Below are 72,089 nucleotides of genomic sequence, written 5' to 3'. Positions count from 1 at the left end.
CACAGGAAAAACCATAGCCTTGACTAGACAGACCTTTGTTGGCAAAGTAATGTCTCTGCTTTTTAATATGCTATCTAGGTTGGTCATAACTTTCCTTCCAAGGAGTAAGCATTTTTTAATTTCATGGCTGCAGTCACCATCTGCAGTGATTCTGGAGCCCAGAAAAATAAAGTCTGACACTGTTTCCACTGTTTCCCCATCTATTTCCCATGAAGTGATGGGACCAGATGCCGTGATCTTTGTTTTCTGAATGTTGAGCTTTAAGCCAACTTTTTCACTCTCCACTTTCACTTTCATCAAAAGGCTTTTGAGTTCCTCTTCACTTTCTGCCATAAGGGTGGTGTCATCTGCATATCTGAGGTTATTGATATTTCCCCCAGAAATCTTGATTCCAGCCTGTGTTTCTTCCAGCCCAGCGTTTCTCATGATGTACTCTGCATAGAAGTTAAACAGGGTGACAATATACAGCCTTGAGGTACTCCCTTTCCTATTTGGAACCGGTCTGTTGTTCCATGTCCAGTTCTAACTGTTGCTTCCTGACCTGCATACAGATTTCTCAAGAGGCAGGCCAGGTGGTCTGGTATTCCCATCTCTTTCAGAATTTTCCACAGTTCATTGTGATCCACACAGTCAAAGGCTTTGGCATAGTCAATAAAGCAGAAATAGATGTTTTTCTGGAACTCTCTTGCTTTTTCCATGATCCAGCGGATGTTGGCAATTTGATTTCTGGTTCCTCTGCCTTTTCTAAAACCAGCTTGAACATCAGGAAGTTCACGGTTCACATGTTGCTGAAGCCTGGCTTGGAGAATTTTGAGCATTACTTTACTAGCGTGTGAGATGAGTGCAATTGTGTGGTAGTTTGAGCATTCCTTGGCATTGCCTTTCTTTGGGATTGGAATGAAAACTGACCTTTTCCAGTCCTGTGGCCACTGCTGAGTTTTCCACATTTGCTGGCATATTGAGTGCAGCACTTTCACAGCATCATCTTTCAGGATTTGGAATAGCTCAACTGGAATTCCATCACCTCCACTAGCTTTGTTCGTAGTGGTGCTTTCTAAGGCCCACTTGACTTCACATTCCAGGATGTCTGGCTCTAGGTGAGTGATCACACCATCGTGATTATCTGGGTAGTGAAGATCTTTTTAATCCATTAGCACTATCCTATTTTCTATAGCAGCAATGTACTTGTTTGGGTTTTTGAAAAAGGTGGCAGGTCCTTCCAGGTAAGTCCTGGACATGGATTCTGATTCCCTCCTAAATCTTTTAGTGCCACATAAATGGTCATGAGGGCATCCCTGGTGGCTCAAATGGTAACGAATCGACCTGAAATGCCAGAGACCTAGGTTCAGTCCCTGGGTTGGGAAGATCCCCTAGAGAAGGAAATGGCAACCCACTCCAGTATACCTGCCTGGAGAGTCCCATGGACAGAGGAGCCCGGTGCGCTACAGTCCGCGGGATCACAGAGCTGGACACAACCGAGCAACTGACACTTTCAAATGGTCATGACATGAGAGTAGGTACCCAACAAAAGTATGAATACTTCTCAAGGCTTTATTTATTATTTTGGCTTTGATTTGCTAGAGAATTTAGGAAATGTTTGAAAATAAAAGAAAAAAAATTTAAATTAGCCACAACTTCTAGAACCACTCAGAAATGACCTAGGCGCTTTCCTTTTCATCCTCCCAAATACGCGTGAGATTACACTGTAAAAACAACTTCGTGACCTTTATTCTTCGTGACCTTTATTCTTTACACATTTACTATACATTTTCTCATAACATTAGAAATAATTAACACCATTTAAGTGACTCTTAAAGGAAAATGCAGAAGGAAACGGCAACCCACTCCAGTATTCTTGCCTGGAGAATCCCATGGATGGAGGAGCTTGGTGGGCTTCAGTCCACAGGTCGCAAAGAGTCGGACACGACTGAGCAACTTCACTTTCACTTCACTTTCACTAAGTGACTCTTATTGTATGCCACAATTTGACATCGTTTATTTAGTTATTCCCTTGTGGTGTGTACTTCAGTTGCTTCCAACTTCCTGATACTATGAGTAACACTGAAATTAGCAGCTCTGTGCTTAAACTGTCTGCATTTTAGATAATAATAGATAAAATAGAGGATCTTATATTAGAATATTAGTTAAACCATTTTTGATCCCCATTTCTTGTTTTCCTTTCTATATGCTTCCAAAAGACCCCTCCTGTTGTTGTTCAGTCGCTCAGTCATGTCTGACTTTTTGCAGTCTCATGGACTGCAGCACACCAGGCTTCCTTGTCCATCGCCAACTCCCAGAGCTTGCTCAAACTCTTGTCCATTAAGTCGAAGATGCCATCCAACCACCTCATCCTCTGTTGCCCCCTTCTCCTCCTGCCCTCAATCTTTCCCCGCATCAGGGTCTTTTCCAGTGACTCAGCTCTTGACAACAGGTGGCCAGAATACTGGAGTTCTAAAGACCCCTCTGCTTCTCCTTTATAGCAGCACCACACTCACGACTACTTGTTTACGCTCTTCCTTCCCTGATAACAGTAAAAACATCCCCCTCCATATCTGGCACAATGACTTGCTCAAAATACTGGCTCAATAAATATTTTCCTACAAATGATTAATAAATCAGTCAGATCCAAGCTGGACTACTGTACTTACTATCTGCATAAACTCAGACAAGCCCCTTAACCAAGATCCCCCATAGATGGAGATGCTCAGAAAGCTTAAATGACCTGCTCATTGTCACACAGCTGGTGAGTGCTAGACCGAGAGCTCGCACCCACACACTCCGGTTGCACAGACCAGCTCTAACCCTTGAGATGCTCTCCTCTTGGTTGTCCCAGTGCAGAATCCTTCCCTCTCACATGCTGAAGCCACACTCACATCTCAGTACATGACACCAAACTCAGTCCAGAAAACACGTGATAGGCTGCCAGCTGGAGGGGCTGACAGTGAGCTCTCCATTCCCCTGTGCCTTTTAGCCAAAGGCACAGGGACAACCAAAGCTGTCATCGCCTCTGTTCAAACCAGGGAAGACAACCAAGAGCCCATCAGACAATGAACGACCAAGCACAGAAATCAAATAGGAGGAAGGTTGGCTATACAGCCTGTATTTATTTCTTAGCTGCTTTAATAAAGTATTACAAATGTGGTAGCTTAAAACAACAGGAATATTTTCTCCAACAGTCCTGGAGGCCAGAAGTCAAAACTTAATGTGTGTTGCAAGCTCAAAAAATTCCTCAACATTCCAGGCAAAATCCTTGACTCTTCCAACTTCTGGTGGCTCCAGGCACTTCTTGGCTTATGGCCATGTTCCTCCAGTGTTTGCATGCTGGCCACCTCACCTTCTCCTCCATGTAGCTCTCTTAAAACACCCTCCACTTCTTTCTTATAACAGCGCATTTCATGGCATTTAGGGCTCAGGTAGATAAGAGAGGATAAATACCTCCTCTCAAGATGCTTACATCAATCTCCAATTCTACAGTATAAGGCAACACCCACAGGTTCTAAGGATTTGTTATGGTTTGAGTGGGCAGCATTTTTCAGTCCACCCTATGGCCATACTTCAGTAACCCCACTACCACCCCCACCAAACACTGAGGACAGCAAGGCTGCCAGCTCCTCCGCTCTTAGAACTGGATGTTTCTCCTGTTGCTGTTGCCATCACCACCCACCCCAAAGTAGTTTCTCCACTGCCACTGTGTCTTAGCTTCCCCACATCCAAGTGCAAAGCCTTGAAACAGTATGTCTGGCTGAGCAGAGGTCATGTGCCCCAGCACTGCCTTAAAAGAAGCAGGGATAGTGAGTACACATCCTTTGTGATTCTCCAGGCAGAGGAAGGCTGGGCCTTTCCCCAAGTCTCATACAGTGGGGAACGCCCAGCATCAAAGAGAGTTCATGCCCTGGACATGGAAAATGACCATGTCCACTAGCTTCTCCCAGATCTTCTCAGGCATCCACAAGCTTCTTGCAGGATCACACAGGCAGATCTATCTGGTTCTTCTGTGCTGATTGCTCATCAGGGTTCCATGATTGTGCTTGAGGGTAATGTCTAACCACAACCACTATGGCCACTATCTGCTCTAAAAGTGCTAGAATCTATGAGCTGTTCACCTTCTCCTTATAACCCCAGAGCTACAAATACATGTGATAACAATGCATCACAAGATATAAAGCAGATATACCTGCCTGTCCTAGGTTATCCCACAGGCAGACTACAGTATAAGCAAGAGAGAGTATAAGCCCTTTCTCCTCTTTCTTTTGAGCAGCGCTGTGCCCCCTGAGCCCCCAACAACTCACTCCTGGATTTCTATGGAGCTGCACATCCTTGGCCCTTCCTACTTCCCCTCTCCATGATGCTCAGATGTGAGTCTTTGGATTTGGCCCAGGAAGTCTCTCCATGGAAGTCTCTCCATGAAATCTCAACTCTTCTACCATCCCACTTTAGGACAGCTGTGTGTGCCATCTCTTCCCTCTTTCTCATTTAGCCAAACGCCCTCCTGTATAACATGGACCTTCACTCCTGACAGTCTTCCTTCATATATAACTCTGCAGTGCAGTGCTCAGACATGCCCAACTCTTTGCAACTTCATGGACTGTAATCAGCCAGGCTCCTCTGTTCATGGGATTTTTCCAGGCGTGAATACTGGAGTGGGTTGCCACTTCCTCCTCCAGGGGGTCTTCCCAGCCCAGGGATTGAGCCTAAGTCTCCACATCTCCTGCACTGGCAGGCAGATTCTTTACCACTGAGCCACCAGGGAAGACCCAAACCCAAGATAGTCATACGTTTTGTGGTATCTCGTTCTTTGGGAACTTCTTTCCCAGGTGATCAGTGTAAACCCCTCAGCAGGTACCTTATTCCAGACTAAACTTTCCTTGCCTTTAAACCCAGTACCTGCCATTCCTTCTACCTACAAGGCCCCTCCCTTGTGGAAAAACTCTTAGCCTGCCGAGGAGCTCTGTTAAGTGCAGCTTTTAACACTTGCTCCCTTTTTCCTGGAGGCAGCATTGTATATGATTCTAAAACAGGGTAAAACTAAATACAGGCCAAGTAAAGGTACAGCCAAAGGCTAGGGAAGCACAAAGAAAAGGAGTGACTTGCAGGGCATCATAGAGGGTATAGAATGTAAATTACATTTAGAATGTGCATGACTGGTCCTGTCTGTTTGGGGCCAAACACATCTGGATACACCCACTTATCTCCAAGTCAGCTGCCACCATCATCTCACACCTGGAAGTCTAATCCCTGGCTTCACCTGCTTCATTTTCTAACAGAAACCAAAGGGATTATCCTCAAAGTAAAGTAGAAAGAGTTGCCCACTCCTGAAATCTTTTAAAAGCTTCCCCTATCACTTTGGGTTATGGGTCAAATTGTGTTCCCCACCCTCTCAATGGAAAAAAAAAAGAACAGTATATATGTGTGTGTCTGTGTGTGTGTGTGTGTGTGTGTGTGTGTGTGTTGACGTCCTCACTCCCAGTACCTGTGAAAGTGACATCACTTTATTTGAAAATAGATTCTTTGCAGCTTTAAGGAAGTGGAGATGAGGTCATGAGGGTGGGCCTTAGTCCAAGACTGGTGTCTTGATGAGAAAAGGGGTGTTTGGAAACAGATGTAGTCACAGAGGGAAGACAACCATATGAACACAGGGAGGGATTGGAGTAATGCTGCCTTAAACCAAGAAGTGCCCGGGCTACCAGAAGCTGGACAAGGCAAGGAAGAAGCCTCCCCTAGGGCTTTGGAGGGGGTACGGCCCTGCCAGCACCTTGATTTCAGGCTGCCGGCCTTCAGAACTGTGCGGCAACACATTTCTACTGTTTTAAGTCACCTGGTTTGTGATACTTCGTTTCAGTGGCCCCAGAAGGCTTCCCAGGTGGCGCTACTGGTAAAAGAACCTGCCTGTCAATGCAGGAGACAGAAGAGACATAAGTTCAATACCTGGATCTGGAAGATCCCCTCGAGGAGGGCGTGAGAACCCATTCCAGTATTCTTGCCTGGAGAATCCTATGGACAGAGGAGTCAGAGGGGCTACAGTCTATAGGGCTGCAAAGAGTCGGGCACAACTGAAGTAATTTAGCACACACACGCAGGAAACCAACACAGTTGGGGTATAGTTCAGACCCCTTCCATGGCCTGCACAGTCCCACATGACCTGGCACTTGACTTCCTGCCTTCATCCCCTGATGTTAAAAAAAAAAAATTCCCTATATTCTAAATGCATTGGATTTCCTAGAGTATACTGTCTCTCCCACCTTGGCTTTCTAGAATCACTGTCCCCTCTGCCTGCTCTGCTAACAAGTCTTAAATACACCACCCTCCAACCTGTGCCCACATCCTTCCCAATTCAGGTTAAAGGCTCTCCCTTTGAAATCTCATCCCTGCCTTCATGACTGGATACCACCCCTTCAACCCTGCCCCAACCCTACTTTTCAACCCTACAAAAGTACCACATTCTGTAGGCTTCCCAGGTAGCACAGTGGTAAAGAATCCACCTGCCAATGCAGGAGACACAGGAGATGTGAGTTCAGTCCCTGGGTGGGGAAGATCCCCTGGAGAAGGAAATAGCCACTCCAGTGTTCCTGCTGGAGGAATCCCATGGATAGAGGAGCCTGGCAGCCTGTGGTCCACGAGGTCACAAAGAGCTGGACACGACTTAGCAACTAAATAACAGTACTACAGTCTTCATAACACTACTACTACTTCATTTCTTTATCTACTTTTAAATAGCTTACCTCCTCACTGGAATGTCAGCTCCAGGAGAGCTGGGGCCTCCTCCATCAGACACACCACCTCTCCCCAACTCACATAGCATTGTCCAAATGAATACTTGTCAAGAGAATAAATGTTGGTTGGAGACAGGGTAACTAGCGTGGGCACAGCCACAGAGACTAGGAGAGTGCGGTGGGGTCTCAGAGTGCTGAGGGTGGAATCTGGAAGGAGAGTAGAGAATAGTGTCCTCCTGGGAGACACGTAGCAGGTGTTACTTGCTGGAAAGGACATTACTTGCTGGAAAGGGCATTACTTGCTTGATTACAGATGTCTCAGGATGCCCCCTGGGGCATTTGGACTCAATTCTGTATTAAAATCGGAATCATCATAGATTTTTGAGCAGCAGTGACCCAAGATGACCTTGCTTTAAGGAGATCTCTCAAGTCAGAGCACAGACAGTGGATTAGACAGGTGGGCAACCATAGCCAGGGAGACGAGCACAGAGTCTATTAAAATGTTCAGGTGAGAGGTGAAGGGGGCTTGACCCAGGGCAGGAGCCATGGGGATGGAGAAGGACAGACAAGGCAGGGGTTGAACTGACAAGCTTCAGCAGATGATGGCACGTGGAGGAGGAGGGTTTGGGAGGGCAGGACACAGCGCCAGCTTCTCTGACAGGAGTGACTGGATACAGAGAAAGGACCTTCAGCACCTGTAGGAGGCAACTTTTAAGGAAATGTGTCCTAAAGTAAGGAAGTCAATTTTTTTATTGGTTCCCAGTAAATGAAATGGCTCAGGCTTAACTAGAATGGCTGGTTGCAATTTTAGAGCTTTCCTGCTCAAAAGGCAAGCAATGAGAGTTGACTTTTCCACGTGCCCTCCCTCTCTCAGGGAGGGCTTGGCCGTCTGGACCACAGGGGAAGGCACCAGACTTTGGCCAGCTAAGCAAGGCCAGTGAAGCCCAGCCCGCCTCTCAAGCCAAGACCCCTCCACTCAGGACGTTCAGGACCTCTCCCCCACCCCTCACTGAGCCAGGATGAATTTTTAACTCACTATTGATCAGGCAATTTTAAAATCAATTTTAATTAAATGAAAGATTTCTATCAGGATTGCTTCTTTCTGGACAGTAAATTGGACCTTGTAATAACACTTACATTGGAACATCTCTCATGCAAGTAACAGAGTTCATCATAAATAAGTAAAGACCCTTCTCCTCATTATGCATTTGGGGAAAATCTGAGGTTAAAGGTTTTGCCGAGGCCCAGCAGTCATGGGGACAGAAGTGGCGAACCTGAGTTATGAGGATGGTGACATCAAATCCCAGTTGTACCACCCTCAGCCTCCAAAATCCCTCTCTTTCACATGGAATAAAGAGAAAATAGATCCTTGTCAGTTACCGGAGAAGGTAAATAGGGAGAATTTAACTGACAAAGATGAAGCAAGCGCACTGAGTGGTATGTATAGAAGATAGTTCATTACCGGAAGGCACTTTCCTGGTTAGAAATGGTCACGCTTGGTTGGCTCATAGAAATACTGTCCCAACAGAGAGAGCGCCTGAGCTCATCACTGCTTCATATTGCCTGTATCTCTGTTTCTTACCTTACATCATCACCTATATCTCATACTGGGGAGACTGGGAAACACAGGCCCTCGGTCAGGACATCAACTGTCAGGTTTTGTCTTCTCCAGACTGCTTCAGCTGGACTTTGTCTCATCACCTGTTTGCAGATTAAGCACTTTCCCAGTTCCTCTACCATTCTTGACAAAGACTTGACCAACTACACATAGGGTACAGACTTTATCTTGGTATCAAAAGCCCAGACTCTGTGAGGCAGGCATGAGGTCTGATTGGTGGAGCCCCCTTTGCCTGCTCTCTGGAATTGCATACTGTCCTGAACTGGATGGCTCGGGAGATGGTCCTTCATCGGGTATCCCAAGATACAAGATACCCATGACTTCACTATAGTGAAACTTATTATGATACATTTTTAATATAAAGTGTTTCCCACTTTTAGCAACACTGTCAATCATCTGTCCAGCCATTTTTCTTCTCCTTTGGTAAGAGAACCCAGATTTTGTTCATCCTCATCCTAGAGGTCATATCCTTCAGGGTAAGCCCAATCCCAGTCAGTTTGTGAATCCTGGTTTCTCCTCTTGGACTTCAGTCGTGGCTCTGATGCTTACTAGTTGTAGCCCTGCATAGCTACCTAAATTCTCAGAGTCTCTGGTTCTCGGGGATAATTGTAGAACCTACACTGAGAGTTGCTTTAAGAGCTGAATGAATCAATGCGTGGAAGGTCTTTGTTTCATCCCCAGTACATAAATATTATCATTATTCTATTATCAAATGATTTCTCATTCACTGCATTTTCCTGACTAACTCTAGTATTGAAAAGGTTAATATCCCCAGGCAAGAGGTATTTAAAGACAATTAACCAGATTAAAATCTCACACAGATTTTTCAAGACCATTTATTTGTCTCTTGAACAAATAAACTAACAAATTTAAGAGGGCTTTGTTCTCTGAAAAAGAAGTCACCATCCTAATAGGCTCATTGAAGAGATGCCTGGCTAGTTCCTCTGCATCGACTGTTTCCCTGATACGGGTCTGCACAGACATGCACATGTGGCAGCCACATCCGACTCTGACATCACGGACAAGGCTTGGTCTGCAGTGGTTTCTCCTCTCACCACAACCCCAACCTGGGCCCACTCCTGGCCTCTGGGACTCTTGCTACCCATTAGAATGAGGACTCTCCTCTTGACTAAAGAACTAAAGGGGCATAATTTCATTTTTGGACCATTTATCTTTTAACCTGGGTGGGCGATGAGACATCTGTCTTCTTAAAACAACTGTCTAATCCTCCCATTCAATTTAACTTCTAATAATACCAAGACTATTCCAGATACCATCCAAATAAAGGGAAAGTACTTATGCCAGGGTAAATAGGATATCAAGAAATACTGACCTCTGCTTGTTGAGGCTCGTGCCCTATATTTCAGGAAGAGTTTTTCTAGAAGAGTTGCAGGTACCTCCCAAGGGTAACTAATTCACCAAAATATTTTAGAAGTGTCTCTCAAAAAAAAAAAAAAAAAGATCACTATCTTTATTAGAGCCATCAGGAGGAGGGCTCAGGAATCTGAAATTTAACCTTATTGTACATACTTACAGTTGAAAACCACTGCTTTAGAGCAGTTGGTGGGCTTCCCAGATAGCTCAGTAGCAAAGAACACACCGGCCAATGCAGGAGATACAAGAGACGTGGGTTCCATCCCTGGGTCAGGAAGATCACCTGGAATAGGAACCAGCCACCCACTCCAGTATTCTTGCCTAGGAAATCCCGTAGACAGAGGAGTCTGGCAGGCTACAATCTATGAGGTTGCAAAGAGTGGGACATGACTGAGCAACTGAGCACTCACATGCACGAGTGCACACACATACACAGCAGTTGGTGAAGTGTGGCCCATGGGTGAAACACTGTCAGTTGCTTGTTTTTGTAAATAAAGTTTTATTGGCACACAGCAGCTTGTTTGCATATTGTCTATGGCTGTTTTCATGCTAAAACAGCAGAGTTGAGCAGTTGTAACAAAAACTATACGGCCCACAAAACCTAAAATATATACTATTTAGGTTCCTGGCCCTTTACAGGAAAAGTTGGCCAACCCCTGCTTTCAGGGAAAGTCCTGGTGTTATCTGCAATTAAATTCATAAGAAATAGAAAGATAGTCTAAGTCTATTACTAGTGTATTGTCTTCCCTTCTTTCATTCTTTTGTGCATATATTTTAAATAACTATGTCAGATAGCCTATATATACATATGGCATCCACTAAGGACCAGACACTATGCTATGTGTTAAAAAAAATACAGTGATCCCCTTGGAGCCCCTGTGAGGTTTGTAGTTATGACTTATTTTATCAAATCTAAGTCATCATTGATTAAAGACATCATTATTTTATGCACTATTAAGAAAGAAAAAAAATGCCACCAATTAAATCATGGCACAGTATTCCCTGATGCCTTAGAAATTTTATTTTCTAATTATTAAAAAGCTCTTTCAGATTTATTTTTATGGCTCTTGGCATACATAAAAAATTATATGCAATACTACTGGTTAAGAGCTACAGTCTCTGGGGTCTTCTTCCAGGTTGCTGACCACCCCCACTCTGCCAGTGACTTGCAGACACTCTCCTGATCTTATCAGAAAGTATCAACAGAGTTTTCAGACCAGGTTTATGTATGTGAAGGCAATGACAGCTATGTCCCAACTGTTACCTGGCCAAAAGTGTTTATAAGAGGCAATCAATCATAACCTGTTTTCAGATTTGGTAAATGGCTTTTAAAATATGCACAGCATAGAATTGATAAGATAGGGTTTATTACTTGATGAAAAAGAAGTCAAGGGAGACAGAGTGGGTCCTAGTGAATATGACCTCCCAAAGATGGGTTGAGCCAGAAGGAGCAGGAGGGGTTAGATCTCCTCTGTAACCGGGAGAATCAAGGATGGCCTCTAGTTACCCCATGTCCTCACTATATTGTGACACATGTACTTCAAGAAGTGGTCTGTTTCCACTTGACACTGTGATGCCTTTCAGGGTCCGTGTGACCTCATCAATCTCTGAGCTCTAAGAGACATCACAGAGTGTCTGGGAAATAGCACAGAGCAGCAGTTCTTGTTCCTTAAATGAGCAAGTGAAGAAACTTACACAGGTGGGCAGAGAGGAGAGGCTTTCCCAGTGAAAGCTCTAGAAAACAATCCTCAATGCCACCACATGTGATCAAGGATGTCTGAAAGTCACAAGTGGGAAGATGTACCCCTCCAGGAGCCTGACCCAGCCTAGAGTCTGCTCAAGGGAGGAATGTGGAGGAATTTCTCAGGATAAGCTTGGGCCTGTGGCATAACAGGGCTGTATCTGCAGCTAGACCTTGGGATCCAGCCCCTGAGAACCCTAGAGGGCTTCCTGGAAATCCCCTGATTTTATCTGCTCAGCGTCACTATGTGAGGGAAGCAGCATTTCATGTGATTCCATGGGGAATGCCAACCGCAGGCCTTGCCTTTTCCCTGAATGACCTCAAGAATGGGCATGGCCAACTTATTTCCATAAGTCACAATAGGTACTGAGTCTACTGCCCAGAATACCTTTGGGAGACCAGGGAATGTTATGACCTCTATGGAAATCAAGAGAAAAAAAAAAAAAAAGGATATAAACCAGACTGTATTACATTTGTCCTTATAACAATACAGTAGTAAAATAGAACTCTCAATTTTTTTCTGATGGAAAATGGAGCCCTCAAAGGCATAATCGCTCCAGGTCCATAAAAATTATGAGGGGCCCTGAGAGTAGGCATGTGACAGAAGTCATGCCCATCAGAAGCAGTCCCAAGAACCTGGCTCTAGGGACATGAGTTATACAGACAGTAGGGCCAAGAGAGGGACTTGTCTGCCATATTGGTCTTAGAAATGCATGTAAATCAGGAATCCTGGAAGGAGGCACAAGCTCATACCACTGTTTACCTCTGAACAGTAGAGAGAATAGGACTAGAGCCTGGGAAATTAAGTTGGTTTTGTTTGTTTATTCAACCAAACAAAACAGGAACAAAATAATAATAAAAACTCCACCAAAAGCAAATAGAAAATATAGTAAATGAATACTATTATCAAAACTGGATTGGGAGAGAGATTAATGTTTATTTAGTATGTCTGTGTATATATTACATTACATTATAATATGTTTCTGTGTATTTTTAATTTATCAAAAAAAAGTGCCCATTCATTCACCCTTGAACCAACAATCACAGGAACCACTCTGGGCCCTCTTCTTTCTGAGGTTTGGTGGCTTAATTTTTCCTTTGATTCTGCAAACTACTTTTATAATTAGGTTCTTTCTTCACTTCCTTCCATTTAATCAAGATGCTGTTTCTGTTGCTTGTAGTCAAGAAATCTTAATCCAATCAAGTGTACTTGTACTGCCAATACTGATGATAGAGATGAAAATTTTTCTAGGGTAGCAGAGGCCCTTTAACTTGGCTTTCACCCAGTCTGGAGGCCCTTAAAATGCCAGGCTTACTGGTCTACCTTGACATCATCTCAGGCTGCATCCTGAGCAAAGAGTTCCACAAGCAAAAGGAGCCTTCCTGACCAGGGGAATTGGGATTGGAAAATACAAAGTTGCATGCAAAAGGGACAGTCACATTTACTAAGTACCAGGTGGTTTTAGGGGTACTTCTCCAGCATCTCCTGAAAATCCTGAACATCTTGTGATTCAGATCTGAAAGTAATGCAGAGTCATCACACAATTTATCATTCAAACCAGGATTTCATTTAAGAATGAAAGAGGGTTCTCTTATAATTATGTTGGGACAATAGATATAAACAAAAAATTCCAGGCAAATTGAGACCTGTGGTCACCCTAATTATGAAGCTGAGTTACTTGCCTTGTGTAAGGAGGTCACACAACTACCATTGGCTGAGTTGGGATCTGAGTGCAATTGGTTTTATCTCTAAGGAAAGAACACTTCTTGGGAATTCTGAGAATCTCATGTATTTGTATAGGGCTTCCCAGGTGGCACTAGTGGTAAAGAATCTGCCTGCCAATGCAGGAGACTAAGAGATACAGGTTCAATCCCTGGGTTGGGAAGATGCCCTGGAGGACAAACGGCAAATGGCAACCCACTCCAGTATTCTTGCCTGGAGAATTCCATGGACAGAGGGGCCTGGCAAGCGACAGTCCGTAGGGTCACAGAGTCAGACACAACTGGAGCAACTTACCACTCAAGCATTTATGTGCATAACTGTGTTCCTCCCAAATTCATATGATGAAGCCCTTGTCCCCAGTACCTGAGAATATAACCATATTTGGAAATACAGGTGAAAGGGGTGGTTAAATTAAAATGAAGTCTTCAGGGTGGGCCTTGAACAAATCTGACTGGTGTCCTCATAAGAAAAAGAAATTTGTAAACATGAAGAGACACAAGGGATGCGCTTGCCCAGAGAAAGAGACAATATGATCTTACAGCCAGCAGTCACCGTATACAAACCAGGGAGAGAGGCCTCAGGAGAAACCCAACCTGCAGATATTAGTACATTGACTTCTAGCCCTTCAAGAAGGTGAGAAATAAATGTCTGTCGTTTAAGGCACTCAGTCTGTAGTACTTTGCTCTGGTGGTCTTAGCAAACTAACACACCACATATGAGTTGGACACAAAAAGCAGTGCTAGAGCTTCCCTGGTAGTCCAGTGGCTAAGAATCCGCCTTGCAATGCAGGGGACACTAGTTCAATCTCTGATCTGGGGAGATCCCATATACCACATCCCACGCCAGTACTCTCGCCTGGAAAATCCCATCGACGGAGGAGCAGGCTGCAGTCCTTGGGGTCGCTAGGAATCAGACACGACTGAGCGACTTCACTTTCACTTTTCACTTTCATGCATTGGAGGAGGAAATGGCAACCCACTCCAGTGTTCTTGCCTGGAGAATCCCAGGGACGGGGGAGCCTGGTGGGCTGCCGTCTATGGGGTCGCACAGAGTCCGACACGACTGACGAGACTTAGCAGTAGCAGCATATACCGCAGGGCAACTAAGCCTGTACACCGCAACTACTAAGCCCGCGCTCTAGAGCCCGTTCTTTCAACAAGAGAAGCCACTCCAGTGAGAAGCCTGCACACCATAACTAGAGAGTATCCCCGTGCGCTGCAACTAGAGAAAAGCCTGTGCAGCAATGAAGACCCAGCGCAGTTAAAATACTACTACTACTAACACAAATAAAATAAATTTAAAAGAAAAAATTTAAAGCGATGCTAGAGAATCTCTGGGATTCTAAAATCTTGGCCCCTCACCTTTGCCTGCATCCCTATGGATCAACAGTAAAGTCCAGTTTACCATCAAGAGACCCATGAGCTTGCATCCTTAGGCAGCAAAGGAGGGGGAGCGTGCCCCCCAAACTGTAGCTGTATCAGGTGCCAGGAACATCCAAAGGGACAGGATGAGTGGTGGCAGTCCTGAAGAGGAAAGAGAAAGAAGCTGTGGCCAGGGAGCCGGCTTAGCCCCGAGCAGTGCAGCCCCCTCCCCGTCCCTTCCCTCCCCTCCCCGGTCCCATGTCCCACACCCCACCCCCGCAGACATTAAAGTCAGAAGGTCTGCGCTCCATCCCCCGCCCCCACCAGACACCAGGGAGATTCAATTACATTTAGAGACACAATGTCTGCCTCCCCTGGATTAATTTCCGGATCCTGCCAAAGCTTGTCCTTATCTCTTTTCTCTTGCTGAGAGTAAGAACCCTATAAAATCATCTCTATCAGGGACCAAGAAATGAGCCAGGGCCAGGCACACAGAAGGATCAGGACCCTGTATCTCTCTGGGTTCAAACCTTACTTGTCTCCTCACATAGATCTGGGAAGGGCCCAAGCATGACAGTCAGCCACAGGACTCACATACCTCCTTTCTGTCTGAAAGTCCATCCGGTCAGGGCAGTGGGTAGGAGTTTGACACACTGCGGGCACGAGTTACATAGTAGTATTGGCTAAAAGTCCCCCAAACGCCAGCCCTGATGCCATTCTCCTTTCACAGAGCTTTATTGTTGTTATACTGTAAGTTATATCCGACTCTTTACAACTCCATGGACTCAGCACACCAGGCTCCTCTGTCCTCCACTGTCTCCCGGAGTTTGCTCAAATTCATGTCCGTTGAGTCGGTGATGTTATCTAACCATCTCATCCTCTGCTGCCTCCTTCTTCTTTTGCTTTCCATCTTTCCCAGCACCAGGGTCTTTTCCAATGAGTCAGCTCTTCGAGTCAGGTGGCCAAAGTATTGGAGCTTCAGCTTCAGTCCTTCCAATGAATATTCAGGGTTGTTTTCCATTAGGATTGACTGGTTTGGTCTCCTTGCTGTCCAAAGGGACTCTCAAGTGTCTTCTCCTGCACCTCATAATAGTAATTAAAACAGCAGGAGCTAGCACTTACAAAATGCTTAGGAAGCAACCACTCACTTACATTGCCTTGTTTAATCCTTGCAACAGCCCCATGAGCCAGGGCTGCCTATCTACCTATGATGATATGTTCAACCCCATTTTGCAGATTGGTAAACTGTGGCATACAGAAATTAAGCAACTTGGCCCGAGTCCTGTAGCTAGCAAGGAGAAAAACAAAAATCCCTTTAATGCTAACACCAATGTATCAGCAATTGTCATAAAAATCAGAGTGTAAGTCACTCCAGGGGGTAGCAAGTGATGTCCAAATTTTGATTGATATTGTGAATCAAAAAGTAAATAAATAAAACATTCTTTGAGTAAATCTATGTAGTCACATTTTCAGGCATTATTTTATTTAATCTGCACAGCAAGCCTATGACCTGAGTACTTTTATCGCTACCACCACCATTTTACAGATAAAAAAATTGAAGCTTCCCAGGGCTCCCCAGCAGAGAAGTGGAAAAGCTCAAATTTGAACCAAGGTATCCTGAGTTCAGAACTCCTGTTCTAAGCACGACACTCTCTGACCCTTCCTGTGACTGAGATGTTTTGCTGGCTGAGCAGTGAGCTCTGAGTGTGAAGCCAGAGATATATGAAGTGGTAGGAGCAGAGCGCTAAGTTGTAATATGTACCCTGGGGCTTAGCTTCAGAGTCTGAGATACCCCAACTCCAATTTAAGACATGTGTCTCCCCTCCCCAGCTCAAATTCCCCAGGCTGGCTGGATGGGATTGGATTCTTGGATGTTGTACTGTTTAATGTTCTTTCAAAGTGTGTTAGACCCCATCGCCCGCAGTTACTCCCAGGTGCAAAATTGTATGCACAAACAGTTACAGCAGCAATTTACTGACTGTGAGCTCAATCAGCCAATTGTGAGCACAATTAGCTGCTCTCTGCTCATTTGGAAGGAGCCAGGGTGATGATTGCCTCTGCAATTAGCCAGTTGTGGGCAGCTCTGTTTGCTCGTGCAATTGTGCACCCTCAAACATTGGAATGTGCAAAAGTGGTACATGCTCTTTGGGCTCCAAGCATGCCAGCTGATGTCCACTCACCAGTCTCTGGACTTATCCATGATGGCCTGCCTCCTGAAGCAGTTTGGAAGCTGCAGCCTTAGGGAAAGATAAGATGCCATGACTGAGATCAAATCTCAAGGAATATACATAACCAAAAAAAAAAACACAAATCTTTCCATATTTTGGCACAGGACAAGGGACAGAGATGAGACACTAACTTGGGCTGGCTTAGGGAAAGTCATGGTCAGGGTTGGGAAGACCTAAACATGAATATAAGGTACTCTTGAAAGTGAAAGTCGCTTAGTTGTGTCCAACTCTTTATGACCCCATGGACTATACAGTCCATGGAATTCTCCAGGCCAGAATACTGGAGTGAGTAGCTGTTCCCTTCTCCAGGGGATCTTCCCAACCCAGGGATCGAACCCAGGTCTCCCACATTGCAGGCAGATTCTTGTAGCTCAGAGGGTAAAGGATCTGCCTGCAACACAGAAGGCCAGGGTTCAATCCCTGGGCCAGGCCAGGGTTTGATTCCCCAGGTCGGGAAGATAGCCTGGAGAAGGGAATGGCAATCCACTCCAGTATTCTTGCCTGGAAAATCCCCATGGACAGAAGAGCCTGGTGGGCTACAGTCTATGGGTCACAAAGAGTTGGAACCAACTTAGCAACTAATACACAAACATGAATAATCTATGTCCAAGAGAGATCCATCCAAAAATGTATCATCTCAGAATGCGGAGCCTTTAGCATTATCAGAAGGACTTAAGTTCAAGAGTCTGAAAATACTAGAAACTGAATCAATTGGGGGAACTGAAGTGTCATGTAAGTCACTGGTGCAATCAACAATTTTTCTCTCCCCTCTTCCTGTTTCCTGCTTAAAAAAGAAAACACATCCTCCCACTAAAATTGGGCAGATTCCTGACCACCTGTTTCTACTGAGGGAAACCTGGAAATTTAGAGACATTTTATTGCAGGTGTCCACAAAATGAGCTACACTGTGACTGGATTTGTTCTAGTTTTCCCTTTGCTTTGAATTAATTAAAAAGAAAAGTTCACTATATTTTAGCAAGATTTTCTGCATTGATAGTCTTTTCTACCTAGAAGCAAGGCATCTGTAGGTTTGTGAAGGAAATCAAAAGGAAATGAGACTCAGAGTTTGGTTAACCCAGCTGTTCTGTGAGTCTTCTGTAACTTGAAGGGTACATGTCTACTCACCAACTATTCTTAAAACTGCAAGAACAATGAAACACTTTTTATAATAGCCAAAATGTGCAAACAACCTAAAAGCCCATCAACTGACAGTGGACAAATAAAATGTGGTATATCCATACAACAGGATATCATTCTGCCTTAAAAGGGAATGAAGTAATGATATACCATGAAACATGAGTGAACCCTGAAAACATTGTTAAGCGAAAGAACCCAGACATGAAAGGCTACATAAGGTATGATTCCATAGAGAAGTGTTGTGAAGAAGTAAATCCATAGAGATAAAAAGCAGATTAGTTGTTGCCACCATGTAGGAGGTAGGACTAATGAGGGACTCCTAATGGATTTGGGGACCTTCTTGGGGTGATGAAAATGTTCTGGATTTAGGCAATGAAATTCGATAATTGAATAACCTTTCGAATATACTAGCATTGTGGAATTGCATGTTTTAAAGGGTTGAGTTTCATGGTAAGTGAATTATATCTAAGTTACAAAAAACTATTAGAGTAGAGAAAATTTGCGCCTTGGAAGTAGACTGAACCAGTCTGAGAACATTCTTGCATTGACTTGTCCACCAGCCACTCAGAGAACCCTGGGAAATAGCCATTGCAGGGAAGAAAGAACTTAAAAATCATTACCAGTGTAGGTCACAGCCCCAAATCATTAAAACAGTTACTATATACCAGATTATTTAGTAAGCATTGAGAAGAAAGATTCAATGTCTTTTGATCTAGTGGTAAAGTCACAGGGTGGGGCAGCCCTGGGTCAATATTTCCAAATTTCCATTCAAAATGTTGAGGCACGTAAGACAACATTTTCCTGGACCAGAATGGAAAGAAAAGGTTTACAAGAGAATTTTCCTGAGCCAATGCCTTTTAGCCAGGACCAAGCCAACTCAGTCAAGAGGGTGTTTTGGGTTTTTTTATTTCCTATATTGAGTATGCTGAGCTTTTTACTCTTCTTTACATGATATGGATTCTAAGATAGGCAGACAAGCAGACAGTTGGATAAGCCAGGAGTCTCAAGTTAAGTACAAAGGGAGGCATAGGTATCCTAAATTAACATTCACCTTCTCCTGTTGAATGGCTCCCCAAGGAGCTATAGACGCAAAGGACAACAGTCAAGTGCAAAGCAAATGCTGTGCTATTAATAGCTAGACAAGCCAGCGTCCCAGTTCTCCCTACATCACACCATTCTGAAACGTACTTCTTGAAAGTGGTACCTTTGCACACTACTCCATTTCTTCACTTCACTGTCATTCACTCTTCCCTCTGACAACTGCCCTCATGACTCCCCCATTCAGTATTTGGTTGATTATGCAAGAAACTCATGAATCCTACTAACCTTACCCCGTCACCACTGTGCAATTCATGATTCAGATCTATAATCCCTGTGTTCAGTCTCTTAAGTTTCCCTCAGACACATCTATTCTTGTGCCACCTTAATCCAGGCCACCACCAGCTTGTCCCAAATGACCTCAGAGACTTTCTCGTTGGCCTGATCTCATCCACACTTGCCCTGCATCATAACTGATTCAAGTTAAAATAATTCATTGGTCCCTTGGCTAAAACTCTAACCAAGAGAATCGCCCTGACATATACACACTACCATGTGTGAAATAGCTAGCTAGTGGGAAACTGCTATATAGCACAGGGAACTCAGCTCACTGCTCTCTAATGACCTAGAGGGGCGGGATGGGGGTGGAGGGAGGCTCCAGGAGGAGGAGATAAATATATATACATACAGCTGGCCAATGGAATGTGAGCAGAAGTGATATAAGCTGCTGAGTCTTACATTCAGCTACACATTGGAATCATCTAGAGAAATTTAAAACATACTGATACATGAACCTCAACCTGAAATTCTGATTTAATTGGTATTGGGCACAGCCTGGATATTGAAAAAAATTTAAAGTTCCCCTGATGATTCTAAGATGCAGCAAAGTTTGAGGTCTGATGAAAGTCACTCCCAGGTCTGGTCCTTAAAAGCATCTGTTTTTTTCATACCCTCCTTTGGAGACCTCAGAGACCAGCCAATCCAAACACAGTAAGCTGTCAGCTTGAGAATCTGAGCAATGTGTATCTCTTGATTGGACTTGTAGTCTGAACAAGGAGTACATCTCCATTCATTCTAAAATGAATCTGCTATCACAGCACAGCCTTCCAACTAATACAGTGAAAAATCATAGAAAGTCAAAACTACCTTTATCATGCCTTAAGGAATTGTCCTCAATGGAGTGGCCAACACAGCCCTGTTTTTCTTCACCACTGACACAGATCACTGCTTCTTCAGAGCATAGAATTGTTGGCTGACTTTTAGAAGGTATAGTCTATAAAACATGAATTATAAATACTAAAATCACAGTGAGATATTCACAGCATAAAGAAGCAGGTAGAAATTGCAGCCTGCTAAAAGAACAGTAAGTTCACGTTGCCTTTCTCACACTCATGACAGGATAGTAGTTCTCCACCTGGGTTGTGTTATTTAGACCTTTGGAGTTTTTAAAATACACCCATGGTCATGGCATTACAGATATTGCAATGACACATTAATACTGCAGCTACTTCTACAGGGCTTGATTCATGGAGATAAAAATGAGAAGCGTCTATCCCTTTAACCAAGTGTTTCTAAATCTTGATCTGGATACTTACCAAATCGGTACCACGCTTTGTCTCCAAGCCACTCAATGAGCTTAGACTATATTCTTGATTTACCTTTATCGTGTTGTTAGGTATTGAACAAACACAAAATACAGGGAGGGTAGCTGAATTTCATAAATAGTATTTTTAACAAAAGATGTCATAAAATGTACCTACCATACAATGTCATTTGCATGAAGTTCAAGAACAGGTCAACTGGTCTATAACAATAGTAATCAGAACAGTGGTTGCCTATTTTGGGGATAGGTTGTAGATATGACTGAAAAGGGGCATGAAAATTTTTTTCTGGGGTAATGGAAATGTTATTTTTCTTGATCAAAATGGGTATATTCCTATACACATGTGCATCAAATATCAATTGACATTTGGTGGATTGTTACACTTCACTTAAGATCTATATATTTCACTGTATATAAATGTTATCTTAATTTTTTAAAGGAAAGGAAAATTTGAAATAAATAATACAATGAGGATTATGTGTTCCTTGAGACCAGTGACCTTCACTGGTTGCTCATCATCTTTTTTTTTTTTTTTTTTCTGTTAAATCCTTAGGGCTGATGCCTCTTTGTGGTCCGTAATCAATGTATGTCACCTAGAATGACAAGCATGATGATTTACAAGTCACAGTCATTGGTCATAAGGAATCAGAAACAAATTGAGAATAAACTCATCTTTGATACTATTACCTGCTGTGCACGTGTGCTGAGTCACTTCCATTGTGTCCGACTCTTTGTGACCCCATGGACTGTAGCCCACAAGGCTCCTCTGTCCATGGGATTCTCCAGGCAAGAATATTGGAGTGGGTTGTCATGCTCTCCTCCAGGGGATCTTCCCAACCCAGGGTCAAACCTGCATATCCTGTGTCTCCTGCATTAGCAGTGGATTCTTTACCTACTGAGCCACCTGGGAAGCCCCACTACCTGCTGTACCTATATACAAAAATTTGAACACATATGGAAAAAAGCAAGACAGAGGAAGATTTAGAGAAGGTTGGCTAAAATGACTCTTAATGAAAGCCCTCTACAAAGCTGAAGGCTAAGACCAAATGGAGTTACCATCTATAAGTTACAGTAGAATTGTACAGAGAAAGAAGGGCCAGCTTTGTTACTTGGAGAGCACAAGATAAGAAACTGATGTTTTCTTACCAAAAAGACTTCCCAGTGCTGGTTGAAGATCACCAATTGGAGGTTTGTTTGGGGAAAGATATTTTTCTTAGGGTTAGGAAGAGAAAGAAATTTTGTTATTAAGTTGTGCTATCAGTCATTTACACCTTAGTATAAAATATGTTCATCAATCAACTGATTGCCATTTAACTCCCTTGAATCAGCCTCACTCAATTCACTCACCACCTGTAACACCAAAATAAGGACTAGCTCTGCACTCAGTCCTTCATAATGACTCTTCCTCCAGAATATCCATTTATTTATTCATCTACTGTTAATTGTTCTCTTTACAGATGTATCTCCAACATATATGTACCTGGCAGGACTTATCTAGCAGTCCAGTAGTAGAGACTCTGTGCTTCCAATGAAGGAGGCATGTACTGTGTCAGGGAACTAAGTCAGGGAACTAAGATCCCACATGCGCTGTGGCACAGACAAATGAATAAATAAGTAAAATGTCTGATTTGCAAAAAAACAAAAAAGTACCTGGCACATAGTATGAGCTTAGCAAATATTTGTGGAACAAAAAAGTAACTTTCTGAAACATAAGAGTTTCAGAGATCTGATGGGAAACTTAATAAAGGGAGATAATAAATGCACCCCTGACTGTAATAAAGTTCCTAAATATAAGCCATAAGATTATAGCTGGGGACAGGGGGCAGGAAGGGGTAGAGAAGAAGTGGGGTGGAAATTTTCTTCAGGAGAGTCGATTAGGAAAGAAGGCAAGGTCAGACAGACTTTGCAATCCTTCCTTCAGAGATCTCTTTGCCTCCAGGGTCTAGATAAAGAATGGTAAACTAAGAAAAGGGGGTCTGTTATTTTTATCTGAAGAAGCAGAAATAGAGGGTCAAATAATTTGACCCCCACAGACTTCCCTGTGCTTAAGACTGTGCTTCCATTGTAGAGGGCATGGGTTTGGTCTGAGAACTAGGATCTCGCATCCCCTGCAATACCAAATTTGGCCTGACCAAAAATAAATAAATTAAAAAATAATAACAAAATAAAAATCATTGTGCCTTTAAAAAAAAAAAAAAGACAAGGGATTTTCTAAAAGAATAATAATAATTTGACCCCCAACCAAAAAAAAAAAAAAAAGAAGAAGAAGACTGATATGAAAGAGGCAATCAGATTAAGGCACACATTTTACATTTTAAGGTATATTTTGGTCACCAACAAGATTAAACTGATTCTTGCCAATTGGGTTGGCGAGAGGAGGTGTTAGGTGTGTTGCAGAAACCAAATGAAGACCCCCGATGGTGGAGAATTAAGTTTCCAGGCTCATCCACACCATGACTGCCAAGTTGGTCTTCTCTGGCTTAGTTTAGAGCCCTCTGGCTTAGTTTAGAACTCTCAGAGATGAATTTAAGTTGGTATCTGAGCCCAAGGATGACAAGCCCAGAGCTGGGTTGCTGCTTAAGCTGGCTTGGCTGTTGGAAGGTTCATCCCTGCCCACTTTTAAATAACACTTGAAGCCGCTCCTTTCTCAGACGTAATTTCTCTTTTAATCACTTTCAGATTCTGCAGAATGTTAAAAAGAGCCATCTTTAGCTTGACTTTGAAGTGTGCTATTTGTTTTTGGCTAGCTGCAAATTAGCAGATATTTTAATTGTTAATGTTTGTTATTACGGTTGTGTTCAGTGGTGTGTGCGGTTGCTTGGCTGAGTGAGAGCAAATGCTCTGTGAATAAAACTCTAGTCCTCAAACAGATTTGAGGAGGGGGTACCCCAGCAGCAGTGTGGGTGCTATTCATGACTCAAGCTCCGTTTCAACCACACTTGGGACTGGAAAACCCAAAACACATTTGGCCCTGAGCATTTTTTCCCCCGATTTTTAATCTTGCGAGCAATTTAAAGGAAATTTAATCCATATGTTTCTTATTCATTTAAATCACAAAAACATTGAGTTTTTAAGAGTTATTTGATGTCCAAATGTCTTTTGAGACTTTTTAATAAACTTTCCAAGTCTTATTGCTTTAAAAACACATACTTACATTTTTTCAGGAGTGAATGGATTCAGTTTCCAAAAGATTTGGATTGAATTTTAAGTCCTGAACTCGTAAATTATGGCCATGTTAAGATAAGGCCTGTGTCTACACAATACCAAACAGCCCCATAGAAAGCCAAAATCCTAGGTTGTCATCCAGACGTTGCACAACTTCTAAATGCATGGCCAAGCATCAACAAAACATCCGGATGGTTTACTGACTCTTTCCCTCTTGATTCAGATGTTTGCTGTTACAGAGTTAAGGACATGGATAGCAGCTGTGATCCCGGCACACTCCAGGGAGTTTATTTGAAAAGGGTCTCTTTATTCATATGCGGACCACAATGTTCATGGGATGGGGGTAGGGGTACAGATAGAACCTGCTTTCCTTTGTAAAAAACAGGTTGTGCAGAGTATGTTGCTGAGATTTGGAGGGAGGAGAAAAGAAGCTATCCAGATGTGTCTGATCATCCCTTCAGGAGAGTGAAGAAAATAGATGAATTTAATAGCAGGCTCACTACATTTTTCTAAGTGGAAGGAATATATGCTAAAGCAAAACTGATGAGAATTTAATTCTTTATGATCCTTTCTCCTTAAAGGGAGAAAGTACATGTGTAAAATCAAGGCAATTTCAGGTCTTTCAAGAGATGAAAGGAATGACAATAGATTAACAACAACTCACTTCTGTATAGACAATTCATGAGATAAGGAGACTAATAATTCAAACAAACGGTAATATTAACAATAACTGACTCATAATAGACCTTTCATGTTCTATGTCTTATTCATTTACAATAATAACGAAAATATTAATAATAATACCTAACTCACATGACAACTTTGATAAGACACATATGATTCTAAAGATGTTCCAGTGTTTACATTGAATCCATCCAAACATATTTGAAGTGGCCCTTGTTGTTTTTTTATAGGAGACCATTTACTTTGTGAACATTGAGAATGCTTAGTAAGATAAACTCTCAACTAATGCAAATAGATCAAGAGTCCTCCCCCAGCGATGATCTTGCATCCAAGGGGATATTTGACACTGTCTTGGACTGCCGGGAAATCAAACCAGTCAATCCTAAAGGAAGTCAACCCTGAATATTCATTGGAAGGACTGATGCTGAAGCTGAAGCTCCCCTACTTTGGCCACCTGATGCAAAGAACCAACTCATTGGAAAAGACCCTGATGCTGGGAAAGGTTGCAGGCAGGAGGAGAAGGGGGAGACAGAGGATGAGATGGCTACTTAGCATCATCAATTCAATGGACATGTGTTTAAGCAAACTCTGGGAGATAGTGGAGGATGAAGGAGCCTGACACAATGTAGTCCATGGGGTCACACAAAGTCAGACATGACAACAACAACAACAGAGACAGTTTGTCACAACTTGGGGTAGGGGGAGCATTGTTGGCATCTAGGAAGTAAAACAGAGAAGGCAAATGGCACCCCACTCCAGTGCCTGAATGGGAACTTTTGAAGGAGATCACCATTATCTTCATTCATTATCTCCACCATAGCTTGACCTCAGCTCAAATAATAGGGAGGGAACACAGCCCCACCTTCAACAGAAAATTGGATTAAAGATTTACTGAGCATGGCCCCACCCATCAGAAAACCCAGATTCCCCCTCAGTCTCTCCCATTGAGAAGTTTCCATAAGCCACTTATCCTTCTCCATCAGAAGGCAGGCAGACTGAAAACCACAATCACAGAAAACTAAGCATTCACTTCAGTTCAGTTCAGTAGCTCAGTCGTGTCCGACTCTTTGTGACCTCATGAATTGCAGCATACCAGGCCTCCCTGTCCATCACCAACTCTCCCAGAGTTCACTCAAACTCATGTGTATCGAGTCAGTGACGCCATCTAGCCATCTCATCCTCTGTCGTCCCCTTCTCCTCTTGCCCCCAATCCCTCCCAGCATCAGAGTCTTTTCCAATGAGTCAAATCTTCACATGAGGTGGCCAAAGTATTGGAGTTTCAGCTTTAGCATCAGTCCTTCCAATGAACACCCAGGGCTGATCTCCTTCAGAATGGACTGGTTGGATCTCCTTGCAGTCCAAGGGACTCTCAAGAGTCTTCTCCAACACCACAGTTCAAAGGCATTAATTCTTCAGCATTCACAGTCCAACTCTCACATCCATACATGACTACTGGAAAAACCATAGCCTTGACTAGATGGACCTTTGTTGGCAAAGTAATGTCTCTGTTTTTCAATGTGCTATCTAGGTTGGTCATAACTTTCCTTCCAAGGAGTAAGCGTCTTTTAATTTCATGGCTGCAATCACCATCTGCCATGATTTTGGAGCCCCAAAAAATAAAGTCTGATGCTGTTTCCACTGTTTCCCCATCTATTTCCCATGAAGTGATGGGACCAGATGCCATAATCTTCATTTTCTGAATGTTGAGATTTAAGTCAACTTTTTCACTCTACTCTTTTACTTTCATCAAAAGGCTTTTTAGTTCCTCTTCACTGATTCTGCATCTGATTCCAGAGTCTGTGTTCTTAGTCAAAATAGGAGATCAATAAATAGTTGCTGATTGATTGATTGATTGAAGCAGAATTCCAGAATGAGGATTGTCACCATCTGTCCTCATCTGTCATTAGGTTGGCATGTGAAATGAAGATTATTTCTCTTTCAAGAGCCAGTCCTCATCACTGATCTTTCAGAAAAACTCCCATCTAACCTGTCACATTGATGTTATTTTTGCCGCTCAAAGTTTACCAAGTAACAAAGTAGTACTGGATTCCAATTATAATGCCAAAAAAGAAACCATCTCCGTGGAATACTGTGTCTTCCACAGCTTTCGGATGCCTAGATGAAACTTCCAATGGAAGAGAAAGACGACTAAATTCAGATGTATCAATGTCTTTGTTCATGTAGCTTCCCAAGGAACTAGAAAGCAACAGGACAATCTGATTTAAAAAGTCAACTTTGGCTCTTGCCTTTTTATTTAGATTTCCCAGAAGCTCTATGACCCTGGGACTTTGGCCCAGGGATAGGCAAGGTTGACCTTCAGGTAAAAAGCATTAACAGTAAGCCCCTGAGAGTGTTACTTTAGTGATTCCAAGCTTGTCTTGATCAGATACTTGGACTGATATGGTTTGAATGAAGAACATATTCATCTTTAAAATGTAAACATTCCTGGAAGGATCAGCAACCTAGCCCCTGTCCACTTGGTCATCTCTTCTCCATAGATCTCTCCTGGACCCATGACTTTTCTCGGAGAAGGCAATGGCACCCCACTCCAGTGTTCTTGCCTGGAGAATCCCAGGGACGGGGCATCCTGGTGGGCTGCCATCTATGGGGTCGCACAGAGTCGGACACGACTGAAGTGACTCAGCAGCAGCAGCAGCATGACTTTTCTGCCTCCACCCATGGATTCTCACTGTTGTTGCTTATTTGCTTGCTTCCTTTCTTTCTCTCATAACAATCTTTCTCATACCATTTTCTGTTTAGTCTCACCAAAAAAGGCGATCTTGTTAGTCATAGTTTCTGTAACTTGTTTTATAAACATTAGCTGTATTGCTGGAATATGCTTGAATGTTATGCCCTCTCTATTCTATTTTGTTTTCCCATCACTCTCTACAAGCTGCTCTCTGGATGATCTCATCCATTCTTATTGTTTTCATGTTTGGTGAGTTTCTGAGAGTCCCAGATCCCTATCTGCAGCACAGATCTCTGTGGTAAGCTGCAGACACCCAACACATGCCAACTGGTGTCTCAAAAGCACCACAAATGCACGGTTGCATCACATTCTGCCCAACCTCCTCTCTTGTGCTGTTCCTCCTCAGTTCTCCAAATCAGCCAATGAAACCTATATTTACCAATCCTTTGAGCCAAAATCTGAGGATTCAATTTCAACATCCCATCAGGCACGGCATGCTAATGATTTTTCCTCCACATCTCTCAAGCTTCCTCCTCTTCTCCATTACCTTAGAGGAGACTATCATCACCTCTTCCCTGGACCACTACAGTTCTTTCCTACCTGATCAGACCCTAGTCCTGTCTTTCTGCCTCAAACTCACCCTCAAAATGATCATCAGAGCATTTTACCTAAGTCTTACCTAGATCTTTGTTTAAAAGCATTCAACTGATTATTTTAACAGAACTACTCCAAACTTCTTAACATGTGATGCAACCCTCCGTGATCACATACCTTCGGAATGCACCACCTCTTGCTTGGGTTGCCCTGTCTTTCATGTTCCAACAATACTGAACTTCTCAGAGTTCTCTGGATCCTCTACAATATTCATACCTCAGCACCTTTGTTCATGCACTTTTCTTTACCAAGAATATCTTTCTTTTTTTTTCCCCCGTGGTTACCTCCACATCTTTTGAGGTCAAGTTCAGAATCTCCTCTTTCTAGAAGCCTTCTTTATGTATCAGCCTGTTTGTGAGGTTAAATGACCCTCCTCCTGTCTCCCATTGTGTTCTACACTTTTCTTAATCTCAGCATTCATCACGTGGTATGATCATTTTCTATTATTGCATAAGATAATTAGCTTCTTCAATGAAGGAAATGTGCGTATATTTTTATATCCCCAGGCCTGGCACATTTGCCTCATAGCCAAAAGCACTAATTTTGGAAACAGGAAAACCAGGATTCGAATCTTGGTTCTGCTACTAACTAACCATGTTGCCAATGAGCTTTCCATTTCTAGGTTTCATAATACTGGTATGTAAAGTAGAATCATGAATAGCCCTCAGCTTATTGTGTCATTGTAAGGCTTCAATGAGAAATGTATATACTATATAATATACGCAGTCCCTAGCACATGGTAAAGATTAGATATTCAATAATGGGGTATTATTATAATTACAATAAACATTTTGAATTGAATGTAGGATGAATCTATTTAAAGTGGTAATGTCTTTCATGAATGACAAAGATCATACTATTTTCCACACCCACTGGGAACCTCTGCCATGTGCTAACAGGCCACCATGCGTCTATGCGAACTTTGAATCTCTGACCACCCAGGAAGAAATGGCACCGAAAATTAGGTTCATTCAGGCTTCTGATCCCATATGCCCTCCCCAAAGAGGCCTCCCACTTCCCACATCCAAAATTGCAAACCCTGCCATTCACTTGCCCTTGTGAGCTTTGTTTTCTTTGTTGTATTTTTCACCACCTGAAATTATTTTCTATTTTAAATTGTTAACTTTTTATTATCTTCCTTCCCAGCTGGAATGTCTAGAAAACCGATGGCTTTGTCACATTCTCTGCTGTTCTCCCTAATCCATAATAATCAGGGCATGACATACAACAGATATTCAGTAATATTTCTTGAGTAAATGAGTATATCAAAATCCATTAAACTTTTTGGTTCAAGACTATTTACATCTTTAAAAAGCATTGAAGACATTAATACTTATGGGGATTATACCTATGTATATCATAATAAAATTTTAATTGAGAAAAAAATTAAAATGTAATCTCAATGACAGTAATTTGAGAGAAGAATTGGAAGATGTGGCTCACATGAGGGAGAATAATTGGAAGAAGCAGGGGGAAAAAGACAAAACTTTAGTAGGGAAGGAACATTCTCTCTCAGAGAGATGTCATTGAGGACAGACAAAGGCTTTGTAGGGGAAAATGTCTCCAAATTGAAAAATTCAATGGAAGATTTGAAAAAGTGGAGAGTTGCTCCTGAAATCAAAATTCATGTTTGGAAAGACCACTTGGAAGAAATATCTTACAAATCAGTGCAAAGACAAAGGCAAAAATGCGTAAGAGAATTTTTAAAAGGAGATTCAAGAATGAAACGGGGAGAGACCTAGAGGACTGATCGGGGGTCTTCATAAGTAATTAGCAGGAGAGCCAAAAGAACAACTGAAGATGGATGGGAGAAAAGTAGTAATCAAATAACTGAAGAAAACTGTGAAGTGGAGCATGTGACTGGTCTAGTCTTCAGCTGGAAAGAGTTCAGGGAGCCTCAGGCAGAACTAAGGAAAAAAGACATACACTCAATGTGTCTTGTGAAATTCCCAAACTTCAAAGATATAGAGAAATCCTTGCAAGTTTTCAAAAAGAAAACAAGATTTTTAAACCATTTTTACTTATAGCCCTCAGGCTCAAGCAGCTTGGGGGAGCAAATGTTAAACATTTAACTAGCTGTCTCCTGAGCTGGCTGAGAATAGGACTAAAAGATCAGATAACAGATGGCCAGTCCAGGTTCAATGCAAGAGACAGGGTGCTTAGGGCTGGTGCACTGGGATGACCCTGAGGGATGGGATGGGGAGGGAGGTGGGAGGGGGGTTCAGGATGGGGAACACATGTACACCCATGGCTGATTCATTTCAATGTATGGCAAAGACCACTACAATATTGTAAACTAATTAACCTCCAACTAAAATAAATAAATTTTTTTTAAAAAAAGACAGGAAAGCAAAAGGGGGTGGTGCAAGAAGAGTTGTTGGCAGGAGAATTTATCTGCTCTTAAAGTAGCGCGTGAAATTATTTGAGGAACTTTTCTAAGATAGTGTATGTGTACCCTTGACGAAATGTCTCCCCATTTGAAAAGCGTTGCTTGGTGAGCCTCAATTACTGATGGGAGCGTTTTTGTCTGTGCAGATCTTCAATCACTTATTTACTCAACTTTTGTTCATTGAGTCGGTACTCTGTCCCAGGCATTGGGACTTGACTCCGGCATGGAGCTGTGAACAAGCCAGAGAAATCTCTACATTTAAGGAGATATTCCAGTGGAAGCGACAGATCAGCAAGTGAATGCATTAGCAGACAAGATAACTGAAGTCAATATTATTTAGGAAATAAGCAGAGTGATGTGAAGGAGAGAATGAGGGGCTACTGACACGGGCTAGGACGATCAGGGAAGGAGGTGACATTAACCAGAGTCCTGAAGGACAGGAAATGAATCAGCCGAGGAAAGAGCAAGGGTCACAGGTCTCCAGGCAGATGGAACAGCAAGGGGAAAAGCCAGAAACAAGGAAGGTTCTGGTGTGTTTAAGAGCAGAAGGAGATTTTTGAGGTTAGGGTAATTAGAGAGCCAGGGGGCAGGAGATGAAGACCGAGAGGACAGGGACAAGATGGTCTCATGGATGAGACAAATCCAGATCCAGGCTGCAGAGGGTCAGCTACCTGTGAGCCCGAGACTCTCGCGGCTGGCAGAAGGGGCGTCTGCCCTGAGCTGACTCCATCCTGAATCCAGGACTGGGGTCTGGAGGGGGAAAGCCAGCAGTGAAGGTGGAGACCGCCAGTGGCGGCTGTCACACCTGGTGAAGCTGTCATCACGGAGCATTAGCATAAGAAAGGGAGGCCCTCTGTGTTCGGGCTTGTCACCCTGCGGTGACAGGGTGCACACATGTGGGCCGGCACCAGGAACTGTGCGCTGACAGTGTTGGGTACCACAGCTGTCACCCTGCCGGAGCTGGCCCGCCCCCTACCCACGCTGCCATTAGCAACGGCAACCACTGCCACCGCTCTTCTTTCCACACAATGTGTCAGTTGTCACTTGGCAGGTCTTTGCTGAGAGACAGGGGCGGGGCACACCTGCTCACTGGGGCAGAAGAGGCTGTTGTAGCCTCCCACCTCCTCTCCACTCCGGAGCTGGGGCCCCTCTGCCCGCGCCCCCCAGGGGCCCAGCCCGCTGTGCTGTGGGCTTAAGACCAGTGCGGGGAGGAAGTGCCTTGACTTTACCTCTCGCTCCCTGGTTTTCCTGCTGAGACAAAAACACACAGGCAAATAAACACCAGGTTCCATGGGGCCAACCATGATCCCAGAAATGAGTTTGTTTAGAGAAGAAACTTTTAAATGACTCAAGAAATCAAGTTATGTTTTTGTTCTGCTTGGTTAATGTTGAGATTTCCCTTGAGCATTGGTCAAAATCCTCTTATAAACAACAACAACAAAAAAACTAAACAATGATGTCCAACACTCTAGGAAGCTGGAAAAGCATAGAATAGAATAAAGATGAATGGAGAAAACCAATATTCACTGATAATTTGCTATAACCAACAGTAACAAGAGTAGCAAATAGACTACTGTGGTAATATTGCTAGTGCTCACTAACATAATATTTACAGGCTGCTTACTACATGCAAAGGACTTTGTATTATCTCTCTGAGCCTCAAAAAACCCTAAGACGGGAAGCACAGGCCCAGGTTAGGTAAGGAACTTACTCAAAATCATGGTGAGTGAACAGCCAGGCAGGACTATAATTCAATTCATCTTCCTTCATTGCTTTGCTCTTTCAATCCTCGGGTGACCTGGTGAGCTAGGAGTTAATGATGAAGAAACGGAGATCAAGTGAGGTTAAGTGGCTGGTGCCAGGAATCAAACCAGACCTCGCTCTTTCGCTTTTCCTGGCAGCCTCTTGATTCTTCGCATTTTACCAGTTGCTTAAGGCACCAGCTCCCCTGTGGCCAGTTTCTTGCTTGGATCTTTGATTTTGTGCTCTCTTTTCAGATGTTTGACAATAAGCAAGCTTCAGCTTGGGATTGAAACAAGGGGCCAGTGCAAGCAAGAACTGGAACTCCAGCTGAAGCTGTCCTGCATTCATCCATGCTACAGACCACCCCGTTTTGAAATCAACCCTGAAAATTCATTGGAAGGACTGATGCTGAAGCTGAAGCTCCAATACTCTGGCCACCTGAGGCAAAGAGTCGACTCATTGGAAAAGCTCCTGATGCTTGAAAAGATTGAAGGCAGGAAGAGACAAGAGTGACAGAGAATGAGATGGTTGGATGGCATCATTGACTCAATGGACATGAGTTTAAGCAAACTCCAGGAGATGGTGATGGACAGGGAAGCCTGGTGTGCTGCGGTCCATGGGGTTGCAAAGAGTTGAACATGACTGAGCGACTGAACAACAAAAACACATTCCTCTTGTGTGTAAGATGAGGGCATTGAGGTATGAAGAAGGAACACACAATTTTGAGCTTGCAAAATTCACCCAGAGCTGGCAGGCCCACTGGGACCAGCCAATGCAACCCCTCATTTTACAGCTGAGGAAACAGGACCCCAGGGTTAAGTAACTGCCCTAAAGTCATATAACCCATTAGCAGCAGAGCCCAGATGGGAATCCCCAGACCCCAGTTTGGGCTTGAAGGAGCAAGCAGAGTGGAAAAATAGATGCAGATGCCTTTGTGTGCCTCTGGGATCTGGGGCCTGGGTGATGTCCTTAGAAGGGATGGAAACCACCCCTTCTAAGGCACTGCCCTAAGCGTGCTTCCTGCCTGCTGTGTCTGGCTGCAGCATCGCACCCAGCACCAGCATTTTAGGGTATTCCTTAAAGAGCTGCTGCTGGGTGTGTGTCCCAGAAGCTCATAGATTAGACACCGGCTATGATGGGCAGAATCAATGAAGGTAGCTTCCAGAACACCTATTCCTGAAAGCTTTAGGGTTCTCAGCAGATCTTCAACAGTCAACAGCAATGAATATCCATTTGAGACAGGAAGGGAGCAGGACAAAACCTTTAAAAGGAGGACAGTCCCTGAGGACACAACATAAACTGGTCAGAACCAACTAGGTCCAAGTTGCTGAAGGATTTGACTTCCAGTGGACCTTGAGCCTCATTATCTGCTCATTGTAATACATTAGCTAAATGACACACTCACGGGTGCCATGACAGTTCCGAGGTCAACCAAAAAGGCCCAAAAGTGGGCAGTGGCCCAATTCCTGGAGACCTTGTCCCCTTCTCCAAAATAGCTAAAATAGCCCACATTAGCCTATGGAATTAACCTGTGAAATTGCCCAGCCCATAGGTAATCACCCCACATTTTGGGGCCTCTTGCCTTCTGAGATGCCCACATTCTGTCTGTGGAGATGGCTTCTCCCAAGACTGTCCTTCCTTTTGAGATGGACTGCACTCTGTCTATGAAATGTGTATCTCTCCAAATAAATTCTGCTTTCACTTGACTATGGCTCACTCTTGGATTCTTTCCGGCATGAAGCCAAGGCTCCTCACTTGGCGACCCGTCCTAGACACTCACTCAAGACCTAGGACATGGCCCTCTTCTAGCACCCCATTATTTTGTTCCTACAACACATTGACAGCTTCCCCTATGCCTTACAACCCAGTGTATTATGATTTTCCCTAAAAGGAAGGGGAATATATGAGCAAATAAAGCTGTAATGTGTGAGTTTAATGTGTTTTTTCCTTTCTTCTTGGTCTTATAAGACTTTTAAGAGGCTTCAATACAGTAACCTTAGCATGCTCAAAAGGGGAGAGGGTGTGCAGTCTCTCTAAAACTGTTTGGACCACAGTTTTTTACTTTTTTCTTCCAAATTCCATTCAGAGCTGTTCTGGGGCCCAGTTTTAGGGTATCCTGGACCAGACCAAGAGGAAAGGTTATGAGCAGGTAGAGATGCAGGGGCTAGTCTTATAGGAGACACATTCTTAACCAACATACACAAGTACTCAGGTTTATGGTAACACAGCTTCCCTGGTGGCTCAGACGGTAAAGAGTCTGCCTGCAGTGCGGGAGACCCAGGTTCTATCTTTGGGTCAAGAAGATCCCCTGGAGAAGGACATGGCAACCCACTCCAGTATTCTTGCCTGGAGAATCCCACGGACAGAGGAGTCTGGCAGGCTACAGTCCATGGGGTCACAAAGAGTTGGACATGACTGAGCGCCTTCACTTTCTTTCAAGACAGAGCTTTCTGCAAAGGCACCCCTTCTCTTCCCCAAAAACATTCTTTCCCTTCATACTTCCTTTCTTTCTGAATGGATGAATTCTATTGCTATGAAGGTATGTGTTGATATTTTTGTTTAGTCACTAAGTCATGTCCAGTTCTTTTGCAACCCCATGAACTGTAGCCCACCAGGCTCCTCCATCCATGGGATTTCCCAGGCAAGAATACTGGAGTGGGTTGTCATGTCCTTCTCCAGCGGATCTTCCCAACCCAGAGATCAAATTGGCATCTCCTGCATTGTAGGCAGGTTCTTTACTACTGAACCTCCTGGGAAGCCCCCAGAAGGTGTGGCTGAAATCAAAATTGGAACCTCTGAGGTCACTGCATGAGTCTTGACCTGTAAGTGCTCAATGCCATAAGCCATGTTTCCTCAAGCTAAGAGAAACTACAAGTGCAGAGAACTACACTGATCACACTTTATAAAACTGTACAGCTCTGGTTGTGCTAATGGCACTTCTCCCAGCATGAAGCAGCTCAGTATGACACCAGGAAGTAAGCCCACATTCTGACTCCCATCCTCCTCTCAGCAAAAGCAAGATGTCGTTAAGGAAGAGATCTGCTGCTAAACACCAATATGCTGTTATTTAAACTATCTCCTGCCTCAGGTTCCCTGAAAAATAAAATCATAGTCCCTCTAACGTAGAGTTTGCCAAGAGAATCAAGACATCAAGCACAAAATGATGGACACACCCATATTGTCCATAGAGAGACACAACTTGGAACAAAAAGGAAAAAAAAAAGAGTGAGGGAGGGGGAGAAGATAAATTCAGCCTTGCGTTGTAACTTTTCATGAACCTGTTTTCTTTTTCTTCTGAGCTGGAAGGTCTCAAGGGCAAGGACTGTTTCATTCATTGCTGAATTCCCACTGTGCGCACCTCGTGTCTAGCACACAGCAGGCACTCAATAAATATTTGTTTAATGATGGAGCTGAGAAGCAAATGAAGACAATTAATGCAGAAAGCTCTGTTGCACCCAGTGGTTGATGTGGCAGTAGGAAGGAGAATGGAATGAAGGCAAAGCACATGTCCAACTCAGTAACTCCGACTAATCGGAGTTACCTGGCCATGTTGGTATGCAGTAAAATGAGACTTCAAAAGATTGTACTTGGTTGCTCAGAGTACACAGCTATACAAGCAAAGCAAATACGCAGGCCCTCACATCTATTTAGGACTTATTCTCAGATGAGATCCTGCTTTCTCTAAGACAGTTCTGCAACAGACACCAAGACCCTTTTCCAGAAGGCTCTGTTCTGGTCTGGTCACAAGTGGACTAAAGCACTGAAATCATTGATTCCTCAGCATTGATTCTCATTGAATGGAGGCTGCAAGTGGACTTACTACCGTAAAAGCTTGATGGAAGGCTACTGTAGTGAGCTGGTCTTCTCCCTTTGCCTCTCCAAACCCATTCTTTGCCCTCTTCCATCCTTCTTTAAGCTCTCCCCAACCAACCCATCTGAGAATGCTGTCCATACCCTATTAGGCCCCTGACTATTTGCAATGGGGGCTTCCCTGGTGGCTTAGAGGTTAAAGCATCTGCCTGAAATGTGGGAGACCTGGGTTCGATCCCTAGATCAGGAAGATCCCCTGGACAAGAAAATGGCAACCCACTCCAGTATTCTTGCCTGAAGAATCCCATGGACGGAGGAGCCTGGTGGGCTATAGTCCATGGGGTCACAAAGAGTCGGACATGACTGAGCAACTTAACTTTTCAACTTTCAACTTATTTGCAATGGGACCACCAGAGTAGTAGCTTTTCTTTTTCCACTCATATTTACACAGTCCATATAAGTGAGATTATTTGGGGGACTTCCCTGGTAGCTCAGCTGGTGAGGAATCCACTTGCAATGAAGGAGACACCAGTTCGATTCCTGGGTCAGGAAGATCCCCTGGAGAAGGGATAGGCTACCCACTCCAATAATCTTGGGCTTCCCTGGTGGCTCAGACAGTAAAGAATCTACCTGCAGTGTGGGATCGAACTGGGTTCGATCCCTGGATTGGGAAGATTCCCCTGGAGGAGGGCATGGCAACCCATGCCAGTATTCTTTCCTGGAGAATCCCCATGGACAGAGGAGCCTGGTGATTACTTTTAGTTCCTTTATTTTCCTACTAGAAAGTAGAATTTTATACACTAACTCTATTGTCTTTATCCACTAAACTTTGGCCACCTTCTCACTCCAGTTATCATTACCTGAGGTCCCAACTGCTAATTTCTTTCTTTCTTTTTTTTTTTAAAGAAAGTTCTTTTTTCAAAAATCATTATTTATTTATTTATTTATTTATTTATTTATTTATTTATTACCATGCTGCATCTTCGTTGCTGTGAGTGGGCTCGCTCTATTTGCGGCATACGGAGGGCACACTCTGTTGTGGTGCGTGAGCTTCTCATCGCACTGACTTCTCTTCTTGTGGCCCATAGGCTCTAGGGCACACAGGCTCAGTAGCTGCAGCACACAGGGTTTGTTGCTCTGCAGCATGTGGGATCCTCCTGGACCAGGGATCGAACTTGTGTCCCATGCGGTAGCAGGCGGATTCTTAACCCCTGGACCACTAGCAAAGTTCCCCAACTGCTAATTTATGGAGACGTTGATGCTGCATTAAACTGGCTAAAACCACTGCCCAATCCTTATGCTTCCAGTGCTGTGTTTTCCCCAGAGGTTTAGTGTTCTTTGGAAATGACATCTTTATTATGGATCTTACTATTCATGAACATAATAAATCTCTCCTTAGATTTTTTTCTGTGATGTTCAGTAAAGTATTAAAATGTTTTCCCAAGGTATTGCACATTGTATTCCTAAGTTGTTTGTAGTTTTTGTTTGCTGATAAAAATACTATGCATTTTATATTACATTTTCTAATTAAGACATAATGAAGTTTTAAAATTTTTATACATTGCTTTTATATACAGCAACATTGCTAATCTTTCTTATTTGTAGTAATAAGTATAAGTAGATTATCTCAGTGTCATGTGAGCAATCATATTCTTTAAAAATAATGACTTTTTATCTTCCTTTTTAATCCTTATACCTTTATTTCTTAACATTGTTTTATTGCGCTGGTTGAAGCTTCCAAGATGGTGTTGGGCAATGTGACAAGAATAGGTACCCATATATTTCTCATAATCTTAAAGAAAATTGTTTTATGCTAGCTACATTGATTATGATGTTTGCTGTCATTTCTAAGAAGGTATTCTACTTTATCTTAACACAAAAGAAAAGGTGAATAACTTTATCAAATTTCATTTCTACATTTATTTGTATTAAAATATTATTTTCTCTGTTATAGCATGTTAATGTGGTGAATTAGATTGAGACTCAAATTCAACATTCTTCTATACTGTAATATGTCACATTAATTTACATTGATCACAGTCACAGATGATACAATACTTGAAGAAACAGTGAAAATGGTGAATAATTAGAATTAATCTCCAAGTACATCCACTATTGTATTTTCAGTTTTAGACAAAAGAATAGGTACTTGGCGTATCTTTGTTGAACAAATGAATGAACACACAAGTTAAAAGAATACTTAAATGCATTAGAAGAATGGATCAGATCTAATACTGATAATCAGATCTAAGGAAAAGCAGATGATAAGGACTTTCCTGGTAGTCCAGGGATTACGAATCTGCCTGCCAATATAGGGGACACGAATTTGATCCCTGGTCCAGGAAGATCCCACATGCCGTGCGTGCCGGAAGAACCATGCACCACAACTACCAAGCCTGCCTTGTGCAACTACGGAAACTACGAGCCCTAGAGCCTGTGCTCTGCAACGAGGAAGCCACTGCATCGAGAAGTCCATGCACCACAATTAGAAAGCAGCCCCCTCTCGCTGCAACTAGAAAAAGTCCATGCACAGCAACAAAGACCCACTGCAGCCAAAAATAAATACATAAATAGATTTATTTAAAAAATAAAACAGTTGAGATAAACAGAAGATAGAAATGTAAATTACTGCACCTAAGTCTGTCAGTTGTGAATGGACAGAACAGGAAAGCACAGCTAAGAAAAATGTGAGTAAAACTGCTAAGGAACTTAAGCTGATGGTAACATGCTAGCTGTGAGACCATCCCATGATTACATGATGAAGGAGCTGCTGCTGGTGCTGCTGCTGCTAAGTCGCTTCAGTCGTGTCCGACTCTGTGCGACCCCATAGACGGCAGCCCACCAGGCTCCCCCGTCCCTGGGATTCTCCAGGCAAGAACACTGGAGTGGGTTGCCATTGCCTTCTCCAATGCATGAAAGTGGAAAGTGAAAATTGAAAGTGAAGTCGCTCAGTTGTGTCAGACTCTTAGCAACCCCATGGACTGCAGCCCACCAGGCTCCTCCGTCCATGGGATTTTCCAGGCAAGAGTACTGGAGTGGGGTGCCATTGCCTTCTCTGGGGTGACTGTTTACTCCTTTGCTATTAGTACCTGTGCCAGCCATAGGACTCCAGAACATTCCATTTACATTTCAAAATAGCTGTTGTTAACACTCAGCATCAGTTTGAGGTAGATGAAGTGTCTGGAAACCATGAAGGAACTGTCACTGTTTTGCAGGGAGTTCATAAGACTTGGCATCTTTAGTAGCATTATTGAAATAATTAGGACCATCAAGCAGGAGAAGAATCAGATACTGTTACAGAAATCCAAAGGGTCAATAAGAATGCTTAACAGGGAAATTGGATTTGTTTAACATAATGAAAACCTCTTAGATAAGTGAAGTGCTTTGTAATGAACTGAACCATCGTACATGGTGTTGAGTTTCCCCGTATTAGATGTGCATTCTTCATCGCTGGGCTTCCATTTATCCAAGAGGTATGCATGCTGAATGGCTTCAGTTGCGACCAACTCTTTGCAACCCTGTACATTGTAGCTCAGGGATGTCGGTTCAATACCCTACCCAGGGATGAACCCACATCTCCTGTGGCAGATTCTTTACCGCTGAGCCACCAGGGAAGGCCTTTATCCAAGATGTTATGGCACAAAGGCACACCCAGGGTGGAGTTCTGAAGATGGCTGTTCAGGCTCCTTCGAATTCCCAAATTATGCAAACTCACAATACATAGTTGCAATCATGTACCTACACATCACATATGATACAAACAAAAAGTCCTAATCAGCATGGACTCAGTGTCATGGCCCAACCATGGTTTGTAGGCTGTTCAACAGATTTAGTAGCAAAAAAAAAAAAAATCCTACATCTGATTTAAAGATGCAGACTGTCTGCTAGGTAGTCATTCTGAAAATTTCATTCCAATCTACTTCCTAGGGTAAAGGTTTAAACTTTCAGCCTGAGGGACATATTCAATCCACAAAAATTTTGACCCCCATAATGTGTGTGTGTGTTTGTGTGTGTGTGTGTGTGTGTGCAGGAAACAAGGTATATACAATGGCCTCCCCTGGTGGTTCAGACATTAAGAATTTGCCTGCAATGCAAGATACCCGGGGTCGATCCCTGGATTGGGAAGGTCCCCTGAAGAAGAGAATGGCTACAACAGAATAAAACTATTAACCATAATCAGATAGTCCCAAGTTCATCAGAAATACAAGCTCTGCGTGTCTTCAGCAAGGAATCAATGGGCTGATATAAATCCACTTTTGACAGCTAAGAACAGCTCTATTAAAAAGCCTACCCTTGGATATTCATTTTGCATTGCTAATAAACCTTAGCCCTACAGCCAGAAATGCTTTGGCTCTGCCTGGAATGGCTGGAAGGGGAGGAGAGAGAGGACTTCATTATACTCTTCAATCAGTGCGTGTCTTCACCTCAAGAACAACCGCACAGGCAGGAGATTCTAACCACCCGTGGGATTTTCCCTGGAGACAGGACCACACTCAGAGAGGATTTGAATTCCTTGAGTCTTTAACAGATGACGCTACTTTAAAATGATAATTTTAACTGCACGATAGCTTTTTTATTTTTAGATTTTATTTTAATCATGTTTTTTTAATACAAAAAAACTAGGGGAAGAAAATCTGCTTAGAATTCCCTGTGCCATTCTGCTCTGTGCTGTGCTCAGTAGCTTTAGTCGTGTCCCACCCTTTGCAACCCCATGGACTGGAGTTCACCAGGCTCCTCTGTCCATGGGATTCTGCAGGTGAGAATACTGCAGTGGGTTGCCATTTCCTCCTCCAAGAGATCTCCCTGACCCAAGGATTGAACCCATGTCTCCTGCGTCTTCTACATTGCAGGTGGATTCTTTATCCAGTGAGCCACCAGGGAAGCTGCAGGATTCCCTAGATCAAACTGGTTTTCTCTTTCTTCCAAGTTCTTCTCTTAAGGAGTTAATGAATCTTATCAACAAAATGAAGATGTATATAATTTTCACACAACAGTAGGGTACAGATTCTATTCAAGTTCCCATAGACTAGATAAGTTAATGTATTTTTAATCCAGAAAATATAGGTATAATTGAGACTTTAATTAAAATTATGACCTACATATGTTCCAACTGGCTATTGTCTATAAAGCAGTTTTTTTATAATTGTGAAATAATTACTACCCACTAAATTAGATGTTGGCAAACTTTTTGTTAAACAACCACTTGGCAAATGTTTTAGGTTCTGCAGGCTATGTGATCTCTATACCAAATACTCAACTCTGCTGTCTTAATATAAAAGCAAATATAATGTGCAAACAAATAAAAAGGCATGTTTTATTTACAAAAAATAAGTGGAAGGTCCAGAGCTACAGTTTCAACACCAAAACCATAATCAATAAAAAGGGGAAAAAATCATAAATTGGACTTCATCAAAATTAAAAATGTTGCTCTGTGAAGTAGGCTGTTATTATTGTTGTTCATTTGCTAAGTTGTGTCTGACTCTTTGTGATCCCATAACTGCAGCATGCCAGGCTTCCATGTCCTTCACTTTCTCCCAAAGTTTGCTCAAACTCATGTTCATTGAGTTGGTGATGTAATCCAACCATCTCATCCTCTGTATCCCTCTTCGCCTTCTGCCTTCAGTCTTTCCCAGCATCAGGGTCTTTTCCAGTGAGTCAGCTCTTCACATCAAGTGGCTGAAGTATTAGAGCTTCGGCTTCAGCATCAGTCCTTCCAATGAATATTCAGGGTTGATTTCCTTTAGGATTGACAGGTTGGATATCCTTGCTGTCCAAGGGACTCTCAAGAATCTTCTCCAGCACCACAGTTTGAAAGCATGAATTTTTCAGCACTCAGCCTTCTTTACGGTCCAACTCTCTCATTCATCCATGACCACTTGAAAAACCATAGCTTTGACTAGACCGACCTTTGTTGGAAAAGTAATGTCTTTGCTTTTTAATATGATGACTAGGTTTGTCATAGCTTTTCTTCCAAGAAGCAAGCATCTTTTAATTTCATGGCTGCAGTCACCATCCAAAGTGATTTTAGAGCCCAAGAAGAGAAAATCTATCACAGCTTCCACTTTTTCCCCTTCTATTTGCCATGAAGTAATGGGGCTACCATGATCTTAGTTTTTTTAATATTGAGTTTTAAGATGGGTTTTTCACTCTCCTCTTTCACCTTCATCAAAAGACTCTTTAGTTCCTCTTCACTTTCTGCCATTAGAGTGGTATCATCTGCATACACCAGATTGTTATTTTTCCCAGCAAACTTGATTCCAGCTTTTTACTCATCCAGTCCAGCATTTCACATGATGTATTCTGTGTATAAGTTAAATAAACAGGGTGACACTATACAGCTTTGTTGTACTCCTTTCCCAGTTTTGAACTAATTAGTTCATTCCATATAAGGTTCTAACTGTTTCTTCTTGACCCAAATACAGGCTTCTTAGGAGACAAGTAAGACGGCCTGGAATTACCATTGCTTTAAGAATTTTCCACAGTTTGTTGTGACCCACACAGTCATAGGCTTTAGTGTAAGTCAAGGAAATAGAAGAAGATGTTTTTTCTGGAATTTCCTTGCTTTCTCTATGATCCAGTGAATGTTGGCAATTTGATCTCTGATTCTTCTGCCTTTTCTAAACTCAGCTTGTACATCTGGAAGCTCTCAATTCAGTACTGTTGAAGCCTAGCTTGAAGGATTTTGAGCATAACCTTACTAGCATGGAAAGAGAGCACAATTGTCTGGTAGTTTGAACATTCTTTAATACTGCCCTTCTTGGAAATTAGGATGGAGACTGACCTTTTCCAGTCCTGTGGCCACTGCTGGGCTTTCCAAATTTGCAGACTTATTGAGTGCAGAACTTTAGAAGCACCATCTTTTAGGATGTTAAATAGTTTAGCTGGTACTCCGTCACATCCACTAGCTTTATTGGCAGCAATGCTTCCTTAGTCCCACTTGACTTCACACTCCAGGATGTCTAGTTCTAGTGAATGATCACACCATCATGTTTGTCCAGGTCATTAAGACCTTTTTAATGCAATTCTTCTGTGTATTCCCTAGTGGCTCAGACATCAAAAATATGCCTGCAATGTAGGAGACCTGGGTTTGATCCCTGGGTCGGGAAGATCCCCTGGAGAAGGAAATGGCAACACACTCCAGTATTCTTGCTGGGAAATCCCATGGACAGAGGAGCTTGGCAGTCTGTAGCTCATGGGTGGTAAAGAGTCGGACACGACTGAGCAACAAAAGGTTTCATTTTCTGTGTATTCTTTCCACCTTTTCTTGATCACTTCTGCTTCTGTTAGGTCTTTACTATTTCTGTCCTTTGTTGTGCTCATCTTTGCATGAAATGTTCCTTTGGTACCCCAATTTTCTTGAAGAGATCTCCCCCTTCTGTTGTTTTCCTTTATTTCTTTGCAATGTTCATTGAAGAAGGCCTTCTTGTCTCTCCTCGCTGTTCTCCTGAACTCTGTATTCAGTTGGGTATACCTTTCCCTTTCTCCATTGCCTTTTGCTTCTCTTCTCTCCTCAGCTCTTTGCAAAGCCTTCTCACACAACCACTTTGCCTTCTTGCATCTCTTTTTCTTTGGAATGGTTTTGATCACTGCCTCCTGTACAGTGTTACAAACCTCTGTCCACAGTTCTTCAGGCAGTCTGTTTACCAGATCTAATCCCTTGAATCTATTCGTCACCTCCAGTGTATAATCATAGGAGATTTGATTTAGAACAAATCAAACAACAGAAACGTGCTATTAAGAGGATGAAAAGATAAGCTACAGACTGAGAAAAAATATTTGAAAAACCACATAGATGACAAAGGATTAACATCTAGAATATATATTCTCAAAAGAATAAAAACAACAGTCAAATAGAAAATCGGCCAAAGACGTGTACAAATATGTCAAAGTACATAAGATGACAAATAAGCATATTAAAAGATGTTCACCCTTATTAACCATTATGGAAATGCAAACTAAAACCGTGATAGGATATTACCACACACCTATCAGAATGGGCAAAGATTTTTTTTTTTTTTTAGTGTTACAAGATTAGATGCTGGCAAGGATGCAGAGAAACTGGATTACTCACAGTTTGCTGGTAGAAATGAACAGTGGTGCAGCCACTCTAAAATACAGTTTGGTACTAGATCTTAAATTAAACATGAAAGTATTTTATACCCTAGCAATTGAACTCTTGAACATTTATCCCAGAGAAGTGAAAATTCACTTTCACACAAAAATCTGTATATGACTATTTATAACAGGTTTTTTTTCATGATAGAAAAACTGGAAACAAACCAGATAACTATCAGTGCGTAAATGGTTAAAAACAGTAGTACATCAAAAGCATGGACTACTCATCAATAAAAAAAAGTATGCACTATTGATACATGTAACAATTTGGATGAATTTACAGAGAATCATGCTAAGTGCAAAAAAATTATAATGGTTATAAACTGTATGATCGTATTCATATGACATTCTTGAAATGAAGGACTTACAGGGAAAAGGACAGATTGGCGGTCACCTGGGGTTAAGGATGGAATACAAGGTGGGTTGGGGCAGAAGGACATCTATGTGGTTATAAAAGCAACAAGAGCCTTGTGCAGATTGACTTCTATACCTTGACTGTGTGTGTGGTGGATACACAAACCTACACATCTGATAAAACTGTGTAGAACTAAATAAACACACAGGAGCACAAGTGAAATGGAGGAAATCTGAAAAAGATCAGTGGATCGCATCTCTGTCAAAATCCTAGTTGTGGTATTGCACCATAGTTTTAGGCATTGCAGGTGGCTCAGTGGTAAAGAATCCACCTGCTGAGCAGGAGATGAGGGTTCAATTCCTGGGTCAGGAAGAGCCCCTGGAGAAGGAAAGAGCAACCCATTTCATTCTGAGTCCTCTTTTTTTGGCTTTCAAGTGACTTCCTTCTCATCCTGGGAAAGGAAATAGCAACCCACTCCAGTATTCTTGTCTGGGAAATCCCATGCACAGAGGAGCCTGGCACGCTACAGTCCGTGAGGTCACAAAGAGTCAGACATGACTTAGCCACTGAACAACAATAAACCATAGGTACGCAATATATTATCACTGAGGAAATGGAATGAAGAGTACATGGGCTCTGTCTGTATTCTTTCTTGTAATCACATGTGAATATAGAATTAACTCAAACTTAAAAATTTAAATAAAAGGGGGGATAGGGGATACCCAAAGAAATAGATTTTTTTATTGCCAGTGATGAAGAGATATGGACGTGCGGTGGGGGGCTACTGTTGTCAAGCAGATATTTGATAAACAGTATCTGCTAGACAATTCATTACACTAACCCCACATTTAGGCTTGCATTTTTATCTAATATTTCATGTAATCTTTATACTGAGAATTGCATTATAATCTCCATTTTATGAATTACAGAATACAAACTTAGAGGCAAGGAAACTCACTTGAAATTCACAGCAAAGCAACCATGCAGACAGTACTGACACCCTGATCTTTCTGGCTACCAAACCTAGAGGCATTTTTTCTTCCTTGTAAACGGCACATTCACTGAGATTACTATATTCATTTGCATGGTCTGCCATAATAAAATGCCACAGACAAAGTGGTTTAAAGAACTGAAAATTCTTTCTTACAGTTCTCAAGGCTGGGGAGTCCAAGATCAAGATCTTGCCAGCCAGACAGGTTTCGTTCTGAGTCCTCATCCCTTGGCTTGCAGGTGACTTCCATCTCATCATGCATACACAACCTCTTTGTATGCAGGAAAAGCCAGCTCTCTCTGGGCTCTTCTTAAAAGGACAATAATCTCTTGGGACCACGATTCCACCCTTATGACCCCATTTAACCTTGATTACTTTTGTAAAGTCCTCATCTTCAAATACACCCACAGTGAGGCTAAGGGTAAGTATACAAATTGGGTGTTGGGCTTCCCTGGTGGTTCATTTGGTAAAGAATCTGCCTGCAATGTAGGAGACTGCCTGCGATGCAGGAGACCCGAGTTCAATCTCTGGGTCGGGAAGATCCCCTGGAGAAGGAAATGGCAACTGACTCCAGTATTCTTGCCTGGAAAATCCCGCACACAGAGAAGCCTGACAGATTACAGTCCATGGAGTCTAAAGAATCAGACACAACTTAGCGACTAAACCACCATGGGGTGGAGGTGGAGGGACAAACATTCAGTTCATAAAAATTACCCAAGTTAAAAAAATAAATAAAAGAAGAAGAACCAGTTCATGTTTAGAAACTCAAAAGAACCAGTTCATGTTTAGAAACTCAAAAGTCATAACCATTATAAAATTTTTCAAATTTCCAAATTCAAGTCTTGAGCTCCCTTTAACACGTAGATAAGAAATCCAGTCTTTTCCTCTTGGGGTTCTTCACTTTTCTCTTTCCCATTTTTTCACACCCTAGAGGCTCAAGAAGTCCAGAGGAGATCACAACTGAATAGGGAGCCCCTTGGCATGAGACCAGCACGTGATGCCCATGTCTTTTCATTGCCCCTCAGTGATGATGTTGAAAGCTGGCTGAGCACCCACGTTCCGGAGATGCTGAGGACCCACTGCATGGCGATGCATCACAGGTGCAGAGGGCAAGCTGGAAACCATGGGTGTCCTCACTCTCCATCACCATGAAGGAGGAAAACACTCAGCTTTCTGCTGATGTTCTGCTAAAGTCACCCACACTCAGACCGTGTCTGAACTTCTGTTACTCCTAGAAAAGAAAAAGGAAGTGGTTGAAGAAAGGATGGAGTCCAACGCAAATCAGCAAAAAGAAGAAAAAAAAAAAAACATGGGAAACAGCTGTGTTTTAGAAAGCCAACCTCAGAAGCATGGCTTTTATCTTCAACAGACCTGCTCCAAAATCCAAATGACCTGGTCATAGAGTTATTAAGAAAAGTATACAAAAGGGTACCTTGTTCTGCAGAGCAGAAGTATCTTGTTTTTGTGATCACATCTAAGAGTCAAAAGACACTTGATCTTATTCCTGTTCAGTAACTGAGAATAACTGAGGTAGATCTCAATTAATCAAACTCTCTCTCTCTCTCTCTGTCTCACACATGCACATACCATTAAGAGAAGACATTTCTGAATTCTGGGTGGCAGAAAGAGGAAACAGAATGACAAGGTCTTTAATAAGAGGTGGACTCATCTCTGTCCAAGAAGACCCAACCCTCTTCAAACCCTCTACTATAAAATTGCACAGAGACAAAGCACGCTTGACAGTGTCCTAGTTGACACAGACCAAGAAGCCTGGGTAAACTTCTGAGTGACACTGTCTTTGGCTGTGCGCTAGGTTCTGGGTGCTACAATGAAGAACTTGTCTTTGTTTGTTGTAAGCTGTCAGACAAGGGTGACAGCTATGGACAAACAAATCTCCAAACCACACAGTCAAAGAATCTAAAGAACAAAATGATCTGGGGAACCAGAGGCAAGAGTTTCTACCACCTCAAAGACATTTGCTTAAGACAAATCTTAAAGGATGAATAGGAGTTCCTTTCCTATGAGATTCTTGTCTTTGTATTGCTTGAGAAATTTACTGAAAGAAGTGCACACACACACACACACACAGAGCAACTAAATACAAGCACACCTGAACTAAACATACACATACACACACACCAACTAAACACAGATGAGAGTTTATGTAGCTCATAAAGCTAAAGGCCCTGCTGTTTGCTAATCATCCAACCCTTCATGGCGCTGGGACCAGATGAAAATTTCTCCCAGGAGTCCTCATAAAGAAGACAATGTATGATATAATAAACACCATTTTATAGCATCATTAAAAGGAATATAACTATAAGCTTCACAGATTTGCTTCATACAAGAACCTTACTACGGACTCTCAAAGACCACCTAGTGTCAGATGTACTGGGAACCAGCAGAATGTCCAGGTACCCAGCTTTCTCTTGGCCTAGTTTGTTCCAAGAAAATATTTTAGACTATTTGAAAAAAAGAGGTGGATTGCAGAGCCTCCAAGCAAGCAGTGCTTTTTGAATATTACTTCTCCCCAGAGACTGTGAAAGAAACCAAGGGCCATGATCACTAGATCATACTCATTAGTAAATGCTTAGGATGAAGCTACCTGATGGTGCCCTTTAAAGATGCCCCAAGTGCCACAGAGAGTCACACTCAGAAGAGTGTTGACATCGTTTTGTAAAAATCAAGGAGGTGAGGAGGGAAATGAGCTTCAGTGGGTGGGGAGAATAGTCAAGAGTCTGTTTAAAGACTAGATGAAAGATGATGAGCTCGATGAGATGGGAAAGCAGTGGGGAAATAAATATAACAGAGTCTGCTCAGGTTACTCTTCGTGCAATAAAATAGCCTCTACCACTCTTATCCAAGCAATGGCAAGGAACGCACCGCCTCCCAAACAGTCCAAAATCCCGTTCACTTAATGAGCATTTCCTGGGATTCCCTGGTGGTCCAGTGGTTAAGGATCTGCCTTGCAATGCAGGGGATGTGGAGATCCCTGGTCAGAGAATTAAGATCGCACTTGCTGTGGGGAAACTAAGCCCGGCCGCCACAACCACTGAACCTGAGGGTCACAACTAGAAAGTCTGTGGACCACAGCAAAAGATCCCACATGACACAATGAAGATCCCACGTGCAGCAACTGAGATCGGAGGCAGCCGAATTTCGAAGCAGGCTGTACATCACAGAACATGCCAGTTACTAACATACTAAGAGCTTGATTTCTGCCCTTAAGAAATACAAGTAACTTACAGCAAACATCTCTAAGACTTGCCTTTTGTAGTTCCATTGTTAAGCATGGACCAGCAGACACCATACACCTGGATAGAATCCCCAAGGTCTTCCATGGAGATCACAGAGACATCCCCAGATTCCTAGACATTTCCAAGGGTAAGCATCAGATCCTTGTGTACTTTGAGTAATAAAACTTCACCACGAGGAAGACAAATGAAGGATTATGAGTTCATGGGAAAACATCTCCACCTGCTTCCCCAGTCCCAATTTTTACCCTCATAAAGCCTCTCTCTAATTAATCATCCATGCTGGTAAGTGTCCACTGATCCTATTAAACAATAGGGCCAGATGGAAATGATGGGCCAGCCTCACCACTAAGACCTCCCAACTCTCATTAATAAATTTAATAGAAGCACCAAGATATCTCAGGAGTGCAGTAGGTTATAGGCTGAGTCTTTCCTTGGGGTATAATTTTATGTTCTTGCTCTGCATGGAAGTAATGTATTTATTCCAAGTTAATTTTTTTCTTCCCAAAGTCGGTGAGTTGTGCTCCTTGGGTGCTATCCTAAATTGACAAATTCCAGGCTGCCGGGGCTTGTCATCTGAAGGAAGAAAAATTAGAGAAGCCAGTAATCAATCTGTATTGTGTGAAAATTAACATGCCTGCCCCTCAGGTTAACCAGCCCTAAATGCAAATTGAATTGAAATGTTCAGAAAGTCCTCCTAATCATGCATGCTGTGATTATGAATCCGATGTTTATTTATCACTCTTTGAATTGCCAAACACCAGGCAAGTGGAAGAGACAGGGGTCAACAAACCAAAATGAACTATTCTCCTGGGCTTGGCAGCAAGGCGACTGAGTAATAGAAGCAAATCTAGGAGGCCTCACATTCAGGGAAAAAAGCAAATGATTCCTCCACTAGAGGTCCTGAGCTGATGTGGTCCTTTCTCGGGACCAAATAAGACTATAATATTTTTTTTTAACTTTTAATAACATTTTTTATTGGAGTATAGCCAATTAATGGCTTCCCTGGTAGCTCAGGCAGTAAAGAATCCACTGGCAATGTGGGGACCCAGGTTCGATCCCTGGGACGGGAAGATCTCCTGGAGAAGTGAATGGCATCCCACTCCAGTATCCTTGCCTAGGAAATCCCACGGACAGGGGAGCCTGGCAGGCTACAGTCCATGGGGTCACAAAGAATCAGACATGACTGAGTAGCTAACACTTTGACTCTGACTTTATACCAATTAATAAACAATGTTGTGATAATTTCAGGTGAACAGCAAAGGGACTCAGCCATACGTACTCATGTATCCCTTCTCTCCCAAACCCCCATCCCATCCAGCCTGCCACATAACATTAAACAGAGTTCCAGGTGCGATATAGTAGGTCCTTGTTGATTATCCATTTTAAATACAGCAGTGTGTACGTGTCCCTTTCCAACTCCCTAACTATCCCTTACCCCCACCCTTCCTTCAGCAAGTATAAGCTCATTCTTGAATTCTGTGAGTCTGTTTCCATTTTGTAAGTTCATTCGTATCATTTCTTTTTATATTCCACATATAAGGGACGTCATATATTTCTCCACTGTCTGACTTACTTCACTCAGTATGACATTCTCTAGGTTCATCTGCTGCTGCAAATGGCATTATTTCATTCTTTTTATGTCAGGCCACAAATTTATTCCAAGGACTTTGGGGAAAAGAGCTCCTGGAAGTGGATATGCAGAGACTGATGGAACACTGCACTGTTGGGAAGCACGACTCAGCTTAGTGCTGTGCTGGATCATTCGGTTCGGTTCTACATGGTTCTGGATGCCGTGGGTGTCTGTGTGTGCATGTACCATCCCTTGGTGTGGGGGTACGACATTCCCACGACTGTGAGAATGACTGACTCCACGGGCAAGTCGAACCTGTGCTCCGTGTCCACATAAGTGGATAAATCATTTGTGTTAATTATTTGTGAACTAGCAATGCCTCACTTCAATTTGACTGTGTCTAAAAAATTTAACCTGAGTCAATAGTTTGTGTCTCTAAACATGTTTTCCCAAAGAAATAATGCTCCACTCAGCTTCTAATTTTCTCAGAGGTTCATAACTTACCTGAGGGACACAGTGTTGAGTCACATTGAGGGTAGGTCCAATTATCATACAATTAGAATAGGATTCATCCAATACAGCATCCCGTGTTTAATGCCATGCTAAGCAGCTTGGATTTCATTATGTGGGTCAGTGGTTCCCAGACTTTTGTTTCAAGTACCAGAATTTTTTTTTTTTTAAAGAAACAGGGGACTAGCATTCAGTGACCAACTTTTTATTTTGCCTAGTAAGGAATTTAATAACACAAAAACAACAGCAGCAGAAACAACAGAATCAGCTATGCTCATTATTCCATTTTTAAAAAAGGACATTTTTAGCACCAAAAAGTAGGAGGGATATAAATTTTAGGGGGAAAAAATGGCAGGGAGATCCAGTTCTAAAACCTTAATGAATTTACCTTTAAGAAAGAAAGCCTTACTGGTTATACTCCACTTTTTCACTTTTTTTTTTTTTTTCCTGTGAACCTGTGAAACTCCTTCATGGCCAAGCATACTACTGTTTAGACATGATTTGGGGGAACCAATGGCTTCAAGGAACCCTAAGAAGTTCCATAAGTCTGGTCAGTGTTTCATGGCAGCCGGCAGATCTAAAACAATCATTTATCATGCTCTCAGATTCCGTGGGTCAGAATTCCAAGGACAGCTTGGCATTGCTCCACAATCTTGAGGGTCTCAAGACCTCTGAAGTCTTGCTCTCTCACATGTCTGGTCTGGACATCAACTGGGGAAACTCAGCTCGTCTCCTTGGTCCCTCCAAGTGGGCTAGTTTAAGAGTTCTCACAGCACCAAGCCTGGGTTCCCAGGGGCCAGGAGTTGCATTCTCTTTACAACCTAGCCTTGGAAGTCACAGGATATCATTTGCACCATTATCTATTGGTCAAAACTGCCACAAACCCCTGCCCAGATTCAAGGGGTTGTGGGGAACATAAACCCAACCTCTCCGGGGAAGTGTGTGTGTGGGGGGGGGGGGGGGGGGGGCATGTGCGTGTATGCAAGCAACCATGTTTGGATACAAAGGGCCCATACAGAAAGTCATTCCCTTCTAAAATCTCTCTCTCTCATGCATACATACACAGGCATATAATAGGAACAAAGAAATTTATTTAAAAAATAAGCACAAGGAAGATAAAGATTAACTATATATATATCTATATGTATAAAGTAAAAAGAAAATGAAGTCGCTCAGTCGTGTCCAACTCTTTGCGACCCCATGAATTGTAGCCTACCACGCTCCTCTGTCCATGGGATTTTCCAGGCAAGAGTACTGGAGTGGGATACCATTTCCTTCTCCAGGGGATCTTCCCAACCCAGGGATCGAACCTGAGTCTCCTGTATTGTAGGCAGAAGCTTTACTGTCTGAGTCACCAGGGAAGTCATCTATATGTGTATATATATATATATACGTGTGTGTGTGTGTGTGTGTGCGTGTGTGCGCATACATATAGGCAAACCATCCAATATCACAGTAATCCAAGTCTATGCCCCAACCAGTAACGCTGAAGAAGCTGAAGTTGAACGGTTCTATGAAGACCTACAAGACCTTTTAGAACTAACACCCAAAAAAGATGTCCTTTTCATTATAGGGGACTGGAATGCAAAAGTAGGAAGTCAAGAAACACCTGGAATAACAGGCAAATTTGGCCTTGGAATACGGAATGAAGCAGGGCAAAGACTGATAGAGTTTTGCCAAGAAAACGCACTGGTCATAACAAACACCCTCTTCCAACAACACAAGAGAAGACTCTACACATGGACATCACCAGATGGTCAACACCGAAATCAGATTGATTATATTCTTTGCAGCCAAAGATGGAGAAGCTCTATACAGTCAGCAAAAACAAGACCAGGAGCTGACTGTGGCTCAGACCATGAAATCCTTATTGCCAAATTCAGACTTAAATTGAAGAAAGTAAGGAAAACCACTAGACCATTCAGATATGACCTAAATCAAATCCCTTATGATTATACAGTAGAAGTGAGAAATAGATTTAAGGGCCTAGATCTGATAGACAGAGTGCCTGATGAACTATGGAATGAGGTTCATGACATTGTACAGGAGACAGGGATCAAGACCATTCCCATAGAAAAGAAATGCAAAAAAGCAAATGGCTGTCTGGGGAGGCCTTACAAATAGCTATGAAAAGAAGAGAAGCGAAAAGCAAAGGAGAAAAGGAAAGATATAAACATCTGAATGCAGAGTTCCAAAGAAAGCAAGAAGAGATAAGAAAGCCTTCTTCAGCGATCAATGCAAAGAAATAGAGGAAAACAACAGAATGGGAAAGACTAGGGATCTCTTCAAAAAAATCAGAGATACCAAAGGAACATTTCCTGCAAAGATGAGCTCAATATTGTAAAGCTTAAAAATAAAATAAAAAATTTTTTTAATGAAAAAAAAAAAAAAGATGAGCTTAATAAAGGACAGAAATGGTATGGACCTAACAGAAGCAGAAGATATTAAGAAGAGATGGCAAGAATACACAAAAGAACTGTACAAAAAAGATCTTCACGACCCAGATAATCACAATGGTGTGATCACTCACCTAGAGCCAGACATCGTGGAATGTGAAGTCAAGTGGGCCTTAGAAAGCATCACTACCAACAAAGCTAGTGGAGGTGATGGAATTCCAGTTGAGCTATTCCAAATCCTAAAAGATGATGCTGTGAAAGTGCTACACTCAATATGCCAGCAAATGTGGAAAACTCAGCAGTGGCCACAGAACTGGAAAAGGTCAGTTTTCATTCCAATCCCAAAGAAAGGCAATGCCAAAGAATGCTCAAACTACCACACAATTGCACTCATCTCACACGCTAGTAAAGTAATGCTCAAAATTCTCCAAGCCAGACTTCAGCAATATGTGAACCGTGAACTTCCTGATGTTCAAGCTGGTTTTAGAAAAGGCAGAGGAACCAGAGATCAAATTGCCAACATCTGCTGGATCATGGAAAAAGCAAGAGAGTTCCAGAAAAACATCTATTTCTGCTTTATTGACTATGCCAAAGCCTTTGACTGTGTGGATCACAATAAACTGTGGAAAATTCTGAAAGGGATGGGAATACCAGACCACTTGACCTGCCTCTTGAGAAACCTATATGCAGGTCAGGAAGCAACAGTTAGAACTGGACGTGGAACAACAGACTGGTTCCAAATAGGAAAAGGAGTACGTCAAGGCTGTATATTGTCACCCTGTTTATTTAACTTATATGCAGAGTACATTATGAGAAACGCTGGACTGGAAGAAACACAAGCTGGACTCAAGATTGTCGGGAGAAATATCAATAACCTCAGATATGCAGATGACACCACCCTTACGGCAGAAAGTGAAGAGGAACTAAAACGCCTCTTGATGAAAGTGAAAGAGGAGAATGAAAAAGTTGGCTTAAAGCTCAACATTCAGAAAATGAAGATCATGGCATCCGGTCCCACCACTTCATGGGAAATAGATGGGGAAACGGTGGAAACAGTGTCAGACTTTATTTTTCTGGGCTCCAAAATCACTACAGATGGTGACTGCAGCCATGAAATTAAAAGACGCTTACTCCTTGGAAGGAAAGTTATGACCAATCTAGATAGCATATTAAAAAGCAGAGACATTACTTTGCCAACAAAGGTCTGGCTAGTCAAGGCTATGGTTTTTCCTGTGGTCATGTATGGATGTGAGAATTGGACTGTGAAGAAGGCTGAGCGCCAAAGAATTGATGCTTTTGAACTGTGGTGTTGGAGAAGACTCTTGAGAGTCCCTTGGACTGCAAGGAGATCCAACCAGTCCATTCTGAAGGAGATCAGCCCTGGGATTTCTTTGGAAGGAATGATGCTAAAGCTGAAACTCCAGTACTTAGGCCACCTCATGCGAAGAGTTGACTCATTGGAAAAGACTCTGATGCTGGGAGGGATTGGGGGCAGGAGGAGAAGGGGACGACAGAGGATGAGATGGCTGGATGGCATCACTGACTCGATGGACGTGAGTCTGAGTGAACTCCGGAGTTGGTGATGGACAGGGAGGCCTGGCGTGCTGCGATTCATGGGGTCGCAAAGAGTTGGACACGACTGAGCGACTGATCTGATCTGATCTGATATGTATGTGTGCCTATAGATGTATCTCGTAAACACACATACACACACACACAGACACACACAACACCATAACTTTGTGTTTCAGTGGGTCCAGGCAGTTCACATTCCCTGAATGTCAGTGTGAATCTCAAGACAGGAAACCCTGCCCATGGGTCTGTAGCCTGATATTGCTGTAGGCAGTTGCTCCAATGGCATTCTAACAGAATCAACGCTGGGCTTAGAGTCCAAACCACCAAATTCACATTTCGATCCTCTATTGCCCTGATAATGATATCACACATGTAATGGAACTTCCCTAGGTTTTCATTTGCTCATCAGTAAAATATGCATCATTGTATTTATTTTATAGAGTAGCAGCCTTTGCTCCCTTACTTCTTCTCCCTTTTGGCCTTTCTTCATCACCTTCTCCCTACTCAGCAAGTATTTTGCAGCTGGTCCCCGCCTTATACTCCTCGACACACTCCTTTCTCCACCACAAACCTCGCTGGCTGCAGATCCGGCCCAGGAAGTCATCTCTGGCTTCACTTCAAGAGAAGTGAAGGCAGGGTTTGAAGGGTTTGAAGTTTTGCCACCACCTCAACCCCCACAGGCTAGTTCTGGACTAAAGGAGATGAAGCCGAGTAAAAATCAATTGCAGTTCCATGTCGTAGGTGGTGGATGGGTTGTTAAAGAATTTACTACACTTTTTTTTGTACTTCAGAGAATTTGTTAAGATAAGCAGAGATGTAGATACTGACTTCATTGAAAATGTGATCTGCTGCAACCAAAAAATGCAGACCGGAGTCTAGCTACAGCCCGGATAAGCTGTGTGACCTTGGGCAAGTTACTCAACCTTGCTAGGTCTCAGTTTTCTCAAAGTGAAGCTAATAAGGCCATTTTTCGAGGGTTACTATGAAGAATAACTGAGATAAAGCCTCAAAAGCCCTTGGCACAGTCTAGCACAATGGTTCTCAAGCTTTGGCATGTGCCAGAATCACCTGTAGGGCTTGTGAAAACACAGATTTCTGGGTATGACTCCCAAAAGTAATAATAATAATGAGGGTTTCTGATGTATGAAGATTAGGATGGGCTCTGACATTTTGCACTTCTAACTGGCCGCAGGTGACGCTGATGTTGCTGGTCATTATCTACTGCAATGATGATGAAAACGACAATGATGGTTATGATCAGGACTTCAGCTTTACATAAATGATATAGTAATATGTCAGTTTGTTTTCTATAACTTGAAAAAACATTTTGGTATCCCTCATGTGATAGCCTGCAACTATTCATGAAATCATCTAAGGTATTTACTAGTTCAAATAGGTTAGATTTTACATTTGGTACCAAGTTCTTGGGGCATGAATCATCCCATAAATGGATCAGGCTGAACCCATACAGGCTACTGGTAGAGAGGATCTATATACTATGAGTAGAGAGAAGAGATTTTGGCTGAGAGAGGAACAGAACCACACAGAGAGTAAGAAGATCTAGATCCTCCTTGGTTTTAAGGGATTTTCTCTGCAAAATGATAAAACTGAATTAAATTATCGCCAACATTCACCCCACTTCTGCAGAGCAGAGATTCTATAATGAACTCTAATCTAAAGCAGTCTGAGAACACAGTAGTCCTGCCCCCAGGAAGCCACTTGCTGTTCAGAGCCCTTGGCCCAAGCCCCAGGAGGCCTTCCATCCAAAATCAGCATCACTCAACAGTGGGAGCTTCTTTGGGGCCTGAAGAAGCTCATTGCTTGTTGCAATGAGAGATGAACAATTTCCTGCGCTGAAAGTCTGTGAAAGGAGACAGCTGGCTCATATTTCCCACTTATCTGAGATGGGGAACTTGAGTTCAGTGGATTGGGTTTGTTTATTTACCTATTTATTTTTGTGGAAATGATTTTATAATACTCACACCTAAACCGAAGGAAAGAGAAAGGCCTCAAGTCTTGTTCTTCCATCCTCCCCACCCACCTTGGGCCACATCCTAGTCATGTGACTGTCATGACACCAGATCCCAGAGAAGCTCTGGCCCCCATGGCTTGATTCTTCCTGGATACAAGAAGTCTCCATGTGTACTTGGTCTGGTGGATAGTTCTGTTTTCTTTTTGATTGTCTATTCCTGGGACATAAACAACAGAGAAGCCCTCTCCACTCCCAGAAGGAGAAGCCTTCTATAATTCATTTGTGAGTACCTGGCATGAGAGCTAACATTGTTGCTGTGCTGTACAAATATTTGTCAAATGAATGAAAGAATGAATGGCCATCCATCTTAGGAAGTCATATGTGCTGAATTTTCTATTAATCTTCCCAAAGTCCAAATATAACTTACATTGGGCACTTATTATATGCCTGAAACTAGTCTAAGTACTTTAAATGATACTTCATTTCATAATCAGATAGCCCTATAAAGCCGAGCATTCTAATCATCACCCCATTATACAGACAGGTAAATAAAAGTCAAGATTGCATGGTAGCAGGAGAGAGATTTGAGGCTAGGCAGTCTGCCTCCTTGGTGAGCACTTTGGCTGGCTCTCTGGCCTCCATCCAAATACACCCAGGCCATCAGGCCACTAGTCCTGGGTACTTTCTGGTCCCACCTTCATGAGCTCTTGCATGCTCCATGCATCTGCCTTCTGCCACCTCATCTACCTGCACAGAGAAACACAGCATGAAAAGAGAGAGGCAGAAGCATGGATGACCAGGCTGCAGAGTTGAGGTCTCAGGGACAACGGGAGGGAGAAAGGGCAGTGACAACCCTTCCGTTGTCATCCTACAGATAGCCACCATCATACATCCTCAGGGAGGGTCTCCTTAGCAGCAAGCTTCTGCCTTCACTTGTCTTCCCTGCAAAGAAGGCTCCAGGGAAAAGGCTCAATTTCAGCCTTCTTTAACAGCTCTCTGACTACACCTCCCAAGGCTCGGTTCGCTTATGCATCCAATGAAGAGCTTGAACTAACCCTTTCAGATAGGCCTGGAAATGGCAGAACCCCAGTCAGATAAACAAGGCCACAGATACACAGGCTCATGTTTTCAGAGCAATATGACCCTTTCCTTTATTGAACAGCACTTCCTTGGCCATATCTCTTTACTATAGGTCAGGTGATTAATTAAAAAAATGAAACAATTCAGGTCCCAACATGATGGTTTCAGTCGCTAAGTCGTGTCCAACTCTTGCAACCCCATGGACTCTGTCCATGGGATTCTCCAAGCAAGAATACTGGAGTGAGTTGCATCTTAAATTTGAAACCAGGGCAAAAGATGGTCATGACTCTCAGATCCAGCAGGTATTTTTTAAAAGCTATGGTGTCTGAGTGGCTAGGAAAATTTAAGTTCCCTCTGTAGCAGGTTAAGATCCTTTCTGTACTGCTTTGATCAGCTTTTGCCTATGGCTCCCCTTTTGCACCCACTGGCAGGGCCATGAGTCACTTCATCCCCCAGCAAAGCCCTGAAGGGCCACCTCCTTGCTGGTGGTCCACGGCACCAAGTCAGGGCTACTGATGTCCCAGAGTGGTTTTCACTGATAATGTCCATCAAAAGAGTTCACCACTGGGCAGAACACAACAAGATGTGCAGATCGAACGGCCAAGGCCATTTCCTCCCATCCGTTACAGTTAAGTTCCTCACATATGAATGAGTTCCATTCTGAGAGCAGGTTTTTTAAGTCCAATTTGTTTGTTAAGTCCAACAAAGTTAGTCTAGGTACCTAAGACAATCAGCTATATAGTACTGTACTATAATTGGTTTATAACAGTTTTCACACAAATAATACATAAAAACCAAACACAAAAAAAATTAAAGAAGACATATTTAATCTTACAGCACAGTACCTTGAAAAATACAGTAGTATAATACAATAGTTGGCATATAGGGGCTGACATTGATTGGGCAGACCAGAAGAGTTACTGACCTCATCCATGCTTTTATGCTTGCTTAGGGACATTCTGGGCTTGAAATAAAAATACCATTCTATTGTACTCTATATAATACTATACAACACAGTACACCAAAGCACAATCACTTATAGAGGACACACACATACGACAATCTATGCTAGACATGTAAACTAACTTACATGATTTGACATTCAATGTTTACATCTTTGAAAGTTTGCAACTTGAAGGTTTGAATGTAGAGGATTTACTGTATTTCTCCTTTTCATTCAGAAGAGGTGGGAGCTTCAGGGACTACCCATCTGATTGCTTTTGGAAGTCTGAATGCCTAAATCCAACTTATCCTGTCTATCCCTACACCCCAAAACAGCCTTCCCGTGTGTGTGTGTGTGTGTGTGCACGCGCACATGCACGTGTGCAGGGGCACACTCGCACTCAGTCAGTCATGTCCGACTCTTTGTGACCCCCATGGACTGTAGCCCTGCCAGGCTTCTCTGTCCATGGGATTTCCCAGGCAAGAATACTGGAGTGGGTTGCCACTTCCTCCTCCAGTCCCTGTGTCTACCTGGGATGAATTTCCCTGAGGGGCTGTATACTTGGAGGTTCTCTCAATAGATATGCAGGTTTCCAGTTAAACACTGTATGTTAATCTGCCTTCCTCAGAAACCTGGATACTCAAGGCAATAATTGTAACCAATGTCTAGACATGGGATAAGATCAGTTTTCATGTTTTTTCCCTTCCCGGGGCACAGACAAAAATGCAATTAGCTATCCCAAAGTCAAGTTACCTATGATTTAGCTAACAGTATCTAATTCCAAAGATACTCCCAATTAGGTTTAAAGAAATTCACTGTCCAGTTAGCTGTCAAGTCAGTTGTCTCCATAAATAAGTGTCTGGTGAATTTATTTCTCCTTTGAGCTAAATCAGTGGTTTTTAGACATTCTTCTATATTACAATCACCAGAGAAGCTTTTTTAAAAAAAAAAAAAAATCCTAATTCCTAGCCCCAGTCACAGAGCATTTTATGATAGGATGGAGCACTCACATTGTCAAGATTCCCAACTGATTCCAGTGTACAGCTTGGACTGAGAGCCGCTATCTAACTGAATCTGATTTTGCTGTCTGGTAATCTACTATGACCAACCTAGATAGCATATTGAGAAGCAGAGATATTACTTTGCCAACAAGGTCTGTCAAATGGATCTACCATTTCATTCTAAAGGAGATCGGTCCCGGGTGTTCATCGGAAGGACTGATTTTGAAGCTGAAACTCCAATACTTTGGCCACCTGATGCGAAGAGCTGACTCATTTGAAAAGACCCTGATGCTGGGAACGGATGAGGGCAGGCGGAGAAGGAGACAACAGAGGATGAGATGGTTGGATGGCATCACTGACTCAATGGACATGAGTTTGGGTGGACTCCAGGAGTTGGTGATGGACAGGGAGGCCTGGCATGCTGCAGTCCGTGGGGTCGCAAAGAGTTGGACACAACTGAGCGACTAAACTGAATTGAACTAGGGGCCTTCTTGGATTAAGGCAGTGCATCCCATCCTTCATCCATCATGTAGCAGGTCAGACCTAGGCCAGGAAATGCTGAACATTTGTATAATTAATGGGAAACAAATTTCTGTCTTTGTCATTCAGTAAATCAAAAATGCCTTTCCACCCACTTTCTTCCTGGGCAGGAGGAGAAACCTGGAGATAAATAAGACATGTAGGTGGGGATCAGATGAAGAAAGGCTAGATGTTCCGTTTCATTCTGAGGGCAAGGACATGGCACTGATGGGTTTTCACTGGGGTGGGGGTGTGACAAGATCAAATTTTTTATTTAACAAAGATCACCTGGCTATAGAGTGGAGACTGGAAAAGATGAGGGGAGACAGTTGGAATTGAGGGGCAGATAGATGGTTACTGAGGCCATTTTAGCTAGGGATTCAAGTATCTTGAACTATGGAAGCTGCTGCCTAGAACAAGGTCTTGGGAGAAAATATTTAAGTGAAAGTGGTGGGATTTGATGATGAATGTGTATTGGGAGCTGAGGAAGAGGTATGCCTTCAACTTTCCGGCTGGAGCAACTGCATGAATAGCAATGAAGTCCATCAGTTTAGAGAACACAGGGCGGGTGGGGGTGGTGGGGTTGGAAGAGCAGCTTTCTGAGTGAAACACTGAGTTCCACTGTGGACTTCCCGAGAGATAAGTGCTGAGGGGTATTTGCAGTAGGACATTGAACCTATTTCTAATTCTCAGCACACAATCGTCTCACTCACTCGAAACCTTGGCTTCTGCTAGCTTGGCAAATTTACTTTTTTTATAACCAAGGATATAGAACTGGTTCTAAGTCTAAAGAAATATTGGAAAATGTTTCAAAACGTGAAAAAAAAAAGATGCCACCTCACATCCATTAGAATGGCCACTATCAAAAAGAAAAAAGAAAATAACCAGTGTTAGAAAGGATGTGAAGAAATTAGAACCCTGGTGCACCCTGTTGATGGGAATGGAACATGGTGCAGCTGCTGTGAAAAACAGCATGGCAGTTCCTCAAGTATTCAGACATACATTTGCTATATGATCCTGCAACCCCTCTTCTAGATATATACTCAAAAGAACTGGAATCAGTGACTCAGGGAGACATGCATTAGGTCTATATTCATAGCAGCATTATTCACTATAGCTTAAGAGGAGGAAGCAATCCATGTGTCAATGAATGGATGGATGAAAAAACAATGTGGTGTATGCACACAGTGGAATATTATTCTGCTTTGTAAAGAAAGAAAATTCTGACACATGCTGCACCAGGCAGGAACTTTGAGGACATTATGCTAAGTGTAGTAAGCCAGTCACTAAAGAACAGAGACCTTATGATTCCATTTATATGAAGTTCTCTGAGTAGTCAAATTACAGGGACAGAAAATTGAATGGTGGTTTCCAGGGACTGTGGAGAAGAGAATTAGGGGAATTATTGTTTTGTGGGTACAGAGTTTCAGTTTTGCAAGATGAAAAGAAGTCTGTGGGTGGATGGTCCTGATGGTGGCAAAACAGTATGACTATACTTGATGCCCCTGAACTGTGAGCCAAAAAACAGTCAAGGTGGCAAATTTTACATTATGTGCATTTAACACCATTTTTGAAAAGTGTAGAAATATATTGTTTTCATTAATAATCTATGTTTTGCTATTCTTAAATCCCTGCCAGCCAGACCACTAGGCTGCACCAGTAGCTGCCAGTGTCTAAACTTTCCCTGATGATGGAGACCCAACTAACAGCTGACTTCACCACCCTCTCCTAACTTGTTAGAAATGGAGGGAATAATTGATATATCCAGACTGATCAATGGCTTGCCACAGGCTCAAGGCCAGGTTGAACGGCAGCCTTCCATTTCTGCAGAAATGATAGAACTCACCTTCCACTGAGAAAGCTGAACTTTTCAGGTTTGAGAATCAAAGATCCAAGTGTCACCTCTCATCAGAGACTGAGCATGTGAGATCCCAGCCTGGTCCACACTACAGAACCATTTACAGTGAGGGTGGTCACACATAAAGAAGGGCTGCTAGACGACACACTGGCAGTCTCCGAAAGGACCCTGAAGATGGGACCCTCTTAGCTGATGCAGATGCTGGTTCAACCTGAACAGGTGTTCCCTCATTTAAGGGTAATTGCAATTATTAGTTTTCCCTTAAAAAATATTGATAAGAAAATGTCAGCTCATTTAGTCAGAAGAGGAAAAACCAAATAATATCTGAACTCTGCAGATGTTAAAAAAAAAAAAAAGAAGACTCAAGAGACTTCCCTGGTGGTCCAGTGGCTAAGACTCCATGCTTCCAATGCAGGGGGCCTGGGTTTGATCCCTGGTCAGGGAATTAGATCCCACATATGGCAACTAAGAATTGGCATGCTATACCAAAGATCAAAGATCCTGCATGTCACAACTAAACAAATAAATATTTTTATTTATTTATCTGGCACAACCAAATAAATAAATACTTTTTTTAAAGGAAGACTCAAACTTTGGAGTTCACAAGTGTATGCATGTGCACGCATGCATATGTGTGTGTATACGCTTGTCTGCACACATACACACATATATCTAAAGCAGAGGAAAGAGGCTTGGGAGCCAGAAGAGGAAATAGCATAGGGAAGGTGAATCACTTGGGCATGTGCGTTGAGTAAGAAGACCTAGAACAAAGCTCTTAGGAATCCTAACACATAAGAGGAGAAGTGGAACAGGCGTGCACATAGCATTGTGAGGAGAGACAAAGGAGCAGGGGGAAACAGGGACCACGGTGTTGTATTCATAGACGCGGGCTTCCATGAAAATGTACACCTGGCTGAAACAACAGAAGTATATATTGTCTCACAGTTCCAAAAACTGGACATCTGAACTCAGGGTGTCAGCACGCTCCTTCTGAAGGCTGTGAGAAAAGGATCTATCCTATGACTTTCCCCTGGCAGCTGGTGATTTGCTGGCAATCTTTGGCATTCCTTGACTTATAGACACACCACCCTATCTCTTCCTTTATCTTCACATGGCATTCTCACTGTATGTGTGTATCTGTCTCTAAATTTCTGCTTTTCACATGGGCATGAGTCATACTGGAAGAAGGGGTGCTTTGTCTTACATCATTACATCTGCAACAACCCCATTTCCAAATAAGGTACCATTCTGAGGTACTGGAGGTTAGGACTTCATACATAAATTTTAAGGAGACAAACCTCAACCATCAACAGAGTTTGTGGAAATCATCTGGGCTGAGCTTTTCTAGTACAGAGTATTTAACTGTTTCAGTGCTGCTGAAAAGTCATCCAAGATAAAGAAGAAAAGATCATGTCATGAGTCAGAGCTCCTTCTCAACCTGCCCTGCCTCATCCTTTAGCTTGTTGAATTTCAAATCTTAAAATTTAGTAAAATATCAGGTGAAGAGCATTTTCCATAAGAACTCATCTGATTTCTGGGCTCCAGTCCTCACCAAGATGCTCCCCTTAAACCAAATTTTTTGATACGATTCACATCACAATACCCATTTGTTGAGCCCCAACTTTGTGCCACTTTCTAGTTCAGTTCAGTTCAGTCACTCAGTCATCTCCAACTCTATGCAACCCCATGGACAGCAGCATGCCAGGCTTCCCTACCAACTTTCCTTCCCAACCATCACCAACTCCAGGAGCTTGCTCAAACTCATGTCCATCGAGGTGGTGATGCCATCCAACCATCCCATCCTCTGTCATCTGCCAGGGTCCAGCCCCGGCTGATCCAGGGTATTCGAAGGAGAGATGGCGTAGGCGACCTATTTATTTAAATATTTATCAAAGATATAAAGAGTAATAGAATGAGGATAGCTCAGTGAGGAAATTCAGTGGAGAAAAGAGGCTGAGTAGCTTGGTTTACACGGGAGACCAATAAAACTTCAAGACAAGAAGTTTGCACCACTTACGGAGGCCGCAGGCATCCTTCCGTCCTCCCAAAGGAGAGGAGACACTGAGGCCTCCCCGGTCGGATCTTAGAAGCCCAGGCATAATTAGTAAGCATGGCGGGTTCCGCGCTCCAGATGGAGACTCAGCCAGAATTTGAGAGAGAGAGTGACATGGGGAGACCAAGAGGATAATGGGGGAAGGGGTGGAGTCATGCAAGAACAGCAGTTCCTGGTCCTAATCGAAGCCAGGCTTTCAAACTTATCATATGCAAAAGTTCAGGTGATTTACATCATCTTCTGGCCAGGAGGCCTGTTAACATTTTAAGAAACTTATTTTTCTCTAAAGGTGATTATTCTAAAGTCAGGTGCCAGCCTCCAAAAAGCATTGGACAAAGCTGCATTCCTATAGGGCAAAGGTGAGGTGGGCTCAATCAAGAAAAGAATTAACTCAAGGGTCCAAGGTTACAAACATTGAGGCTACTACTTACATTTCTATACACCCATTATATCAATCAATACACTGCCAAGGACACAGTAGGTAAGGGGTATGGAGACTTAGCAGCAAACATTGGCCCAATAAGTGAAAAACCCTTCACCAATACAATTTCTAATCAATCTTTTAACTGCTCAAAGGACTCTGTATTTAGACAGTTTAGAACATCTCGTGTCTCTCACAGTTGGGAGGCTCTGAGCAATCACATGTGGCCAGAAAAACCTATTCAGGCAGGCTAGAGGATTTCCAAAGGAGTTTGTAGGTTGAAACACTATCACACCCAGGAACTTTATTAACTGGAGCTATAAGTTAACTCCTTTTTCAGAGAGAGGTAGTGGGGGACAGCCCCCCCATAAAGTCAGAGGTGTAGGTGAGAGCACAAAGCAGAAAGTAGGCAGACTCTGGTTTTGGGGGTAGATGCTTGAGAATTTCCAGGGGGACTCCTGAGGCTCGATCCCACCTTTGCGTACGCAGAGCCTCCTTCCTCATGACCTTTGCCGGGGCGGAGCTCCTGCTCCCAGCAGTCATCCCCTTCTCCTCCCACCTTCAATCTTTCCCAACATCAGGGTCTTTTCCAGTGAGTCAGTTCTTCACATCAGATGGCCAAAGTATTGGAGTTTCAGCTTCAGCATCAGTCCTTCCAGTGAATATTCAGGACTGATTTCCTTTAGGATTGACTGGTTGGTTCTCCCTGAAGTCCAAGGGACTCTCAAGAGTCTTCTCCAACACCACAGTTCAAAAGCATCAATTCTTTGGCCCTCAGCTTTCTTTATAGTCTGACTCTCACATCCACAAATGACTACTGGAAAAACCAAAGCTTTGACTAGACAGACCTTTGTTGGCAAAGTAATGTCTCTGCTTTTTAACATGCTATCTAGGTTGGTCATAACTTTTCTTCCAAGGAGCAAGTCTTTTAATTTCATGGCTGCAGCCACCATCTGCAGTGATTTTAGAGCCCCCTCAAAATTAAGTCTCTCACTGTTTCCATTGTTTCCCATCTATTAGCCATAAAGTGATGGGACCAGATGCATTGATCTTCGTTTTCTGAATGTTGAGTTTTAAGCCAACTGTTTCACTCTCCTCTTTCACTTTCATCAAGAGGTTCTTTAGTTCTTCTTCACTTTCTACCATAAGGGTGGTGTCATCTGCATATCTGAGGTTATTGGTATTTCTCCTGGCAATCTTGATTCCATCTTGTGCTTCATCCAACTCAACATTTCGCATGATGCATATAAGTTAAATAAGCAGGGCAACAATGTACAGCCTTGACATACTCCTTTCCCAATTTAGAAACAGCCCGTTGTTCCATGTCCTGTTCTAACTGTTGCATCTTGACCTGCATACAGATTTCTCAGGAGGCAGGTCAGGTGGTCTGTCATTCCCATCTCTTGAAGATTTTCCACAGTTTGTTGTGATCCACACAGTCAAAGGCTTTGGTGTAGTCAATAAAGCAGAAATAGATGTTTTTCTGGAGCTCTCTTGTTTATTTTATGATCCAGTGGAAGTTGGCAATTTGATCTCTGGTTCCTCTGCCTTTTCTAAATCCAGCTTGAACATCTGGAAGTTCTCAGTTCACGTGTTGTTGAAGCCTCTCAGAGAATTTTGAGCATTACTTTGATAGCACGTGAGATGAGTGCAATGTGCAGTAGTTTGAATCTTCTTTGGAATTGAAATAAAAACTGACCTTTTCCAGTCCCGTGGCCACTTCTGAGTTTTCCAAATTTGCTGGCATAATGAGTGTAGCACATTAACAGCATCATCTTTTAGGATTTGAAATAGCTCAGCTGAGTTCTATCACCTCCACTACCTTTGGTCATAGTGATGCTTCCTAAGGCCCACTTGACTTTGGACTCCAGGGTGTCTGGCTCTAGGTGAGTGATCAACCATCATGGTTATCTGGGTCATTAAGATGTATTTTGTGTAGTTCTTCTGTGTATTCTTGCCACCTCTTCTTAATGTCTTCTGCTTCTGTTAGGTCCATACCATTTCTGTCCTTTATTTTAGTGTCCCTCCTTGCATGAAATGTTCCCTTGGTATCTCTAATTTTCTTGAGGAGATCTCTAGTCTTCCCCATTCTATTGTTTTCCACTATTTCTTTGCATTGATCACTGAGGAAGGCTTTCTTACCTCTCCTTGCTATTCTTTGGAACTTTGCATTCAAATGGGTATATCTTTCCTTTTCTCCTTTGCCTTTTGTTTCTCTTCTTTTCTCAGCTATTTGTAAGGCCTCAGACAACCATTTTGCCTTTTTGCTTTTCTTTTTCTTGGGGATGGTCTTGATTACTGCCTCCTATACAATGTCACGAATCTCCATCCATAGTTCTTCAGGCACTCTATCTATCAGATCTAATCCCTTGAATCCATTTCTCACTTCCACTGTATAATCATAAGGGATTTGATTTAGGTCATACCTGAATGGTCTAGTGGTTTTCCCTACTTTCTTCAATTTAAGTCTGAATTTGGCAATAAGGAGTTCATGATCTGAGCCACAGTCAGCTCCAGGTCTTATTTTTGCTGACTGTATAGAGCTTCTCCATCTTTGGCTGCAAAGAATATAATCAATCTGATTTTGGTAATGCCCATCTGGCGATGTCCGTGTATAGTCTTCTCTTGTGTTGTTGGAAGAGAGTGTTTGCTATGACCAGTGTGTTCTCTCGGTAAAACTCCATTAGCCTTTGACCTGCTTCATTTTGTACTCCATGCCAAATTTGCCTGTTACTCCAGGTATCTCTTGACTTCCTGCTTTTGCATTTCAGCCCCTTTTAATGAAAAGGACATCTTCTTTTGAGTGTTAGATCTTGAAGTTCTTGTAGGTCTTCATAGAACCATTCAACTTCAATTTCTTAAGTATTACTGGTCAGGTCATAGACTTGGATTACTGCGATATTGAGTGATTTGCCTTGCAAATGGACAGAGATCATTCTGTCATTTTTGAGATTTCATCCAAGTACTGCATTTCAGACTCTTTTGTTGACTATGATGGCTACTCCATTTCTTCTAAGGGATTCTTGCCCACAGTAGTAGATATAATGGTCATCCGAGTTAAATTCACCCATTCCAGTCCATTTTATTTCACTGATTCCTAAAATGTCAATGCACTTTTCCCATCTCCTGTTTGAGTTTCTAGTGGAAGGATTCAAATAATCTGCCTTATTTTCAGGGAAAGTTTTCCTCTATTTGCCCCCAAATCTCAAACCAATGTACCAACAAAGCTTCAGGCTGCCTTCCCTTTTACCAATATCTTGGGCACAAAGGCCTTCCAGAATGGTTGTTCCACTACTGATCATTGTTCCACTCTGTCATCTTACAGAGAAATCCATCAGGAATAATGGAAAGCTGGTTGCAGCTTTTATTCACCATACATTGGCCTTTGACTCTGAACAGGAACCAGCTATGGGTTAAGCCTCATAAACTCCATATAGACTCTCAGCAACTGAAGCTCATGCAAAACTCGCATTTTAATACCATGGTAAGATCAGAGGGTCTCCAGTAGACCAGAAAGTTGTAATGAACTGCGTGAAACAGTCTGTGCATGATTCCCATCACACATGGCCAGAAGTTGTTTTAGGATAGCATGTTCCCTTACCTGATGACTAGAAATGAGCTGTCATCTTATATACCAAGTGGTTGTTATCATCACTAGATATGTATTGCCTATATATGCTTGCACTCATTTATTGCAAGCCTACTGTATGTTAGCCCTATAGTGGGCACTGGGAATGCAATAGTTTAAAACAAATTAGGCTCATTGCTTCCCTCAGTGCACTTCCTGGGTTGGGATGAAAATGAGCAAATAATCAGCCAATAAAAATAGAGTATAGGAAGTAATTTTGCTAGTATCTACACAGGGGTACCAGAAGAGCATCTCAGTGAACATCACCACTGCATACACAGCTGGTCCAGTCAAAAACTTGGGAAGCTTCTTGTTCTCTTTCTCCTTTTCTTCTACCAGCATCTTACACACCACTGAATCCTGTCAATCTGGCTCCTATTTCTCAAAAACTGAGTGTTTTCTAGATGCTACTGCTTCAGTTCAAATAATGTTCTGTAAATATCAATTCTATCATTTTTGACTTCTGATATGAGCTGAAGAGTTTGCACATTAGTTTGATGATTTATTCCCTCATTCAACATAAAACTGTTGAGCACATACTATGTATTTAGACACCGGAGATGCAAAACCAAAGAAGGCAAATCAGATAGACCTCAGAGATTGCATGTCCATTTTCAGACCACCATAATAAAGTAAATATCCTAATAAAGCAAGTCACACATTTTGGGTTTTTCCAGTGCATATAAAAGTTATGTTTATACTATACTGTGGTCTATTGAGTGTGAAACAGCATTATGTTTAAAAAATTAATGTGCATACATTCATTAAAAATAGTTTATTGCTAAAAATGCTAACCATCAACAGAGCCTTCTGCAAGTTATAATTTTTTGAAATAGTAAAATTACAGATCCCTGATCACAGATCACCAAAACAAAATAGTAATAATGAAAATTTTTGAAATATTTTAAGAATTGCCAAAATGTGACACAGAAACACCAAGTGAGCAAAAGCTGCTGGAAACATGGAGCTGATAGATTTGCTCAATGCAGGATTACTGCAAACCTTAATTTGCTAAAAATGCAATATCTGTGAAGTATAATGAAGCAAAATGCAATAAAATGAGATATATTCATACATGGTTCCTGGCCACATAAGTCCATATAAACTCCCCAATGGACCATGCCATCACAGTGAAATTTAAACTGAAAAGCTAGTTTACGTAAATTTGCTTCTTCTAAAACTCTGAGCATAGAACCCTGGGCTTCCCAGGCTCTGTTGCATGCTCCTTAAACTTTTCAGAATGACTTTAGTTGTTCTCTATTTCTATTCTTTATGTTCCTGCCCCACTTGGATTTATACTCTTTAACGTCATTTATTCTGCTAACTGACCTCAATCTTTGAGCATCCAAAGAATTCATGTCAAAATCTGAAGGGCAGAACTCTACTCGATCTGGTTCATAAGGTGGCCGCTCTGGCTTTCATGGTGACAAATGTGACATATGATAGAAAGTAGAGGTGCCTCAACTCAGGACTCATATCACTGAGAAGAAATAAAATATGTCACCAGATTAAGGATGCCAAACACCTGGCTTGTTTACAGCCACTCCTGTCCCCATGTCAGACATAACTAATTGATCACAGATCTCTTTTCTTCCTCACCCCAGGCTTGACTCTAGGTTCTTCTTTAACATAGTGCTAAAGCAGCCACTGCCAATCCATCAGGCTTGGGACCCGAGATAAAATTTGTCATCTCTGCATTAGAACCTGTTATCAGTGAATAGGAAACTTCATGAAACAGGAGCAAGAGGCTAAGGCAAAGCTGTATGGAAAAAAAGGAAGCCAAGATAGAAGCTACAGCCTCATTGTCTTTACTCTTTGCAATCTCCTCTCACAAACTCAACATGATTACCAAAGGGTGATTCTTCTTGCCCTGGCTTATCCTGGACCAATCTCTTTCCCAGGGGTAGGTATTGTGGGGGTGGTGGTTCTCTACTGGTCAACCTGGGACAAAGAAACATAGCCCTTGAGTAAAGACTTCACCAGAGGACCCATGGAATAGAAGAAGGGCATTGCCCAATAGAGAGACATGGGGTAGACCAGACAGCCAGTGCCCACTCCAGCAGCACTAGAAATTGAAAGAAGAAAGAACCATTGCCTGGATGGGGCCCTGAGAAAAGGCTTCATGAAGGCTGGCATATTTGAGATCAGGGCATATAGAAAGGTGCTGCTTCCCAACCTAGAGATGTGAGGGAGTGTAAGAGGCTGACACAGACTAAACGATATACATGGAGACACTGCACTGTCATCGATTCTCCACATATTCAGCCTCTGCCTGGCCCATCTATAATTGAATCCTTTGCCTATGACTGAGCCAGCTCGGTTGGTTGTAGTAATCACATGTGGGCAATTTTACTAAAGATCACACTCAGTTAATTTGTGTGATTAGGGAATTAGCAATTGCTTTCATTGATCTCAAAGATTATTCAAAACACAACAGACTCTCAGAATGAGACTGGAATAAAAGTGGCTTTCAGGTATGAATTAAAGTTCCACTGAATATTGCCTAAAATAATGCAGTGAACAGATTTACAGTAACAGGTCATTCATTCCCTCTAGGGTTTCAGTACCTTCTTTGCTTAAGGTTCTCTCTCTCTCTTTCACACACACACACACACACACACACACACACATACACATTCTCTTTGCCCTTTGAACTGGAACAGTGATCTGTTCCCTGTGATTAAATTAGTGTAAGTAATAAGATATCATAGATTTGATTGATTTCCCTGGCAATGGTTATTAACCAGCCCAATTCAGAGCCAAGCAGGACCATTATTCTAAACATTGATTTCTGAAAAGGCATGCAGGGGAAGGAAATTCTCAGCTACAGAGATATTCCATAAGGAATTATCTGATGGGATGATATATAGTGAGGATTCTCAGACATGGCAATGAACCCCCTAGAATCCTCAAATACCATGATATACAGATGTCGGAGTCCACGGGGAGACTGAGCAATGCTGTGAATACACTTTACCAATGTTCTCAGGGAATCCTTCTTAGATGCACCATAAAAGGTAAACGCTGAGAACTGTATTGTATGCCAATCATTGTATTTAATCCAACACATACATACTTTGTAACTTCTCTGATCTGTATTCCCTGCAGGCTTAGGAGACAAGAAGGAAACATGGCCTCAAGGAGCTCACAGTGAACCTGTTGTGTTTCTTGAGGAAGCTTAAAACTGCCTTTCATTCAGAATGGCTACTGGGGATGTGGCTATAGGAAGAGAGGATCCTTCTTTGCGAATCTTTCAACAGAGTCATCCATCAGACAGAAGACTTTCACAGAAATGTGGGGGCATCTTTTTGACCACAGAAAAGATGGACAGAACTATGAATCATGGCATGAATTTCTCTGAGCTCTGGAGAGAAACAAATCTGTTAAATAAATGGAAATTCTTCCTCCCATTCTCCAAACTCCTTTGGCTTCTCCTGTCTACCAAGCAGGAAAGAGGGGAATTTGGAACTGCATCCACATGGCTCCTTTCAAGGGTGTCCACATCACATCCAACAGCCAAAGGAAAACTGGGTACTTCAATCCAAATTCACACGTTGAGATGCATTTGAGTTTAATACGCATTTTTACCTCCTGTGCTAAGGACAACAAGCTCATAGAGTGTAGTATTTGCAATCACAGGCTCTGAAATCAGATTTTCTAGGTTTGAATCCTGGCTCTAACACTTCATAGGACATATTAATTAACCTCATAAGTTCTTATTTTCTTCATTAACCCACTATAAGGTTAATGATAGCAATTACATCCTAGGTTTGTCGCAAAAGCAAGGGAGCTGATACTTGCATGTAATGTGCTTATCCTGGTGTCTGGCACCTGGCGATAATCAAAAACTGATACAATTGATCTTGACAATTTGTCCTAAAGCAGAAAAGATGTGGCCTAACCCCTTACAAAGTGATAAATGAATCACAGTGTCCTTCCTCTTTTGTTCCTTCTAACTCCAGACGTACAACCAGAACCAATGAAAGAATGTATGTGGAAGCAAGTTTTACCTTATCCTTAGAAAGTACATTCTAATCATCAGAACTATGCCATATTTCAGTGGTCTGCACTGGGGGCATCATGAGTTCCCTGTAATCAGAAGTGTTCAAAGGATTGAAGATCCACTGTACTTTCAGGTATTTCTGTCCTGTGTTTAAGACTGAATTGGATCTGATGAC

Source organism: Bos indicus, chromosome 13 (assembly GCF_029378745.1).
Source record: "Bos indicus isolate NIAB-ARS_2022 breed Sahiwal x Tharparkar chromosome 13, NIAB-ARS_B.indTharparkar_mat_pri_1.0, whole genome shotgun sequence".
Taxonomy (NCBI): Eukaryota; Metazoa; Chordata; class Mammalia; order Artiodactyla; family Bovidae; genus Bos; species Bos indicus.
Note: the sequence above shows the minus strand (reverse complement) of the source record.